General features: G+C 37.8%; 1 protein-coding gene across 2 annotated transcripts; it reads left to right on the top strand.

The window, feature by feature from the left end:
• Nucleotides 1–15,867: 15,867 nt before the first annotated feature.
• On the top strand, nt 15,868–57,127 carry Lamp2 (lysosomal associated membrane protein 2). 2 transcript variants are annotated; one of them, XM_027931073.2, is made up of 9 exons: nt 15,868–16,180; nt 35,646–35,764; nt 36,848–37,061; nt 40,901–41,059; nt 41,805–41,992; nt 42,845–42,967; nt 46,173–46,236; nt 46,849–47,013; nt 56,612–57,127. In XM_027931073.2, the coding sequence occupies exons 1-9, from the start codon at nt 15,976–15,978 to the stop codon at nt 56,749–56,751; spliced, it is 1,377 nt and encodes a 458-aa protein (XP_027786874.2). In that variant the 5' UTR covers nt 15,868–15,975; the 3' UTR covers nt 56,752–57,127. The 2 variants fall into 2 exon arrangements, with proteins under 2 accessions (XP_027786874.2, XP_027786881.2); XM_027931080.2 differs by lacking the exon at nt 56,612–57,127 and adding an exon at nt 49,399–51,930 and having other exon boundaries at nt 15,961–16,180.
• The last annotated feature ends 14,962 nt before the right edge of the window (nt 57,128–72,089 follow it).

Here is a 72,089-nt window from a genome sequence, read left to right as displayed (position 1 = left end):
ATTTTTGCTAAGTGTACTCTCTTCCATCTTGTATTCGTCAGATAAGATTTGAAAAAATCTAAAGTCAAACTTTATGTTTATGTCTGTTCAGTTTGATTTCACTGAGTTTAACCCACTATTTAATTTTGTTTCAGATAATTACAAATCTTGATTCATTTCAATCTGAATCATCAGACTAGCTTGCCCTGCTAAATTTGGATCATTTGCAAAGTTTATGCTCACTTAATTTTCAGGAAAACGTTCCTCTCATTTAAAATGTAATTTCTTTTTTCCCCCCATAACTATTCTGACATTTAGAACACTGGAAATCAACATTATCCTTCAGTTTGAACCTCAGTTTAACCTAAAAAAAATCTTGCTGTTTTCCTTTCTTTAGAGCAGAGAGCTATAATTATTTTTCCCATGTCTTACAACAACAGCTACAGATTAATTTTCTGTCAAGTGTACTTTTAAGCAAGTAAAAACATAGACCACATAATTTTCTAGATATAAGTTCTTGTAGAACAATTTTTCAAAGTGTCACCCACAGACCACATGTATCTTTCTCACTTGACTGTTCTTAAAATGAAGACTCCTGTGCCCCACACAGACTTTTAGATTTTCTGGTAGTACAGCTCAGAAACCATTTTAAATAAACCACATGTGGTTCTTATGTACACAGGAGTTTAAGGACTCTGCCTTAGCACAGGAGTAGGAACCTGACATGGGTATGTTTGTGTGTGTGTGTGTGTGTGTGTGTGTGTGTGTGTTGCTGGGGATTGAACTCAGGGGCCTTGTTTATGTGAGGCAAGCACTCTGCCAACTGAGCTATATCCCCAGCCCCATGTTTATTTATTTTTATGACAGGGTCTCGCTAAGTTGCCATGGTTGGCCTTGAACTTGTAATGCTCCTGCCTCAGCCTCCTGAGTCAAAGGGATTATAGGCCTGTGCCACCATGTCTGGATCATGTTTAAAATGAATTTCCCAGATGATTGTAATGAGCAGCCATTCTTTCTTTCTTTTTTTTTTCTTTTTTGTAGTTGTAGATGGACACAATATCTTCATTTTATGTGTTTATTTTTATGTGGTGCTGAGGATCGAACCTACTGCCTTACAAGTGCTAGGCAAGCACTCTGCCACTGAGCTACAGCCCCAGCCGCAATGTGCAGCCATTATTGATAAACACTGATTTATATGCTCTACAATATAGATTTGAGCATTAAATAATATTTAACAACTTAAATTTCATAAAACCCTTTCAGCTCATAAAATGTCACCTGTTTACTTTGGGCTGGAATTACTTGTCCTAGAGTAAAAAGTGCTATTATGAGGGGAGACTTGAGGTGTCTAGCCCTAAATGTTCCCATAGCAACTGTCATGTTATTCTTCAGATAGAGAAGGTTGAGAAACTACTGTGAAAAGTTATACAAAAGCATTTTGTAATGAAATACAAAACTGAGGAACACATGTTAAATGCTACTTCAGAAGTTCAGCTGATAAGGAGGTTGGTGAGTTCTGCCTTGGGCAGGGAAAGATTTTCCAGCAAAGTAGGTTTTGAGCTGCATCTTGGAAACTGAAGGATTTGAACTGATATTGCAAACAAACAGGAAGCTTCCTGGGTGAAGTGCATTCATATTTTCAAATGCAAATAACAGAATTCCCTAGGTAGTAGGGGGTTAAGCTTAACAGACGTTTGTTATCCCACTTGTTTTGGTTTGCTAAGACTGCTTTAAGAAAAGGCCATAGTTTAAACAACAAACATATATTTCTCATTGTTCTGGAGACTGGAATAGAAGTCCAAGATCAAGATGCAGACACATCTGGTGAGGGTTTTCTTCCTTGTTTACAGGCAGCTAGCTTTTTAATTTTTTTTTTCTTTTTTTGTACGGTGGACTGAACCCAGGGGTGTTTAACCACAGAGCCACATCCTTAACCCTTATTTTTATTTTTTTGTAGTGCTGAAGATTGAATCTGGGGCTTTGTGCATGCGAGCAAGCTCTACCAAATGAGCTATTTCCCCAGACCCCAGCCCTTTTTATTTTATATTTAGAGACAGAGTCTTGCAGAGTTGCTTAGGGCCTCAATAAATTGTTGAGGCTGGCTTTGAACTCGTGATCCTCCTGCTTCAGCTTCCCCAGCCACTGGGATCTTAGGAGTGTGCCACACTGCACCTGGATCCTGGCGCTTTTTATTTTGTATTTTGAGACAGGGTCTTGCTAAGTTGCTTAGGGCTTTGCTAAGCTTCTGAATCTGGTCTTGAACTTGCAATCCTCCTGCCTGCCTCAGCCTCTCCAGTTGTTGAGATTATAGGTGTGGGCCACTGTGCCTGGCAGGGTGACTAACTCCTTGCTGTATTCTCACATCATGGAGATAAAGAGAGCTATGACCTCTTCCTCATCTTAGAAGTACAGTAATCCTATCACAGGGGCTTTCCTCTCAGGACCTTATCTATACTGAATTACCTCCCAAAGGACCCCCCTCCAAATATCATAGTGGGAATGAGAGCTTCAATATCTGAATTTTGGGAGGACATATTTAGTCCACAGCACCACTTAACAAGAAATTGAGAGGTAGATGTCCTGGGTTTGTGTAGCAACTTAAAAAACCTCATCAGTGTTTTTATCTTTGTGCTCTGACATTCTCAGTACAATAGCTGTCTTCCCTCATGATTCTGAGATGGCTGCTATGACACCAAGCATCACATCCTAACTCTATTATTTCAAATAAGAGATTGATGGAGGCCTTTTCTACATCTATCTCTTTTTCAGACAGGGAAAATCTTTACACAACACTTCCTTAGAGTCCTTGTGTCCCATTAGCTAGAAGTAAGTCACCTGGTCATTCTAACATCCATCACTAACGAAGTGTGTGTGACTGGCTCAAAACAATTGTGATTCATTTCTCTCAGCTGAACACACTGTCATCTGTGACATAATGTTCTGTTACTAAGCTGTGTCTGTGACAGATGTAATCTGAATGAATACTTATGTAGCAGTAAGGAGACCAGCCAGGTTAGAGCAGTGACTATGTAATGTGAAAATAAAATTAGCTTGGGAGAGAGGAACCAAATTGGGAAACCCTTAAAACCCAATCAGAAGAATCTTATATACAGTAGGAAAGAGGGAGCTATTGAAGGGTTTTGATCAGGAGGTGGATACGGTAAGAGCAATATCTGAAGAAGATCAATGTGACAGTGGTATGTAGGATGGATTGGAATCAAGGAGACTAGATAGATGGTCTCAGACAAGAGTAAGTGTTGAATTTTCTTTTATTCTCATGAGTGGCTAGTTTGGGGTATGAAGGAGATGGATTAAAGACAATCCAAGACTTCTAGTCTGTTTGACTGGGAGAATGATGGGTACAAAGAAAATTAGGAGGGACCTTTGGGTTGCAGGAAAAGAGAAATAATGAATTTGGCTTAAGACATATTCAATTTGATGCTGACACAGTGGTGCACACTTGCAATCCCACTGATTTGGAGAGCTGAGGCAGGAGGATTTTAATTTTGAAGCCAGCCTCAGCAACTTAGTGAGACCCTGTCTCAAAATAAAAATTAAAGGGCTGGGAATATAGCTCAGTTGGTAGAGTTGCTCAGCACCTTGCTGTTGCTGAGGCTGGCTTTGAACTCTTAATCCTTCTGTCTCAGCCTCCTGAGCTGCAGGGATTACAGGTGTCTGCCACTGTGCCCAGCTTAAATTTTGATAATGATAAAATTTTAGAAAGTGTAAGGAGATGAAAATGCTAATTACCCTGATTTGATGAGTACATTGTATATATGTATCAAATTATCACATTGTACCCCATAAGTATGTGCAATTATGTGTCAATTAAGAAGACAAAAATTAATAAGAAAGCTGTTCTGACTTTTTGTTTGAGACAAGTGAGTGAAAATTGACTAGATTATGTTATGTTCATATATAAATGTGTCACATGAATCTCACTATTATGTGTAATTATAATGTATCAATAAAAATATTAAATAAAAAAAGTGAGTGAGTCTTAGGTTCAAGCACTGTGCTGGATGTGACAGTATGTTGAAGGTTGAAGTATCAGCAGGGCCTGCAAGATTCAGCTCTTTGGTTTTATTGTCTGTTCCTGTAGTCTAATCTTCATCTCAGAAACCATGGTATCTGGCAAGAAAAGACTGGAAAATATGGTATGGGAAGGGATAGAATCAACTGAGCTATATAAAAATCAACTGATTTTTCTTTTGTCTCTGTGTGCAATATGTTCTTTATTAATACATTAAATATTTGTTCCCAGGGTGTAGGCTCCCTATTTACCTCTCTTATTGTTTCTTTTGCTGAGAAAAAACTTTTTAGTTTGAGTAAGTCCCATTTGTTGATTCTAGTTATTAACTTTTGTGCTATGGGTGTCCTATTGAGGAATTTGGAGCCCGACCCCACCGACTGTAGATCGTAGCCAACTTTTTCTTCTATCAGACGGCGCGTCTCTGATTTGATATCAAGCTCCTTGATCCATTTTGAATTCACTTTTGTGCATGGCGAGAGAAAGGGATTCAGTTTCATTTTGTTGCATATGGATTTCCAGTTTTCCCAGCACCATTTGTTGAAGATGCTATCCTTCCTCCATTGCATGCTTTTAGCCCCTTTATCAAATATAAGATAGTTGTAGTTTTGTGGATTGGTTTCTGTGTCCTCTATTCTGTACCATTGGTCCACCCGCCTGTTTTGGTACCAGTACCATGCTGTTTTTGTTACTATTGCTCTGTAGTATAGTTTGAAGTCTGGTATCGCTATACCGCCTGATTCACACTTCCTGCTTAGCATTGTTTTTGCTATTCTGGGTCTTTTATTTTTCCATATGAATTTCATGATTGCTTTCTCTATTTCTACAAGAAATGCCGATGGGATTTTGATTGGCATTGCATTAAACCTATAGAGAACTTTTGGTAATATCGCCATTTTGATGATGTTAGTTCTGCCTATCCATGAACAGGGTATATTTTTCCATCTTCTAAGATCTTCTTCTATTTCTCTCTTTAGGGTTCTGTAGTTTTCATTGTATAAGTCTTTCACCTCTTTTGTTAGGTTGATTCCCAAGTATTTTATTTTTTTTGAAGATATTTTGAATGGAGTGGTTGTCCTCATTTCCAATTCAGAGGATTTGTCGCTGATATACAGGAATGCCTTTGATTTATGTGTGTTGATTTTATATCCTGCCACTTTGCTGAATTCATTTATTAGCTCTAATAGTTTCTTTGTAGAGCCTTTTGGGTCTGCTAGGTATAGAATCATATCATCTGCAAATAGTGATAATTTAAGTTCTTCTTTTCCTATTTTTATGCCTTTAATTTCTTTCGTCTGTCTAATTGCTCTGGCCAGTGTTTCGAGAACTATGTTGAACAGAAGTGGAGAGAGAGGGCATCCCTGTCTAGTTCCAGATTTTAGAGGGAATGCCTTCAGTTTTTCTCCATTCAGAATGATGCTAGCCTGAGGCTTAGCATAGATTGCTTTTACAATATTGAGGAACAAATCTTTACTCCTCACACTTCAGATAGAGCCCTAATATCCAGAGTATACAAAGAACTCAAAAAATTAGACAATAAGAAAACAAACAACCCAGTCAACAAATGGGCCAAGGACCTGAACAGACACTTCTCAGAGGAGGACATACAGTCAATCAACAAGTACATGAAAAAATGCTCACCATCTCTAGCTGTCAGAGAAATGCAAATCAAAACCACCCTAAGATACCATCTCACTCCAGTAAGATTGTCAGCCATTAGGAAGTCAAACAACAACAAGTGCTGGCGAGGATGTGGGGAAAAGGGTACACTTGTACATTGCTGGTGGGACTGCAGATTGGTGCAGCCAATTTGGAAAGCAGTATGGAGATTTCTTGGAAAGCTGGGAATGGAGCCACCATTTGACCCAGCTATTCCCCTTCTTGGTCTATTCCCTAAAGACCTAAAAAGAGCATGCTACAGGGACACTGCTACATCGATGTTCATAGCAGCACAGTTCACAATAGCAAGACTGTGGAACCAACCTAGATGCCCTTCAATAGATGAATGGATAAAAAAAACGTGGCATTTATACACAATGGAGTATTACTCTGCATTAAAAAATGACAAAATCATAGAATTTACAGGGAAATGGATGGCATTAGAGCAGATTATGCTAAGTGAAGCTAGCCAATCCCTAAAAAACAAATGCCAAATGTCTTCTTTGATATAAGGAGAGTAACTAAGAACAGTGTAGGGTCGAAGAACAAGAGAAGAAGATTAACATTTAACAGGGATGAGAGGTGGGAGGGAAAGGGAGAGAGAAGGGAAATTGCATGGTAATGGAAGGAGACCCTCAGGGTTATACAGTGGAGGAGGTAGAGAGAGAGGAGGGGAGGGGAGGGGAGAGGTGGGGAGGGGGGAGGGTGGAGGATGGGAAAGGCAGTGGAGCACAACAGACACTAGTATGGCAATTTGTAAATCAATGGATGTGTAACTGATGTGATTCTGCAATCTGTGTATGGGGTGAAGGTGGGAGTTCATAACCCACTTGAATCAAAGTGTGGAATATGATATGTCAAGAAATTTGTAATGTTTTGAACAACCCACAATAAAAAATTAAAAAAAAAAAAAAAAAAAAAAAAATTAATACATTAAATAACCATATTCGGTAGCATGTCTAATAATTCAAAACTCCATCATAGCAATGAATGTGAATAATATTTCAAGATATTTGCAGCAGATCTATTTTGTAAAAATATATGGCTGGGTGCAGTGGCACATGCCTATAATCCCAGCAACTGGGGAAGCTAAGGCAGGAGGATTGCAAGTTCAAGACCCAACCTCAGCAACTTATTGATGCCCTAAGCAATTTAGCAAGACCCTGTCTCAAAAAATAAATAAATAAATAAATAAATAAATAAATAAAAATAAAAAGGACTGGGGATGTAGCTCAGTGAAAAAACAAAGCATCCCAGGGTTCAATCCCCAGTACCATAAATTAATAATAAATAAATAAAATAAAAATTTTAAAATCTGCAATTTCTGTTGCTAGCAAATCGCACATACTGAAAATTTCATTTTGGTTCATCGTCCACTGTAATAGTTGAAGGAAGTGCTAAATTTCAGTTAGAGATTGTGGACATGAAAATGTTCATAGAGCCCTAAATTTTATCTCTGTTCCCCAGATTAAGAAACACTTAATTAGAGGGTAAAATAAATCCCTGAGCAATATTTAAAATCAATCAACTGAGCTGTATTTATTTATTTTTGTTTGTGTGTGCAATATGCTTCTTTATTTGTTATAGGAAAATTAATTGATGGCATGTAATTTATAACACAATGTATCAAAATATATTAGTATATTTTTCAAAAGAAGAAAGCAATTCTTTCAGCTTTTTCTGAGGTATAATTGACAAATAAAAATTGTATTCACTTAAGGTGTTCCACATGATATTCTGATGAGTTATTTTTATTACATTCTATTAAATCCTTAATAAAGGAATTGGCTGGATGCACTGTCTTCTTGCAAAACCACCAAATATTTACATGATCAGTCATCTGGAAAAGGAAATAAATAAGGCCGGACACATGGCACATGCCTGTAATCCCAGCTTCTCAGGAGGCTGAGACAGGAGGATTACTATTTCGAAGCTAGACTCAGCAACTTAGCAAGGCCCTAAGCAACTCAGTGAACCCCTGTCTCTAAATACAATACAAAATAGGGCTGGGGATGTGGCTCAGTGGTCAAGTGCCCTGAGTTCAATCCCTGATACCAAAAAAAAAAAAAAAAAAAGAGTCTGCAACAAGTGGCTGCCATCTTATACCAAAGGGCTGTCTGCAACCTTTTTAGTCACACTTGCAGAGAATGATTAATGATTGTCATCATTAACAGTATCATTAAGGGGGCTGGGGTTGTAGCTTAGAGCACTTGTCTATCACATGTGAGGCACTGGGTTCAATCCTCAGCACCACATCAAAATAAATAAATGAAATAAAGTTATTATGTCCATCTACAAGTAAAAATATTTTAAAATATAGTGTCATTAAGGGTGAGGTAAGGGGCTGGGGATGTGGCTCAAGCGGTAGCGCGCTCGCCTGGCATGCGTGCGGCCCGGGTTCGACCCTCAGCACCACATACAAACAAAGATGTTGTGTCCGCCGAAAACTAAAAACAAAATAAATATTTTTTTTAAAAAAAGGGTGAGGTAAGAAATTCTGAATCTGACATCTCTCCTCCAAACCCCTACTGCAAAGGAAGAGAAGAATATGATATTATTTCCATTATTTCTTAAGCAATGCATCATTTTGGAGTTTGACAGCTCATAATGTCTTGGGATTATTCTTTTTTATAATCTATTGAGCGGAAAGAGCATATGGAAATCACAGTGGAGAGCTGAGTAGGGGTGGTGTGTGTGTGTGTGTGTGTGTGTGTGTTTGAAAGAAAGAGAAATAGCATGAATGACAGAGAAAGAAACAGCCGGGCACAGGACGCACACATGTAATCCCAGTGGTCTGGGCGGCTGAGGCAGGAGGATCTGAAATTCAAAGCCAGCCTCAGCAACTTAGTGAGGCCCTAAGCAACTTAGTGAGAACCTGTCTCTAAATAAAATATAAAAAGGGGATGGGATGTGGCTCAGTGGTTAAGCACCCCTGGTTCAATCCCTGGAGAAAGAAAGAAAGAAAGAGACAGAGAGAGAGAGAGAGAGAGAGAGAGAGAGAGAGAGAGAGAGAGAGAGAGAGAGAGAGAAAGGAGGAAGGAGGGAGGGAGGGAGGGAGAGAAAGAAAGAAAGGAAGAGAAAAAAAGAAAGAAAAGCTCAGAAAGAGACAAACACATAGCTAAGGAGAAAGTGGAAGTGGTCAAAGTGGAAGTCAGAACTTGGCCAACAGCAGCTGACTAGGATAGTGGAAAAAAAGCACATATCCTGCCACTTTCCCTAATGTGACACAAATGGAAAAAAAAAAAAAGCCTGGGAAATAAGCTGGGAAGATCCTTTCACCTGCTCAGCACTGAGATCATATGGTCTCCAAAAGCCAGAACCTATTCTCATGTTTTCTATGTATTCATTAATTCAAAAAACATTTACTGATCACTTACTATGAGAATAGATTAGTGAAAAAAATGACAACACTCTCTTCCCTACAGAAGCTCACAATTGGGCTGGGGTTGTGGCTCAGTGGTAGAACACTTGCCTAGCACATGTGAGGCACTGGGTTCAATCCTCAGCACCATATTTAAAAAAGTAAACTAATAAAATAAAGTTTAAGAAAGTTAAAAAAAAAAAAAAAGAAGCTCACAACTGCTACAGGGTCTGCACCAGTGAAGGAAAATTACCTGAGCAATATCCAACACATTGGAGAACACAGTCTAAATCTCTGGACTTGATCTTGGCTGGTTAAGGGGGCTTCCTCTGCCAAAAGTCATGTTGCCTGAAGGAGGAACAGGATTCAGCTTGGTGGGGAGAAGGTGGGAGGAGAAGGAATGTGCTCAGCAGAAGTAGGACTACAGGTTGTTTTAATTTTATTTTTATTTTTATATCTAACAGTGTTTTTAAAATGTTCTTCATCCAACATGAATTACATTTATATAAAAAGAATTATAAAATATGAAGGGTAGGAATGACTTTCAGGTCAACATGGGTGTCTTAATTTGTGTGTGGAAGGTCCATCAGATGCACAAAAGACGTGAAATGGTTTTCCTAAGGTTGCATGATAATTGGATGGCTGAATGGGTTCCAGAAATCTAGTTCAGCATCAGAACTGCTATATCCTGCTTTGCTCTGCTGATACCAACAATGTTTATCTTGTGATACATCTCCAATTTCTAAAACTGACATAAATCTCAATGGTTACTTAAAATTCCCTATAAAATAGCTGGGCACACTGACCCACACCTATAATTTCAGAGACTTTATACACTTTAACTTCTGTTGTTTTTTTTTCCCCCCCCTCCTGCTCAAATTCACAGTGGGGCCCTTCAGGTGACTGTAATGCAGGCTCAAAGGTGAGAAACATGTCATTCTAGCAGATTAGCTCAGATGTTTACCAGGGGAGGTTAAAGAAAATCCTTCTGGGGAAAACATATGCAAAATGGCATACCTCCATTTACTCAGAGAGCATTTTTAGTTGTAGATGGACATGATACCTTTATTTTGTTTGTGTAGGTTTATTTTTTTTTTTTTAATGTGGTACAGGGGAATCAAACCCAGTGCCTAACTTGTGCTAGGCAAGCATTTTACCACTGAGCCACAACCCCAGCCCTCTGTTTTCTGCCAGGAATGGTGGCACTTGCCTATAATCCCAGCAGCTGGGCAGGCTGAGGCAGGAGGATCAAGAACTAAGAGCCAGCCTCAGGAACAGCAAGGCCCTAACCAACTTAGTGAGACCCTGTCTCTAAATAAAATACAAAAAAGGTCTGGGGATGTGGCTCAGTGGCTAAGCACCTCTGGGTTCAATTTCTGGTACAAAAAAATCCTATAAAATAAAATGGTGGTGAGTTGGGTGCTGAGGTTCCAGGTACTCAGAGGGCTGAGGCAGGAGAATCACTTGAGTCTAGGAGTTCAAGGCCAGCCTGGGCAACATGGCAAGATTCTATCTCAAATAAACAAAACCAAATATAAACCAAAAAATAATAATAATAATAAAATGGTGCAGTTCTGTGATACAATTTTTATACTAACCACATGGTGATGCTGCAGATAGGCTTAGATATAGGGATTTGTTGGGGGGGGGATAGAATATTTTTAAAATAAATTATAGTAGAGCTATACAAATAAATATTATGCAGCCATTTAAAAGAATGAGGTAGAAGGGGCTGGGGATGTGGCTCAGTGGTAGAGCCCTTTCTAGTAAGTGCTAAGGCCCATGGGTTTAATCACCAGCACTGTGATTGAAAAAAAAATGAGGTAAAGCTATATGACTTATAAAAAACATCTTAAAGATAGGCCACTAAGTGAGAAAAGCAAATAACTAAGCAATATTACCATGCTCGTATTTGTCTAATTTTAAAAAGCATAAAATGCTGGTGTGTGCATATATTTTTTCCAAAGAGTACATAAAGAGAAGCTGTTAACAGTTGTTGCTTTGAGGAGAGGGAATGGGATGCAAGGAATGGGAAAAAGTGTTTTCTTTTGATTTTATACTTATTTCTTTTTAAAATTTATTTAATTTTATTTTTTTACATAAATGGAGCACAGCTTTTCATTCCTCTGGTTATATATGAATTTTATACTTGTTTCTATATTTTTATTTTTGGTGCTGAGGATTGAGCCCAGAGCCTCATACATGATAAGCAAGTGATCAATCACTGAACTACGTTTCCAGCACACATACTTTCCAAAATTATTTGATTTTTAAAATGATTTGCCTTAACTAATTTAAAAATCATTATTATAAAAACAATCGATTTGTTATACAAATATAAATACTGCAGAAATTAATATAAGTCCCCCACTTTTTTATTAGAGCTTTATGGTTATACATAGTTTTGGGTTTTTATGACAAATTTATATGTGCATGGAATTCAATTTCAGTTCATGATCCCCCCTTTTCCCTATCTCCTTTTCCTTCCTCCTTCCCCCAATCCCCTTTTCCTTCCCTTCCCCACTTCTTAATCACATCCGCCAAGGACAGGGAATCCTGAGTTCAGGATCCCAGGGTTCAGAGTATGGTCACCAGTCCAGCAGTGTCTGGGTCACCTGGGAAGTTGCTAAAAAAGCAGATTCTAATGCTCTCCTCTCCTGGTCAGATTTGCAGTGGGGTCCTTCAGGTGATTGTAATGCAGGCTCAAAGGTGAGAAACATGTCATTTTAGCTGATTAGCTCGGTTGTTTTCCCAGGGGAGATTAAAGAGAAACCTTCTGGGGAAAACAAACGCAAAAGCAAAATGGCATACTTCCATTTCCCCAGAGAGGTCCAGCTCAAGAGTTGGCAACCCCTCCACCCCATCTCTCTGTAGGATTTGAGTGATCACCACACTGTACAGCCTGAAGGCATTATCCAGAAAAGGAGAAAATGCTAGAAAAGAAAGGGAAGAGAGAGTGTAAGATAAATTAAAAGGAGGATGAGAACATAAAAAAAGAGAGAATGAAAATTTAAAAAATAAAGATCACATGGTAGCAAGTAGATGACACTATTCCCTCACAGCCACTTGTTTATTTAATGTGTTCATCATTTTACCAGTTTTAATCTCTGCACCTTTAAGTTCATTTCTTTTTCCCATCCCTACATTTTATTGTCTATCATTTCCGAAATCCAATAGGCTCAACATTTCTTACACTATTCAGTGCCTTGACATTTAAGGAAGATTTTGTCAGTGATCCTCTACTCTTTGGTCCAAAATTCTTTGGTCATGAACGCTCAAAGTTACTTAAAAGAGTCATATAGTGGTTGAGGCAGGCCTGCTGAGGAGTTTTGTGCACTGGAAAGGTATGAGGTATGGCCAAGAAGCACATGGAAGTGCTTTGGATACAGCAGTATCAGCAAGCGAGTGAACAGATGTGAAGCTTGCATAAGAGAGAATCTATCCAAATTACTCAAACATGGACCTTGGTCCCATGTGTAGATCTTCCTCTACCACAGAAAGCCCAGGAAAAATTCCTTCAATCTGGGGCAGGATAATGACATGCAGAAAGTGAAAGATCTGAGTGTTTCAGGGGTAAAGCATTAAACAATTGTGAATATGAAACTCGGACCCAACAAAGATTTGAGAATTTTTAGCCTATTTATTCTGACAAAATGTCTACCATGTCCAAAAACATCAGTCTATCTCATGAGGGCACATATCCCAGTCAATTTTTTTTTTCCAGGGGGTGGGGTGGCAAAGAGACTGAACCCAGGGGTACTTAACCACTAGCTACAACCCCAGGCCTTTTTATTTTTTATTTAGAGACAGGGTCTTGCTAAGTTGCTTAGGGCCTCATTGAGTTTGCTGAGGCTGGCTTTGAACTTGTGATCTTCAGTCTCAACCTCCCAATTTACTGGGATTACAGCCATGTGCCACTGTGCCCAGCCTTATTGCAAAGAAACAGAATTTTGTTTTTGTTTGAGTTGAATGCTTACCTAATGAGACTGCTCATATTTTACTGTGTTCTTTTTCAAAAATTGTGCTAGGCAAGTACTCTACCACTAAGCTGCATCCCGAGCCCCCTCTTTTGTAAATTTGATGACATTTGCAAGAGATAAAGGGCAGCAATATATTAAACCAGGTATCTGACTGCTTGAGACACCTGATTCCTTATATTTTAAATAAATAAATGAGTGTTTACTTATATAGAACCCTGGAATGATAAAGCTTTACCATTGAATTACATCCCCAGTCCTTTTTACTTTTCATTTTGAGACAGGGTCTAAGTGGTTGAGGCAGGCCTCACTGGTGATCCTCCTGTGTCAGTCTCTTGAGTCACTGGGATTATAGGGATGCACCACTGTACCCAGCTGCCTTTGAGGGTTTTGAGATTACCATGCTGAGGTCTGACTCCAGAGCAATCAAATCAGGATCTCAAAGGATGGGACTAAGAGGCATCTCTATTTTAAAGCTCCACAAGTGATTCCAATGTGTAGCCAGGATTGAGAACCACAGTTCTAGTCTTACTATTTCATTTTATAGATAATGATACAGAAGCTTAAAGAGATGGAGCAATTTTCCCAGGGTTACGCTTCTAGTAAGTGGTGTCTCATACCCAGCTCTCAGCGAATCTAATACTCTTTCCACTAGGCTCTTTTGTCTTTTCCTCTAGAACATAGAGTTTTGCTGAATATTAAAGTTATGCAACTTGCTTTGAGAGAGAAGGGCCAGAGTCCATCAGTAAGGATTGGTGGGGCAACTTCTGAGGGTTCACCTAAGTCATGTGTTCTTTGATTCAGCACAGCTCTAGCTGAATCTTATCGATGGCGAGGCAGTCAAATGACATCTTGCTTAAAGCAATGACTAATACTGAGTGTATATTAGCCTGTGTTGGGCAAGTCACTTGCTCATGAGTTAGTTTCCCCATCACAGTATTCTCACTTTCAGGAGTTAACCAAGTTAAAGTAAATGATAGTATGGGCAGATCAGTGGTGTTTTTTTTTTTTTTTTTTTTTTTTTTTTTGGTGCTGGGGATTGAACCCAGGGCCTTCTGCTTGCCAGACAAGCATTCTACCAACTGAACTATACCCCCAGCCCCCATCAGTGGTTCTTAACATTTGGGTTGGAGTGAGGACTAGGGTGGGGAGTCACAGGTTCCATTTGGGAACTAGTTAAAGCTATAAAGTTCCCCCCAAAAATACACATACATAAATGTCACATGTAAGTTCTAGGAATTCACTGAATTCACTGAAGAGCCTTCCCACACTCCAAACCTATGCCCAAGCACATTTATAGACCCCAGGTGAAGATCTCCTGAACTAGAGGATTTTGAAGTTGTATTTTAGTGTTTTGCAAAGTGTGGCCCAAGGACAACAACATCAAGAGAGTGTTTGTTTAAAGATAATATCAGATTTTTCCTTGTGTGGTGAAGGATGCCTTTCCAGCTAGTCTGGAGGCTGAGACAAGGGGATTGCAAGTTAGAGGCCAGCCTCAGCAATTTAGCAATTTATTCTATAATTTAGCAACTTAGACCTTGTCTCAAAATGAAAAGCAAAAAGGACTGGAGGGGTTGGAGTTGTGGCTCAGTGGTAGAGTACTTGCCTAGCATGTGTGAGGCACTGAGTTAGATCCTCAGCACCACATAAAAATAAATAAAATGAGATATAAAAAAATAATTTGGTATTCAGTTTTAATAAAAAAGGACTGGAGATGTAGGTCAGTGGAAAGGTGCTACTGGGTTCAATCCCCAGTCCAAAAAAGGAAAAAGAAAAAGTAAATAACATATATGTAGGCCTACCATAGGTTTTCTATTTCAGAATCCCTGGGAAATGAGGTACTGGTATCAGTTGTTTTTAAAAACAGTGAGATGATTCTTTTGAAGACTAACATTTGAGAATCAGCATTTTATTCCAACTTGAGATTTTTAGGGTGTTCGGATGCTTTGATCTGTTGCCTTAGGTTTTGTCTTTTCACTTGGCAAATATACCATTACAGAATACATGTATAGAATGTTAACAGATCTATCTGGGTAATAATATGAATGATCTTTTTAAAATTTCTTAGTTGTGGTTGGACACAGTACATTTATTTATTTTTATGTGGTGCTGAGGATCGAACCCAGGGCCTAGCACGTGCTTAGGTGAGCACTCTACCGCTGAGCCACAATCCCAACCCTACGTGAGTGATCTTTAATTAACCCTAACACTTAATCCTTCTATGTCTCTCATTTTTTTTTCTTCCTGTATTTAAAAAAAGGCAGTTCCCAAGCTGGGTGTGGTGGTGCTTGCCTGCAATCCTAGAAGCTCTGGAGACTGAGGCAGGAGAATCGCAACTTCAAAGCCAGTCTCAGCAGAAGCAAGATGCTGAGTAACTCAGTGAAGACCCTGTCTCTAAATAAAATACAAAATAGGGCTGAGGATGTGGCTCAGTCATTGAGTGTCCCTGGGTTCAATTCCCGGTACAAAAAAAGAAGAAGAAAGAAAGGAAAAAAAAAAAAAAAAGACAGTTCCTCTTTCTGAGTTCAATTTCCCCATCCGAAAAACAGGGTGTTGTAACTTGGTGAACTTTAAGTCCACGTCCTCCTCTGGTGGTCAGTGACTCCACAGTAACCCCTAGCTTCCTGGCCCATCTACTAGTATAAACTACATAGTTAATAACAGCGTTTTAAGAATAATCATATATTATTTTGTATGCCTAACACTGCTTTTTGTAAGCAAATCTCTTTTTCTTCCTTAAAGGGCCAGAACAGAAATAATCTCTTATCTACAGTCCTCAAAAGTTCATCCTCTCTCCTTAGCTTTGGAAAATACCGTCCGCGCAAATATCCTAGGAACTAAAGAACGGTTGTGAACCAAAAAGCCAGGGCGTGGTCGCCCCGCCCACCAGCCCCTACATCACCACCCCTCTCGCCGCTTTCAAGAGTGGGGATTGGCTGAACGCAAGAAAGAGCCCCGCCCCTGGTCTTATGACTCGGGCTGAAGCGGCGATTCTTGGCTCTCACAGCGCTGTGGTCGGTGGTCACCCGTGCGCTGTCCCCAGGTCCAGTGAGCCATTTCGCTGGTATTGCTGCCCTTGTTGTCACCGCCGCCTCCAGCCCTGTAGGATCATGGTGTACTTCCGTCCCTCCCGGCTTTCAGGCTCCGGGCTTCTGCTGCTCTGTCTCGTCCTGGGTGAGTTGTCCGGGCCCTTCAGATTAGTTTCTCAGCTTGGGCCCGGGGCGCAGGTTCAAAGGCCACAACCTGAAAGACAGGACTGAGGGGGAGGGAGCTGAGAAGCTCAGCAGCTGACACTGGGCGGCGGCAGTTGCCCCTGGGAGACGAGCAGTGACCTAGAGAAGGCCTGACCGAGAATGGCGGGGAATAAGGGCCCATGAGAGTAACAAGGGGCAAGTAGGGGTGGGGGGTGGACGTCAAGGGAGCAGGCAGGAAAGAGTGAAGAGTGGAGGAGGTCGGGGTAGAAAGTGTAACTTAGGGAAGACACTGAGGAGTGAGCGCTGGAGGGCGGTACATGCAAATTTTGGGGCGGCAGAGAAAATTAGGGGATTCTTGGTTTCCAAGGATCAGGGAAGAGTTTTGAAGATGGTGGAAAAACTATACCGTGAGAAAGGAGATTGGGAGGGAAGACACTGTACCTGCGTGAACTAGCTGGCGGCCAGGCTGTGGGGCGGCGGGGGAAGTTTGGGTGGGGAGAAGAGAGGAAAGTAGAGCTGGAGGGCAGGGAGCTAGGGGTTTTGTAGGTAGGAATTTGAGGTTGTGGAGTAAAGGGTGAGTGAAGACATGAGGAATGATACTGGATTTGGCGTTTGCTTCTCAGAGTTTTAAGGGTAAAGGGACGTAGGTAGGTTGGGGGCAATTTTCAGGAGAGAAAACTTGGACCAAGACTCAAAGGATGGGTGAGGTCTTTGGTGGGGAGTGAATATCCGACTTGGAGGTGTTGCGAATGTGGATTTTCTATCAGTTGTGCTACTTCCTCCCAGCCAGACCCTGATCAAAAAATCCCCAGATGCTTCAGTTGGGAAAGCTTCCCAGATGAGAGGTTTTGGTGGTTGTGTATCTAAGTTTTGTATATTACCTCTTTGCTCTCAGAATCTCTTGTTTTCTTCCTCCCCATCACTCAATTATTCTGCTACCTCTTTTTTTGGAGGAAAGGGTAGGTAATTTGGGTTGTTATCAGGTCCTAAGAATGTCTGGGTGAATGAATGTTAGCTGATAGTGCTGTGCCCCAATAGACCTTGGGCCCTTAACAGCTTTAATGCCTAAACGTGCACTTTGACCAGAATGGCTCTTCCTGACCTGATTTGTACTGAGCTTGTTACCCACTGACTCTTGCTGTTTGTGACTTGAAAGAAAAGAAGGAACAGACCCAGATGGGAGTGGGAAAGAAATAGACCTATTTGGAAGTCTGAGAAGGCAATGATTGGTAAACATTTTGTAATTCAAATTTTAGTAGAATAAAATCAACACCCTGAAAGAGTGGGTTCTCCACCAGGGGATATTTGGCAATATCTGGAGATATTTTTGGTTGTCACAACTGGGGGATTGCTTTTGGCATCTGGTGGATAGAGGCCAGATATGCTGCTAAATTTCCTATAGGCACAGGGCAGCCCTTCTCAACAAAGAATTGTCTGCTTCAAAGTGTTAATAGTGTCCAGGTTGAGAAACCCTGCTTCAGAATCATAGCATCAGAAGGAATCTTGATTATCTAATCCAGTCATTCTCAAGGACCTTTTCTGGGGGTCTCTGAAATCAAAACTTTTCAGAATAATACTAAGAAGGTGTTTGTCCTTTTCACTCTTGCCTTTTCACCAGGGTACAGTGGAGTTTTCCAGAGGCTACATAATGTGTGATGATATCAACATCCTGATGGCTCTAATGTTCTTGTGTGTTATTTATTTCTCAATTTTAATTTCTATTACAGTGAATACCGATAGTTATAATTCACATAATCCAAATCTTTGTGAGGTCCTCCATGGATAGGAAAGTAAAATGCTCCCGAAACCAAAATATTTGCAAATCCTTGATCTAGTCCAGCTGGCCATAGGGTGCAGGAGACTCCTAGCACTTTTGAAATGGGACCATGAGGCTTTGCTTGAACACTTAATTTGAAGCCTTAACTGTACTGCAAAGCCCTTACCAAGGGCTAACTGACTCTAAGAGTGCCTTGTTTACAATAGAAAGCACCTTATCAGTGACTAGAACACATCTGACCATGACATCTGGTAATCAGAGGTTCCCTGCCAGTTGAATCTGTGCACAAAAACAACATGGTTATTGTTTAGAGAAAGGGATAAAAAAAGTAATAGTTGTCCTATTTGTTGGCTTTCAAGTCATTAAATATTTTTTTTTTAATGAAAGCTTTTTTTGTTTTGTTTTTACGAAAGTGGTGCTGCTCACTGCAGAAAATAAATAGGCAAAAAGAAGCACATAAAAGAACCCATCAGCTCATCTGCTAGTTTGCCATTTATTGATTAGGACTAACTGGATTCATCCTCTTGGAACATTTCCAAGATTGATTCCCTCCACCTCCCAAGTTTAGAACACTATTTGGAGCAGTAAAGGTTATAATGTAGCTAGATCCCATTTTTAAGGGTTCCAGGATGCAATGGTAAATATCTTTCTATACAGCTACTTTTTTTCTTACGGCTTTTGGTTCAGTGTGGAACTCAAAGCCCTTCCATGTACCTTTTTCTGTTAAGAATTTGGCAAGTCTTTAGTTATTTGATGGGTTTTGTACATTATTTTTCTATACCAAAATGGATACCAAGAATAAGTTCTTCATAACTCAATAAATAAATGTTAGTAAAGTACTTACTATGTATCTAGTGTTATGCCAGGGTACTATAGAGGGTACCATTGTAGGAGAGTCTGTCCTGAATTTATAGTCTCATTAGCATTGGTGTACTAGCTGCCAATTTTACTTTGTAACTTTATAACTATCCCAGCTCTATTAGAAACCTTTTAAAAATAGCTACTTTAGGACTTGAAATGTAACTCAGTGGTAGAGCACTTGCTTAATATGCATGAGGCCTTGGGTTCCATCCCTAGCACTGTGGGAAAAAAGCAAAAAAAAAAAAGTTGTTTTACAATAAGACTAAAAAATAATTCTTAGTCTATGTATTGATCTTTTTCATAGAAATTCAGTTATGTTGATATTTATTTGAATGAATGATAACTGATCAGAGAACATTCTGGAAACAAACTATGTAACTTAGAGTCATTATAAAAAGGGCAGTGCATGAAAATACTTTCCTAGCACCATTGCTTAATTGTTTCCTTTGTTTCCAAATCAGAGATTTCAGAATTTTTCACTGGTTATTGATTCTCATAACTAGCTTGACTTCTGTTTTTTTCAGGGTTGAGTGAGGCTTTCTTTGAGAATTGATGCTCTTCTGGGTGAGAAAAATCTATAAATATCCTTAGTGTGTACTTCACTGGTGGGAGCACCTCCATTCCACAAATGTTTTTTTTTTTTAATATTTTTTATTAGTTGTTGATGAAATTTTTTATTTTATTTATTTGTATGTGGTGCTGAGAATCAAACCCAGTGCCTCACACATGCTAGGCAAGCACTCTACCTCTAAGTCACAATCCCAGCCCCCACAAATGTTTTTTGAATGCCTGTTGTGCACCAGCCACTATACTAGGTGAAAGGGAGGGAGCAGTAGACAAGACAAATGAGGTCCTGCTCTTGTGGGACTTATATTTTAGTAGAGGAACAGAGTCCAATGTGTAAATAATATGATTCCAGATAGTGATCAACACTGTGAAGAAAATAAAGCAGATAATGAGGAAGGAGAATGAGCAGATGAGAGGGGTGGGTGTTGGGGAATGATTTGTATTAATATTGTGTTGTCAGAGGGCCATCTGTTGTTGAGTGACTTTTGGGCAGAGGCCTGGGTGTTATAAGGAGGCCAGACAAGTAACCATTTGGGGGAAAAAGAATAAATCTTGTCTTTCTAAAACTCTTAGGTTATTAACACTGGCCTATTTTCTGTTCATTTTCTCCTAGTTCTAGTCAAGTCTCTTTTATGAGTATTAGTTTTGGAGAGCAGAGACTGTATTACGTATGGCTATTTCCCAAGGCCTAGCTAGCACCAGGTCTGGTACATGGTTAACCCTCAGTAAATTCTTGTTGAGGGTATTCATTGGTGGGCACTGGTAAACATGATGATGAACTAGACCAACTTTGATCTTCTTTCTTTCTGTGAACTTTAGATGATCTTTGCAATAAGTTCTTTTGTGTCTTTGGATTGAGAACTTCAAAATAAGTTTTTAAGCATACAAGTAATTATAGGCCAAGTTACTAAAGTATAATCCTATCTAATAATGCTAGTCTCTTTCTTGTGCTCCTTTAGATCTACCTGCATAGTCATGAAGGTTGATATGGAGAACTAGAAAGTTCTTTGTGATTTTTTTTTTTTTTTTGCAGGGAGAGGGGTACAAGGGCAGTTAATCACTGAGCCACATCCCCAGCCCTATTTTTTGTACTTTATTTAGAGATAGGGTCTCACTGAGTTGCTTTTTGCCTTGCTTTTGCTGAGGCTGGCTTTGAACTTGCATTTCTCCTGCCTCAGCCTCCTGAGCCACTGGGATTACAGGCATGCTCTACTGTGTACCAGATGAAAGGTATTTTTTTTGTTTTGGTTTGTTTTTTGGGGGTTATTGAACCCAGGGGCACTTAACCACTGAGCCACATCCCCAGTCCTTTTTTATATTTTATTTTGAGACAGGGTCTCGCTAAGTTGCTGAGGCTGGCTTTGAACTTGTGATTCTCCTCCCTCAGCCTCCTGAGCTGCTGTGATTACAGGCATGTGCCACTGTGCCCTGTGAGAGTTAGGTTTTCGCAAAGAGCTAATATTTCCCCTTTTGGAAGCATCTATAAAAGAGAATGCAAGTGCTGAAATTTTTCTGCAGCCTTACCACATTTTGTTTAACTTATAACTTTGACTTCGAGGTTTTGTCAAAATTATTCTAGCTGTAATAGAGATAATTGAAAGGACATACTTGTCATTAGTTCATTAGTCAGTGATTACCACATTTACTAGGATTAGAAATAGTTAGCTATTCCCAAGTGTACAGCTTTCTTCCCCTATATCCTTGGTGGACTTTGTCTATAACCAAGGATTATCTTTCACAGCACTGGAGCTAACTTAAGTGTCCCTTGGTGTGTGGGAAGGCTGCTCTTCCTTGTATAGTGACAAAAGTTCTCTGATCATAATTTCATATTAAAGTGATCAGAGATCCCCTCAGATCCCAAAATTATTTTATAAGTACTTGTTGGTGTCCTGCTGTGCATTGCAAAAGAATGCTGGAGGTCTGCCAAACACTGCTCAGCAATAAGCAGTTTCCATTAGTTGAATAGAGTTGAATTTCGTTTCCTTACCCACTGTCTGACCTTAAAAAATTAAGTCATTTTGTAGGTTAAAACCATATTTTTATTAATTTTTAATATTCCTTTTCACATGTCCAACATTTGTAGCTTAAAAGCATATTATTACTTTTCCATTTTAAGAGACTTTCCAGAAAGCAAGACTATAAGCAGCTGAATGTAGCAAGTAAACCTATATTAGAAATTGTAAATGAGGAACAATTAATCGACTTAAACCTATGGGGAAACCAAAAGAAAGAGTCAGTAGGTTTGGTATGCCTCTAAGTCCTTATTTTTTTAAGACCTTTTTGCCAATATTCATTCTGAATGGATAAAGTTGAGTACAAGAGTCTGTAACTTAAAATGATGAAAATAAACACAGGCCTAAAAACTGGGAAGGGTCCCTTTAGGTATTGTTTACTAGAAGTGAGACTTGTAACCTGGAATGTCTAACTTCTTGTTTGGCAAAGTTCTCTTAGCCCTGAAACGATAACCTGCTAGAGAAATAAGAACTACTATTCTCACAGCTAGTAAGTTGGATCACCAGAGGTACTTAACCCAGAGGTGCTTGACCACTAAGCCACATTCCCAGCCCTATTTTGTATTTTATTTAGAGGCAGGGTCTCACTGAGTTGCTTAGCACCTCGCTTTTGCTGAGGGTGGCTTTAAACTCCCAATCCTCATCCTTCTGTCTCAGCTTCCCCAGTCACACTGGAATTATAGGCATGCGCCACTATGCCCAGTCTCAGCTGTGCCTTTTTAATATCATAAAGCCTTTTAAGCAAAAATGATTTGGCTATTCCTATATCAAGCATAGCAATAAGGATAGAAATGGCAATGTGGGGACTTTTTGCCACAGTGTTTCACCTGTAAACTTACCTTGTATGAAAAGCATTTTTCCTAGCTTGAAATCCATTCAGAATTTATTGAGGAGAAAACTGACATGAGGTTTGAGGGAGTTTCCAGAAGACTAATAGGTTCATAAAAGGACTAGCTTTCCTATAATCAAATTAAGTTGTATTTCAGGTCTTTATTGCTGGGTATTTTCACCTTGATGTAATAAATCAGTATTTATTGAAAATCTAATATGTATTCAGCACTAGTAGGACATACTTGGTCCTACTATGGTAGGAGATAGAAGAAAAGTAATACACCTCATCTCTTCCATCGTGACACACATGATAGATGACATTCATTTAAAAGGCACACTCCTAGGGGCAGTGGCATAGATAAGATTATCTGATTAAGGGAGCACATTAGAATTCAAATGAGCAAGAGAAACACTATCAAAAGGGAGTCTTGAATCTATCCATATATATCATTCATATACTTTGGTACTTTTTATTAGTTATGAAATATTTGCTATATAGTATAATTTTCCATGGCACACTGGCTTGCTATAAAGTGACAGTTGAAAACTGCTGTTTTGGAGCTTTTGACAGTAAGAAAGTCAGGATTAACCAGTGTAAAATAACTTTGAGTAATTTAGGATAGTGTAAAATATACTGAAAAGTGGGGATAAGCATTATGACTGCTCCTCCAGGGCTTTTATAGTCAAGAAAGCTTTGTGGAAACTGTGGCTGCTGAAATAATGGATGGCATATCAGTCTAGGTTCTTGATTTCAAGCAAGAGAAATAAAATCTGATTGATTCTAGGCAGAAAGGAAATTAATTTATTACAAAGATACTGGGACATTGCATGCCCTTTGACCCTATAGTTTTATTCATAGATATATACCCAACACGTACACGTACACACACACACACATACACACACACACGCACATGCACATGTTTACTGGTACATTCAAGAATGTTTATAACAGCATTTGTAATAGAACTAAACTGGAAGCTATCCAAATGTCCATCAGCAATAACATAGATGAGTAGCACATCAAAAGCTGTGCAGAGCAGGGTGTGGTAGCACATATCTGTAATCCCTGAGGCAGGAGGATTGCAAGTTCAAGGTCTGCTGCCGCAGTCTGGCTGGGCACAATCAGAAGCCACTTGTCAAAAGAAACTAACTTTATTTTTAGAACCAAACACGCCAAACAAAACAGCCTCTCAGGAAAAATCCTCAGAGCCTCAACTGCCACCACCGGCTTTCCACAAGCCTGTCTCCCCCCCCCCACAAGCTTCTTTCCACCTCCCACAATCCTCCTGCTCTTGAGGCCGATTGGCTGGGTCACGTGGGCAGAGCCAAAAAGTCCCCCAATGAGCAGCTCCGTGGTCTGAAAGGGCAGGGAAACAGTCCAATGAGCATCACCGCAGAGGAGCCAATCAGCTAGATGTTGCTGGGGCCGAGGAGCCAATCAGCTAGATGTTGCTGGGGCCGCTGTGAGCCAATCATCAGCCGGCAGCTGGAAGTTTGCTGGGGCCCCTTCGGCTGTGGCTCTCAACATCTCCCCCTCTCTGTTTAAACAACAAGCATGTGGCTTAGGGACCGTGCCTGTTAGGCAGTCCAATTCAACATATGGTCCTTACCCGTCATCGGATGAACTGACCTCTAGGCGTCAGCCTCCTGTCTTAGGTTGGTACCACTGCAATTGGATCATACCCGTCACTGACTACCGGTCCAGCATACAGCTATACTTGTGGATAGGCCTTTGCACCAGTGGGGGGTGAGGTTCTTTGCCTCACCTCTGTTGGCCCCCAAATTTTAGACCATCACTAGTAGAGGAGGATGCAAAATGCCATGACATTAAGCCAATTGAGGGCTCCTTTGAAAAATTGTACCACCGGTGACATCATCAGCAAAAATACCCCAACACTACCACAAGTCGCTGCACCAACAGATAGTTCACAATGCATACAGGTGAGCTCACAATGTGTCCAGGCAAGTTCTGCAAGCAGTTCAGTGATGGCTATTGTAGAAGCTGTAGATTGGTTTTATCTTTGACTTCACCAGCACTGGGATGAAGATAGGAATTCTGGCAATAATGGCTAAAGAAAAAATTATGTAACATTACAGAAGGCACTAAAAGAAAACAATTTTCTTAACAATTTACATTGTCTTCACCGGCACTGGGATGAAGATAGGAATTCTGGCAATAATGGCTAAAGAAAAAATTATGTAACATTACAGAAGGCACTAAAAGAAAACAATTTTCTTAACAATTTACATTATCTTTAAGAGAATTATTAAATATAATGAAAAGGAAAGGTGAAAGTAAACAAACAGATCTGTTAACCTTCTTTTTTGTTTACATATTAAAACAATCCTCAACAGTTGTTTACCCAATTTAAATTAAACCATATAAATCACGTGAAAAAAAATATTTGGATCCATTTTATCATGAGCGCTCATCATATATGATATATGGACATACGTACATTCAAACATATAACACAAAACACAAGTGTGCACACATAATATAATACATACAACACATAACATTATAGTAAAGGCCTTATAAATTTTTACAGGTGAAATCTCCATTGCAATGTTTAAAAACTCTATAGTCAAAAAATAGAACTGATCAGCAAAACATTAACCTAGGTCTGTATGAGCTCAAAAAACAAAATAGAACTTCATGATATGGCAAAGGGCAATAATAAAATAGATATTGAAAAAAGCATCCTGGTTCTGTTGCAGATGTAAGAATAGCCAAACTGGAGTTTTGGATATCAGTTGTTATGGATTTGAGCCAAATCATCTTCTTTTTGGTCTGTAGAAATCGCTTTAGTTAATCTTTCTGGAATCCAAATCGGCTGCTGTTCTCCCTGTGGAAACACACAAACAGACCCCCAACTCCAGACAATTACTGGGTCAGGACCTTTCCATTGTCCTGTTAGAATATCCTTCCAAAGTACCTTGGGCTTATGCACATTTTTTGGACACATATGCCTTTCCGCAGCACTAAGTCCTGATGAATCCAAATTTAAAAAGTTTAGAGTAAAAAGTGTTATTTTAAGTTTATCTTTGGGGAATATATACCCCTTCCCAATTCCTTCTTTTTGCTTTAATAAGTACATTTTAATAGTTTGATGAGCTCTTTCAACTATGCCTTGTCCCTGTGGATTGTATGGGATTCCTGTTATATGAGTAATGCCAAATGTTGAGCAAAATTGTTTAAAAGAGGTAGAAGTATAACCAGGGGCATTATCTGTTTTTAACTGTTTTGGAACACCCACAGTGGCAAAATTTTGTAAGCAGTGAGCTATAACATCTTTAGTTTTTTCTCCGGCATGAAGGGAGCCCATCAAAAATCCAGAAGAAGTATCAACTGTAACATGCAAATATTTTAATTTTCCAAATTCTGGCAAGTGTGTGACGTCCATCTGCCAAATATGGTTAGGTATCAATCCTCTAGGATTGACTCCAAGATTAACTTGTGGTAAAAAGGTCACACAATTTTGACATTGTTTTATTATTTGTCTAGCTTGTTCCTTAGTTATTTTAAAACGCTTTTGTAAAGTATTAGCATTGACATGGAACTTTTTATGAAAATTTATAGCTTCTTCTAGTGTAGAGAAAATATGTATGTCATGTGTAGTTTTATCTGCTAAATCATTGCCCAAACTAAGGGCTCCAGGCAATCCTGTATGTGCCCTGATATGTCCTATAAAGAATGGATCTTTTCTGTCCCAGATTAGACTTTGTATAGTGGAAAGCAAAGAGAAAACAGTAGAAGAAGGGGAAATCCTACCAGCATCTTCAAGAGATACTATAGCATTAACTACATACTATCAGAAAATAAATTAAATACAGAATCTTTAAACATCACAAAAGCTTGTAAAACTGCATTAAGCTCTACCTTTTGAGCTGATTGTTTGGGTACTAAAAATGTAAAAGTTTGATCAGGGGTAACTACTGCTGCTGTACCATTATTTGACCCATCAGTGAATATATTTGGAGCATTCATGATAGGTGTTTTTCTTGTCATTTTTGGAAAAATTACAGGATGCAATGACCAAAAAGACAATAAAGGATTAGATGGTAAGTGGTTATCAAATGAAACATTAGATTTGCACATGATTATTGCCCAAGTATTTAACTCATTAGCTAACTCATCAATTTGATTCATAGTATATGGAGTAATAATTTTATTGGGAGAAATTCCAAACACTCCCTTTGCTGCTTTTATTCCTTTGAGTAGTAATTGTCCTACAGCCTCAGGATACCTAGTAAGAATAGTGTTAGGAGAATAAGATAAATGTATCCATAATAATGGACCTTCTTGCCAAAATACTCCTGTAGGAATATTTTTTGTTGGTAGTACAATAAATAATAAAGGCAAACTTATATCAATTCTATCCAAATGCATATTTTCCATATATGTTTCAATGATTTTTAATGCCTTTCTTGCTTCAGGCGTTAACATTCGGGGTGAATTTGGATCTGATGGACCTTTTAGGATATCAAATAAAGGTCCCAACTCTCCTGTTGGTATACCTAAATAAGGCCTTATCCAATTTATGTCTCCTAATAACTTTTGAAAGTCATTAAGTGATTTGAGTTGATCTACTCGTATTTGAATTTTTGGTGGACGGACCATGGTTGAGGATAATAGAACTCCTAAATAATTAATTGGAAAATTTAATTGTACTTTATCTATTGCTATCTCTAGATTATAATTTTTTAATAAGTTTGTAAGTGTGGCATAACATTCTAGCAATGTGTTTTTATCTTTGTGTGCTAATAATACATCATCCATATAGTGAAATATTTGTAGTTCAGGATTTTGATTTCTAAGTGGCTGGATTGCTTTGTTAACATAAATTTGACACATAGTTGGGCTGTTAGCCATCCCTTGAGGGAGTACTTTCCATTCATATCTCTGATCAGGACCTTCATGATTCAGTGCAGGGATAGTAAATGCAAAACGTGGACTATCCTCAGGATGAATTGGAATTGAAAAAAAACAATCTTTAATATCTATAACTAAAACATACCAGGTTTTTGGCAAAGCAGACAACTGAGGAATCCCTGATTGAGCAGGTCCCATAATAACCATCTCATTATTAATGGCTCTTAAATCTTGCAATAATCTCCATTTACCAGATTTCTCTTTGATGACAAAAATGGGAGTATTATGGGGAGATACAGAAGGTTGTATATGTCCTTCCGCTAACTGTTGTTTGACCAGGTCATGGGCTGCTTGTATCTTTTCTTTAGTCAGGGGCCACTGAGGAACCCATACTGGTCTTTCTGATTTCCAAGTAATTTTTATTGTCTCAGTGGCCCTTTCTGAAAATCCAACCCATGTCTTTCTGTTCCTTGATCTATTTGTATTGGTGCTGCTATACCTTGTTCTTGTTTTTCTAATCTTTTTCCTTTCCTAAAACCTTGTCTAGTCATAATAGTGGGTGCATTTTGGTTGATGTTATTTGTTAATGTCAAACCTAATTGATCTAGGACATCTCGTCCCCATAAATTTACGGGAAGATGATCCAATACATATGGCTGTATAGTTCCTTCACATCCTTCAGGATCCTTCCAATCTAATACCATTGCACTTCTATGGGGATTAGTTGCCACTCCTAGGCCTCGAAGCGTTTGAGTGGCTTGTTGTAATGGCCAATGTTTTGGCCATTCTTGACGAGAGATGATGCTAAGGTCTGCACCTGTATCCAGTAGCCCATTAAATTCATGTCCTTGAATATTTAGTTTTAGCATGGGGCGAGAATCTAAATTTAAAGAAAGCATAGCCCAATCTACACCTGTGGAGCCTAATCCCTTGGAACCTCTTTCTACAGTACGACTGGAAAATTTATCATGTAGGCTGGGTATTATTAGTAACTGTGCTATTCTATCTCCTGGTGAAATTACTGATATACCCTTTGGAGAACTGGCTATAATTTTTATTTCACCTTCATAATCGGGATCAATTACCCCAGGACTTATCATAAGTCCTTTTAGAGTAGAAGAGCTGCGTCCCAATAATAAGCCTACTGTTCCTTTGGGAAGAGGTCCTTTCACCCCTGTGGGAATGATTTGAACTCCCATCTCTGGAGTTAGTACTGCTCTGGCGGAGGCGCAGATGTCCAACCCTGCGCTCCCTCTGGTTTGTCTGATGAGGGATCTGATGGACAATGTGTCCTGGGCACTACCCTGATGGGGTTGCTGGGTTCCTCCAGTGCTCCGTATATTTGTGGTTTTGGGCCCCGGAGCATTGGGCCCCCCTGTCCATTTTTTGGCAATGGAGCCCAATGCCTTTCTCCACGATATCGTGGATAAACACCTGGTCCTTGTTCGTTTTTTGATAATGGAGTACCCTCTATGGTGGTTTGAGAACGGCATTCATTAGCCCAATGTCTCCCTCTACGGCATCGTGGGCAAATACCTGGTATTCTACTCCTTTGATACCTAGTTTTGTTAAACCCTCCTCCAATGGGGCAATTCCTTTTAAAATGTCCTGTTTGTTCACAATTGTAGCATGTTCTTGGCCTGGCATCTAAAGCCTGTTTTACTGCAGCTGCCACAATTTGCCCTTGTTCATTAATGTCTCTGGCATCTAAAGCCTGTTTTACTGCAGCTGCCACGACTTGCTCTTGTTCATTAATGTCTCTACATAATTTAATATATGTGTTTAAATCTTCATGTTTCCATGGTCTAATGATATCTCTGCACCAACGATTCGCTTGCTCATAAGCCAGGTGTTTTAGTAATGGCATTGCTTGTTCTGTATTCCCAAAATCTCTGGTAGCTGTTTGAATAAGCCTATCTACAAATTCAGCATAAGGTTCATTAGCTCCTTGTATTACCTTAGATAATTGACCTTGTAAACCTCCATGTCCTTGTAAAGTCTTCCATGCCTTAATTGCATCTGCAGCAATTTGTGCGTATATGCCAGGATCATATGCAATTTGTTGCTGCTGATCCTCATAAGGTCCCTTTCCTAACAACATATCTAGATTTCTCTGAGGATAACCAGCTGCTGCATTTCGCCTAGCCGTCTCCTTGCAAAATTCCTCATTGGCAACCTTCCATAACAGGTATTGTCCTCCATTTAGCACAGCTTTACACATATTAGCCCAATCTGCTGGCGTCATGTTCAAGTTGTTAATGGATTCGACCATGCTTACAGTGAAGGGTGCTTGAGGACCATAGGTTGTTACAGCCTCTTTTAGCTGCTTCACTGTTTTGAAATTTAAAACTTGGTAAAATCGCTGCCCTCCTGCCTCAAATACAGGGCATGTTAATATTTGAGATCTTGTCTCAGGATCCCAACTATCAACTGCGGGGGCTGGGGACCTCCCAGCATATGGAGGTGGCCTTGTTAGTTGGACACTTACGTCCTCTGGTGATAGAAAGGTGTTAGTAGCAGTCTCCTGTTGTAACTTTCCCCCTGATGGCTTTTTCTGTTTTACACTTTCTTTCTCTGTCTGACTAGCTTGAGAGGCCTTCTCTTTTACTTGAATCTTTTCCTCTGTCTGACTAACTTGAGAGACCTTCTCTTTTACTTGAATCAATATGTCTTCTCCTTCCTCTACCATTGTCTGAACTGAAGGCTTTGGACTAAGCAAACAAGATATGAACGTCCACAATGGCAATGTGCCAACTGGCAGAGTCCCTGGGCTTTTCTTTTCTATTCTTTTTAAATCTTCACCATGATGGTTCCATTGTGATATATTTAACAACTCCTCCTTAAAAAGCCATGGGCTACATTTTTGTATTGTATCAATCAAATGCCCTGACTGCTATTGATTTTACTGGGATGCCTCCTTCCTCTAACAATTTACTTAACACTCTTTCAGTTTGTTTTTTACTAATTTCTGATCCCGTATTTCTACTATAATACAACCCAACAAGATGACGCCTAACAAAACTGAAACAGAGTGAAACAAAATTGAAACAACACAAAATCATTATAATAGCCTCCTGAAATGTCCATCCGTCCTTTCTCCCTATCTGTTCCTCAGATGTGAGCGGTTTTTCTTCCATCTTACACATCTCCAGGGACAGGCAACTTAAAACAAAAGTGAAACAAAATAACAAAAGAAGAATCTTAAAATGGCTACCCATCCTCTCGCCCTGCCCTCAGGGGCGAGCAGTTTCACTTACCCTCAGTCGCTCCCCGTGCGAGCCACCAAATGCCGCAGTCTGGCTGGGCACAATCAGAAGCCACTTGTCAAAAGAAACTAACTTTATTTTTAGAACCAAACACGCCAAACAAAACAGCCTCTCAGGAAAAATCCTCAGAGCCTCAACTGCCACCACCGGCTTTCCACAAGCCTGTCTCCCCCCCCCACAAGCTTCTTTCCACCTCCCACAATCCTCCTGCTCTTGAGGCCGATTGGCTGGGTCACGTGGGCAGAGCCAAAAAGTCCCCCAATGAGCAGCTCCGTGGTCTGAAAGGGCAGGGAAACAGTCCAATGAGCATCACCGCAGAGGAGCCAATCAGCTAGATGTTGCTGGGGCCGAGGAGCCAATCAGCTAGATGTTGCTGGGGCCGCTGTGAGCCAATCATCAGCCGGCAGCTGGAAGTTTGCTGGGGCCCCTTCGGCTGTGGCTCTCAACAGTCTGCCTCAGCAGTTTAGCAAGGTCCTAAGCCATTTAGTGAGACCCTATCTTAAAATAAAAATTTAAAAAGGTATAGGGATGCGGCCAGTGGTTAAGCACCCCTGGATTCAATTCCTGGTACTGAAAGGAAGGAAAGAAGGAAGGAAGGAAGGAAAGAAGGGAGGGAGGGAGGGAGGGAAAGAGGGAGGGAAGGAAGAAAGAAGGAAGGAAAAGCTATGCAGCAGTAACACTGAATAAACTACAATTATGTACAACATGGGTGAATCTCACAAAACATAATATTGAGTAAAAGAAGCCAGACACAGAAGAGAGCATAGTGAATGATTCCATTTATATCAAGTTGAAAAGCAGGTCTTTACTGTTAGAAGTCAGCGCGGTAGTTATCCTCAGGAGGAGAATAATAACTTTGAGAGTACAGTTGGCCCTCCTTATGTGTGGGATCCATATCTAGAGATTCAACCAACTGTAGATCTGAAATATTAGGGGAAAATTATATCCATAGTGAACATGTATAGACTTTTGTTCTTGTTTTCTAAACAATACAGTATAACAGCCATTTATATAATATCTCCATGTTGTTAGATATTATAAGTAATCTAGGGATGATTTAGAGGATACGGAGGATGTCTAGGTTATATGCAAATTATACACCATTTTATTTGAGCCTTGAGCATCCAAGGATTTTGGTATCCTTAGAGTCCTGGAACCAGTCAGTTCCCTTAGGTACTGAGGGATGACTGTATTTGTAGTACTCTATTCCTTGACACCTGAGGGTTCAATTTGTGAAAATTCTTTGAGCTATATGCTTTTTCCTTACATATATTATGTTGTATACTTTTCTGTATGTATGTTACATATCAGTAAGATGTTATGTAACTCAGAATATTGGAGTTCCTGGCTGTACATCCCAAAGCCTGATGGATGACCTTAAGTCATACCACTGAATTGCACTACCACCACCACCAAGCTGAAACTTCACATTGCACCACTGGCCACTGCTACCTTGTTGTTGCTAAGGCACTTGATCCAGCTGTAGCTACTCCCTGGCCCTTCTTCCACTTCTGGCTCCGTTCTTAGGCTTCTTTGCTTCTACCTTTGGTTAGGTAGAGCCTAACATAAGTTCTTCTTGCTGTAAGGGAAGCTGGGAAAACAAGTATCCAGTGTTTTCAGATTCTATAGTTGGCAGTGATATTGATCAAAAATTATAACCAGGTTGTGGGGGAAGAAGCTGTTTCAGATTTTGGCCAGCCAAAAAGAGGAACATCTTTGAGGTGAACATTTAAGTCAGCAGAATAAAGTAGATTTCAAGTGTTAGGAACAATAGAAGCCTAGGGGTAGAAGTTGAATGGAGTTAGGTATTTGGGTCCAGGGGAAACAGGTTTAACTGGATTAAAGGGTGTGTTCTGGGAAAATGGTGTGAGAGACATTGAAGAAATAGGGTGTGACAGGATTAAGGATTGCTTTGAAAGTCAGGCAGAGGAATTTAAATTTAATATGGGAATTTTGGAAGCAGTAAAAAGTTTTGAACAGGAGAATGTCCTGAGAGGAAATTGTATTTAAGGAATACTAATCTGGCAGCACTTTCAGGGGCAGCTAGGAGGCATCTATAGTAATTTAGGAGTGGAGTGGTAGATAGGGAGTAGAAATAAAAGGCAAATATTGGATTTAAGAGACAATTTGAAGCTAGAAGTTGTTTCCTCAAATGCCTGAGTCCTGAGCCCAAGTGCCTGGCCCTGCCTTTCACTTAGAGGAAGCCCGTTTGGAGGAAGAAGTAAGAAGAATGAGTTTTAGTTTTGGAATTGTTGAGTTTGAGATGATGGATATTTGTGCAAAATATGATTCCTGTGCAGTTGGAGATGGAGAACAAGAGTGAAAAAAATCACTCTTTCAGAGAAAGGTGTGAAAGGATTGAAACTGTGTGTTGGGTCTCTTGGGCGCATTTCTCTTTTCTTTGTCATGGGCCACCAGGTTAGATAGACTAACTTGAATTTTATTTCAAATGATAAATGTGAACCACAACCTGTGTCTTCTGCTTCAGAAAGCTTCAATTTTCCCACCTCAGGACAGCTTGATCCTATTACTATTTTACATAATTTTCTGTTACTCTAATATCTTTTTACAGAAGATGATTAATACATGAGATGTTTTTCTTGCTTGTTTTTTAAAATATTTATTTAGTTGTAGATGAACACACAGTATTTTTATTTATTTTTTATGCAGTGCTGAGCATTGAACCCAGTGCCTCACACATGCAAGGCAAGCACTTTACCCCTGAGCTACAGCCCCAGCCATTCTTGGTTATTATTTTTTTTGGTGGACACAGTGTCTTTATTTTATATTTATGTGGTGCTGAGGATCGAACCCAGTGCCTCACATATACTAGGCGAGCGCACTACCTCTGAGCCACAATCCCAGACCATTGGTTATTTTTTAATAGCTTTGAATGCTGTGAATATGAGAAGAATGTGCTAAATTATTTATTTTTTATTTTATTTAGCAAACATAAAACATAATGGACTATCATGTGATGTTTTGATACATGTATAGATTGTGTAATGTTTAAATCAGGTTAAACTTTTTTTTTTTTTCGGTACTAGGGATTGGACCCAAGTGCACTTAACCACTGAGCCACATCCCCATCCCTTTTTTGTATTTTATTTAGTTGCTTAGGGCCTTACTAACTTGTTGAGACTGGCTTTGATCCTCCTGCCTCCGCTAGCATGCACCACCATGCCCAGCCTCAGGTTAAACATATCTATCTCCTCAAACACTTATTGTTTCTTTATGATGAAAGCTCAAAATAATTTCTTCTAGCTTCTTTTAACATGCAGTATGTTATTGTTGTCTATAGTTCCCCTACTATGCAGCAGCAGACCAGAGCTTCTTACTTCTATCTAACTGTAACTTAGTACCCATTGTTTAACACACCAGAGGCTGTTTAACACAGCCTCTGATAACCACCATTCTACTCCTAGAACACAACAAAAAAGGAAACCAATATTGCTAATGAGCATAGATGCAGAAATTCTCAATAAAATACCTGCAAAGCAAATCCAACGACATATCAAAAAGGTCATTCATCATGCTCAAGTGGGATTTATCCTAGGGATGCAGGATGGTTCAAAGGTGAGGGACTTCAATGCAGACAGAGAGAGAGAACATATGAAAAACAAACTTACAGATGATTAGAAAAGATTATAATTACCAGCACTTTGGGCTGCAGGGTATGCCTAAGGTGTGTATGCCAGCTCCATTAGAAAAGAATGAAGGGAAAACAAAAAAACAAAGGATTAACATAAAAAAAGAGAGTGGATAGAAAACCTATTTGGGTCTCACAAGTCTTTTTGAGCCTAAGCCAATACATTTAGTCACAGTCAGTAACCATAAGCTTTGGCATACTATTTGGGCTTGCTAAGGCAGCCAGGTTTCCTGAGCATGACTGTAGGCTTTTGTGTACAGCTTGAAAGCTGTTGCTGAGGCATGCCTTCTTGGTATTCATCTGAGGATTTTATTCTCTCTGGTGTAGAACATGTCCCTACCTGTAGATGACACTGGATTGCTCAGCTGTCACTAAAGGGTGTGTAGCCATCTTAATAAGAAACAGGTTGTTTTGAACAACCAATAAAAAAAAAAAAAGAAAGAAACAGGTTACTCCTTGGGTAATGTGTGAGACAGTGAAGAAAAAATCTTCAAATGGTTGCCCACTATTTATGCTACAGGTGTGTTTGCTGGAATATTTCCCCTTTCTGCATTAGTAATTTGAGGCCAGTTTAGCAGGGAATGTCCCTATGAAGATTAGAGAAAGTTAGCTGTTGGCTGAAAATTCCCAAAGCCTTTCTTTCTCAGTGGCTCTGTAAGTTTTTTCTGCCTAAAGAGGACACATATGGTGGGGGTGCAGCTCAGTGGTAGAGCACTTGCCTGTCATGCGTGAGGCCCTGGGTCCCATCCCCAGTACTGCAGAAAAAGGAAAAAAAAGTATCAAATAGCAGGTTGAGAATTTAGGAAGTAATTTTGAGTATATGTCAAAAGATTTATCAGGCCTTTCCATTTTAAAGTGAAAGTGATGAACTCCACATTTATAAAGATTAACCTTTTTATGAATCTAACAGGCCTTTGCATTACTCCTTCTTTTGGTCATACAATAGCTTAGAAGAGCTATCCCATATCTAAATCATATCAGAATCAAATCATTTGGGAAGAGATCTGTGTGCCCTAGGGCATGTAGCTTGCAACAGACTATGGAGCATCGAGTCTATCATTATTGCAGAGAAAATTTCACCAGCTGATTTGAGAGAAGCAGGAATTCATCATCCCCTTCAGAGGCTTCCCCTTAGTTCATTTACTTCAAAATCCCCCAAAAGGCAAACTATAATTGCCTAAGACATAACTAGCAAGGTGCACAGATGAGTATGGAAATGATTATTAGGAGGCAGAAGGTGAATATCACCAGTCTGTACTCAAGCATCCCAAGTCAAGCAACCATTCTCTGGGAAGGGAAATGCTACGTTTTTGTGTGTGTGTTTGTGGTATTGGGGATTGAATCCAGGGCTTTGTGCATGCGAGGCAAGCACTCTACCAACAGAGCTATATCCCCAGCCTGGAAATGCTACTTCTATTAAAAATTTATAAAGCAAAGCAATCACCAGGATACTATATATATTTAAAAATACTTTGTTTCATTTTAGAGCTGGTTGAACTTAAGTAGTACCTAGAACTTGTTTTATTTTATATATATGTGTGTGTATACATATATATATGTATATATAGTAGTATAATTAATTTTTTTTTTTCAATAAATACAGGAGCTGACCAGTCTCATGCCTTGGAACTTAATTTGACGGATTCATCAAATGCTACTTGCCTTTATGCAAAGTGGCAGATGAATTTCACAGTAACGTATGAAACTACAAACAAAACTTATGTAAGTAAATATTTTAGTTTTATAGTAGAAATTTAATTCTGACTCCTTTTTTATTCCTTAAGTACATTTATACAAAATAAGGTTTCATGTTAACTGACCTAACACTTAAACTCTCTGGAGTATTTTTTAACATTATACTCTTGTAGACTCTTGTAGGTATTCTGTTTAGTGTTGGAATTCATATTTCTTCTAATCAATTAGTTCTTTTTTTTTTTGGTACCAGGGATTGAACTCAGGGGCACTCAACCACTGAGCCACATCTGCAGCCCTATTTTGTATTTTATTTAGAGACAGGGTCTCACTGAGTTGCTTAGCACCTCGCTGTTGCTGAGGCTGGCTTTGAACCTGGGATCCCCTTGTCTCAGCCTCCTGAACGTCTGGGATTACAGGCGTGCACCACTGTGCTCAGTTTAATCAATTAGTTCTTTAGAGAGTTTTTCTTAGAGATGGTTAAGTGCAAATGATCTGAAGCTACATGATATTCAGGTCTAATTACCTCTGTAATATATTTAAAATATGCTAGAATTAAAGCTTGCCCTTTTTTAAATCTTTTTTTAAAATATCTTTATTTTTATTTGGTGCTGAGGATCAAACCCATGCCTCATGCGTGCTTTACCACTGAGTTATAGCCCCAGCCCCTAAAGCTTGCCCTTTTTAAAAAATAGCTTGATATTAAAATCTTCCTTTTGGGGAATTTATTCTTAACCCTTTTGTCTTATTTTCTTTTGTTAAGGTTCTACCTACTTTAAAGCTTAATTGAAAAAAATCAGCTGAGGAGCTGCAGGTAAAGCTCAGTGGTGAGCATGTGTGTGGCTGAGGGTTCCATCCCCAGCACTGCCAAACAAACAAACAAAATCAGCTAGAGAACAATAGATCAGGACAGTTTTCCTTTTCTCTTTAGACATACAGGGGACTGGAGTGTAGCTGAAAATCTTGAGACTAATTTATGGGGAACACCAGGCAAAGGGCAACCTGGCCATGAAGAATGTGTGACATAGACTGAAGTGGCACACCCAGCTAGTCTCCCCATGTTTGGTGTTCACTGTAACCTGTTCTTCACCCCTAAATTTCTCTTTCTACTAGAAAACGGTAAACATTTCAGACCTTAGCAATGTGACATATGAGGGAAGCACTTGTGGAGATGACCAGAATGGTCCCAGAATAGCAATGCAATTTGGATCTGGTTTTTCCTGGATTGTAAACTTCACCAAACATGCTCCTGATTATTTGATTGATACCATCTCGTTTTCCTACAATATTCATAATCACACAACATTTCCTGATGCTGAACATAAAGGTAACTTTAAGAATTGGATTTGTGTTATGTTGTCTTGCTTTTAATTAATAATGTAAGCAACTTAAAAACCTTCATTATGCATGTCTTTCTTCCTAACTAGAATGGAAACGTCGTGTTCTTTATCTCCTCTTGTAAGCTCATGCATAGCACAGTGTTAGACATAGTAATGATGTTGATTGCATGGCTTGAGAGCTTTATTCTGTACAGTTTATTACCCTGTTTTACTTTTGACTTCTCACTTAATCCTTAACAAGAACCTTGGGAAGTAGATATTATCAAAGTTTTACAGGTAAAGGGATCAAGGTTTGATGACATTGACTTTCCCAAAGGTTATAAATCTAGTAGGTGGGCCAGCAGCTGGTGTTCAAACCAAAGTCTGTTCAGCTGCAGAATTTGTACACTTATTATTTATTTTATTAAGTAGTAGGCCCTGAACAAATGTTGAATAAATGAGAAAATCCTTTGCTGATAACTATTTTAAATATGTTCAAATTCAATAACCTGAAGCAAGAGGAAATGCCTCATCTGTACATGTTTTCGCCATTTAAAATGACTAAAAATTAAATGGGATTAAAGTTAAAATGACAAAAGTCAACATTTGCTGCCATTTTGAAACAATTTCAGATCAAAATGAACTTGGGAAAGTATTGGCAATTAGGTTTATTCTTGTAATTCCCATAACTTAAATGCATATTAAAACATTTTGAAGACATGTATAGTGGAGATTTTAATTTTATTGGGAATATAATTCTCTCCTTTCTTCCCCTCTATTGAGGTTATCATGGTGTTTGTAGTGGCATAGCTCTTCCCACAGATAGTGTTTCATTCTGACTTCACAAACAGAGGCAGATAGGCATTAGTCGCTCAGACATGGGATTTTTTTTTTAATCTTTATTTTTATTTATTAATATGGTGCTGAGGATCGAACCCAGGGCCTCACGCATGCAAGGCAAGCACTTTACCACTGAGCTACAACCCCAGCCCAATCTGGGGATTAATAACTCATATGGACTTACAAATCTCAAAAAAACTATATTTTAAAGATCTAGAAGTGTGTGAGTTCACAGAAAACGTGGGAGATAGCACAGACTAAGACTTAAAAAAAATTAAATCCTTGTTTTCTTTTTACTGATATCTTAGTTTGAGAGAATAACTAAGGCAGATTATTGGCTATGTTATTTATTTATCTTAGTATTCTGCATTGTTTTTGAGAAGTCAGATAAAATTTGTCCCTCATTTCAAGGAACTTAGAAACCAGTGGAGCTGACTTGTGTTCCCAGGTTATATGAATTTGGAAAGCATTGAGCTCAGTCTGATCTTTTTTAATCTGTTCATGTTTTTGTTTGAGGGGAGAGAGTGTTCATGAATCTTTTCTGACAATGTGAGGCAAGCTTTAGATACTCTCTCAGAAAAGAAAAAGTGCACAGTAAATTCTGCATATGGCATTTAGTCCCTGAACCCATCCATGTGGCCAAGAGTGCCAGCTTCAAAAATGTTCTTATCAGTGATCCTGATTAGGAGCAGAGAGAAAGAAGAGGTCATTAAGCAATAGAGGAGTGAGAAGGCTGGGTGGCCAAGTAGGACCTGAGCTGAAACTGGGCTAACAGTCAAATTTGAGTAAGCAGAGGATTTTGAGCAGGATGTTTCCAGCAGGGGGAAGCATAGTATGTGCAACAGTAATTGGAGAGCTGCCTGATTAAAATAGAGGCTGTGTGTGTAGCAGAAGGAAAACAAAGTTGGCCAGTGCAGTGGGTCTAAATTACAGGGGGCCGTGGAAGCCAGGGACAGACATTTAGCTTGATGGGCTAGGCACTGGGGAACCATTGTAGGTTTTTAAAGCCAGAGAAAGATATAACAAAAGCAGAGAGAGTAGTTTATAAAAAATATTCTACAGGATTAATTCAGAAATGAGGAGACTGCAGGCAGTGGTGCCAGCTTCAGAGGCTGATACAGTTATCAAGGGATGATGTAATAAATGCCTGTGGTACGCAGGCAGTGGTTAAAGGAGAGGTTTAGTCTGATATATTTGGACAGAAAAACTGACATGCTAACATCTATCTCCCCCTTTCATTTTAAGAAGGGAGGGATTTTTGATTATGATATCTGAAACTTGTTGGAATTTTAAATGGCTTCCTTATATGCACTGTTGGTAATTGTTTTTAAAATAATTGAGCGTTTTGAAATTCTAGCTTATTTTTAGGCATCTGATAATTGAAGTGACTTTGAAGCTGTTATTTTCTTTTTAAAAACATTTCTTCATGATTAAAATTTAAAAAATACAGAGAATAATTTAACAGACCCACAGGTACTCATTACCCATAATTAATAAATGCTGTGTTTCAGTGTTTGCTTCATTTTATTTATTTAAAGAGATAAAATTTTACAGATACATTTGAGGTTTCCTTTGTCCTCACTCCCCAACTCCATTTTTCTCCCTGCCTGCTAGGAGGCAGCACTCTCACAACTTTGAGATGTAAACTTCTTGTCTTTGTGCTTATATTTTACTGCATCTGTAGCTATTCATAAATAATACATAGTTTTAAAAACTTATAGTTTCATAGTGTAACCCCAATATATCTACAACTTTTTTTTAACTCATTTGTTTTTGAGGTCTGTTTTATATGCAGCCAGTTCACATATCTATTCATTTTTGTTAACAGTGAGAAACAGTTTGGGGAAAAATCTTCTAGTTCATTGGTTTAACAATTACTTTGACTATTAGCTAGTGCCAAGGCAGCTACACGATGGAGAGGTACAGAAGGCATCCTATATTAAGGGCCTTGAATGGAAATACCTTCCTTTCTTGCTGTTTCTCCAAAAGAAATGAAGCCATATAGATTTATATGATTGTAGTTTTTTTGTTTTTGGTGGGGGGACTGAGATTGAACTCAGGGGTGAACTCAGGGGTGCTTTACCACTGAGTTACATCCCCATTCCTTTTTTTGTTTTGTTTTATTTTGAGACAGGTTCTCACTAAGTTTCTCAGGGCCTTGCTAAGTTGCTGAGACTAGCCTTGAACATGCGATCCTCTTGCCTCAGCTTCCCGAGTCATTGGGAATACAGGCGGGCCCCACTGTGCCTCATTGTTGTCTTTTGAAATTCTACTCTAGCTATTCTAATAAAACCTGAATAGAATGGTTGCAATGTCGCTTTCACCTTCTGAAGATTTCCTGAAATGGAACAGTCTTTAGATTCCATCTAGAAAGAAGCTCTGTAAGCCCATTAAAGTTGATATTACTTTGGGATAGTAGCACAAAAGTAAGGATTTTACTATAAAATCTGTATTAATTCATCTCTCTTTCTTCTATATCTATAGTCAATAAGTCCTTTTAATTCTACCTTACATAGGTATTTTCAATTAGATCCCCTTGTTTTCTTCCTACTCCCCACCTTACCTTTCACCTCCCATACCATTGGCCTTCTAACTGGTTTCCCCTCTTAGGTGGCTTCCCTTAAAAGTTTTCTGCTCAGCCTGTCCCCTACAAATTTGCTCTCTCCCTTAAAATAAATTATACGTGTCCTAGTTACTGCTTGTAACACTGAAATTAGCCCTCCATTGCCAATAGAGAAAGTCTGTACTGTCCTTAGTTGGTAGAAGATTCCTCAAAATGAGACCACATGCAACTTGTCTTTTCTTCTTAGCCCCCATTACTTCTTCCTTATTCCCTATGTTTCAGCTACAGTGAACTTGTCATTACCTTCAACATGCTTGTTATTCCCTTCAACATCCCTTTGTTTACTTCATGCATGAAGTGAGAAGAAAGTTATTACAAATATATTTATATTATCACTCTTTTCTTGCCTTCTTGTTAATAGTCATTGTTAATCTTGTTTTGTAGGAATTATTACCATTGACAACCGTGTGGCATTAAATGTTCCATTGAATGACATCTTTAGATGCAATAGTTTGTTAACTATAGAAAATAATAATGTCACTCAGCACATTTGGAATGTTCTTGTACAAGCTTTTGTCCAAAATGGCACGGTGAGCACAAAAGGTGCGTATATAAAGTATGTTTTTCTATACTAGGATCCTAATTTAAGAGTGGTATTAAATATATTCCATGCTTGTATAATTACATCAAAATGAATTCTACTGTCATGTATAACTAAGAAAAACCAATAAAATAAAAAAAGTATATCGGGTGGTATTCATTAAGGTCATTATCTCAAAGCATTTATATTTTAAGACTTGTGGCTTACACAAGACCATAATTTTTTTTTTGTAAATAATAGCAGTTTTTGTGGAATTTTTTAAAACTTTTTTAAAATTTTTTTTAGTTGTAGGTGGACACAATACCTTTATTTATTTATTTTTATGTGGTGCTGAGGATTGAACCCAGGGCCTCGCATGTGCTAGGCGAGTGCTCTACTGCTGAGCTACAACCCGAGCCCCTCTTGTGGAATTTAAAATTTAAAGTTTATTATATACACGTGGAATGATCTTTCAGCAAGTCTTTTTTTTAATGTGGTGTTGTGGGTCAAAACCAGAATCTCATGCTAGGCATGTGCTCTACCATTGAGCTATATACATCACCAGCTCTGGAATGGTCTCTCAAAAGGCTCTACCTATAATGTTTTCAGCTGATAAAACCTGATTTTTGTTTGATCATATCCTCGAATAGCTTAATCATCCACTCTTTAGCAAGTTCCAAGACAAAAGCTTGAAAATTAGATTTTTATTTTCTAACCTTGACTAAAAACACTTTTGTTTATTGTCTTTTGTTTGTTGGTTGGTTTTAGAATATCTATGTGATGAAGACAAACATGCCACAACAGTGGCACCCATCATTCACACCACTGTGCCATCTCCTACTCCAACACCCACTCCAAAGGAAAATCCCTATGTGGGAAACTATTCGGTTCGTGATGGTAATAGCACTTGTCTACTGGCTACCATGGGGCTGCAGCTGAACATCACTCAAGATAAGGTATGACTGTCTATTTTTATCATTACAGCCTTTTTGTGTTTCCTTCCAAATACTGTGTATCCTACTGTCTGCCCATGAGTAGTGTTACTAGAATAATTCAGTTTTAAATAGAGATTCGATGTTGACTTTGAGTTTTGATTGGTTACTGTGAGCATGAAGAGTTAATATTTCTTGTAAGGCATTGACTTGGTCAGCAGAAAACCTATCAGTTTATAGGATTCTTTGGAGTTTAGATTCTGTTTTCCCTTAGTAGGTCAAAGTACACATAGCTGAGTTGTATTTCAGTAGCTTTAAAATAGCTCAGTGGTAGAACATTTGCCTAGAATGCTTGAGGCCCTGGGTTCCATCCCCAGCACCACCAAAAATTAAACTATAACTCCTTCATACTTTTATCTGAAATGTACTGAAGCTTGTTGTTCAGGAGTAGTGCAGCTTTCTGTTTTTTTTCCAGCTATTTGATGATTCAGATTGTAAAGACACATTCAAGTACATGATAGCTTTTCTAGTTGCAGTGTTCCACTTGGGCTCCAGAGGGAGTGCCAGTGAACAAATCTTGTTTCCAGGATCCTGTGATTGAAAGAAACTAGACAGATGGCTCTTGTGCTCCGTAAAAATGTGTGTTTTCATTTGGCTCATTACTGAGGAAGCTTCCCTCTTGTTGTTGTTGTTTAAGTCATCTGAGTCATAGCTTGAGGGTTTGTGCCAAGTTTGTTTGAAAGTAAGACACCATGAATTTAAGTATCCAAACAAAGGAGGTTTTGTTCTGCATTGAAGTTGGTCTTATTAGAGTGTAAGGCTTTGCTGTCAGATTTTATAGTTAATCTGTACCTCCCCTTTCTTCTTCCCCTGAAGGTTTCTTCAGTCATTAACATTAACCCCAATTCAACTGGTGTCACTGGCAGCTGCCATCCTCAGACTGCTCAGCTTAGGCTAAACAGCAGCAACATTAAGTATCTTGACTTCGTCTTTGCTGTCGTAAGTAACAGATTTTTTTCTAAAGTTGAGTTCATTCTCTGAGAAACACATCTGAAAGTTTAAACAATTGTGTATGGGGGTGTTCATGTCTTGTTTTATTTTCCATTTCAACACTATTAATTATACAGTGTAGTCCATTGATCCCTCTTCATTCCTCAAAGTCTGCTTGGTGTTCTGTGGCTGGACTCTTTTATTAATATTCACCAAAATGGCCTTTCTATTACATGTCTCTAGGGTAGGAGCAAGAATTAACTCACATTAAAAGAAAACTCTCTAATCTCTCCACATATAAATAATTTTCAGGATAATATTTTTTTCTCTTATTGGTTAGACAACCCTCATGTTTGTGTATTATAATATTTTCAGCCTTTTGGAAGTAATGCCATTTGTAATAGTGTTAGTAATAATAATAATAATAATAATAATAATAATAATAATAATACATTTGTTGAGTATGATAAGGCCTCTGTATCAGTGGGTACAGCTTTCATGGATTCACCAACCTTGGGTCACCAATATTAAGAAAGATGGGCTGGGGTATAGCTCAGTGGTAGAGTGCTTGCCTAGCATGTGCGAGGCCCTGGATTTCACCCAGTGTACTACCAAAAAAAAAAAAAAAGAGTTATATATGTACTGAACATGTACAGACTTATGTTCTTGTCATTAATCCCTAAGCAAGATAGTGTAACAATTACTTACATAGCATTTACATTACATTAGGTATTATTAGTAATTTAGAAGTGATTTTAAGTATGTAGGAGGATGTGTGTAGGTTATATGCAAATACTACACCATTTTATAAAAAGGGCTTAAACAAACTCAAATTTTGGTATCTGTTGCTGGTCCTGGAACCAATCCTATGAGAATATCAATACTAAGGGAAGACTGTACTTTCTAAATATAAGACATTGTGTAAGGGCACATATTAACTCATTAAATCAGGATAGCTTAAAATGCCAGCATTCGAGTTTGTGTTGTTGTTCACATTTGTATGAAAAGCTGAACCCTGAACAGAAGGTTTCAGGTTATGTATATCTGTCCTACTTCTTGCTAGAATTAATTAGTCATTGGGGACCTTTATTTCTACCTTCTCAGAAGCAATTGTTTTCCTCATAATATTTCTGTGAGGGGATATATCTGTATACATATCGTAGCAAATGGAAATGAGCAATAGGGGATAGCTACAGATAAGGGAAAATGAACCACCAATAGTTCTCAAAATAAGAGCTATTATATAATTGGATAAAAACAAGTTCTGCTTTGTAATCAGATTACTGATATATAACATCTGATATGTAGATGAGAGGTATGTTGTAATTTCATATCTGAACTTGGTATCTTGAGTCTAAAGTATTTTTCTCTATAAAATATGTGCTGAGTAATTGAAAATTATATTAGACAATTATATTTTAGAAAGGATTACAAAATTTTTCTTTTTCTTACATTCTAATAATTCCTCTGTTATATGACTAGTGAGTCACTGTTAAAAATGTCAGGTAGGCTAGGGTGTTGCTCAGTGGTAGAGCATTGCCTAGCATGCATGAGGCCCTGGGTTCCATTTCCAGCACTGTAAAATTAAAAAGAAGAAAGTGTATAAGTGTCTAAACTTGTTTTCTTCAGGCTGGGGGTGAAGCTCAGTGGTAGAGTACTTGCCTAATTTGTGAGGCCCTGGGTTCCATCCTTAGCAACATACATACATACACACACACACACACATACACACACACCAAAAAAAAAAAAAAAAAACTTATCCTCTTCAGTATGGTAGGAGCAGACCTCCTTAGATATATTCTGTTATCTCATAGAAGTTATGGTTAATAAAAATGAGGAAAGTAATATTTGGGATCATTCCCTTTTGAGTGATACATCTGACCACTGTGGTAGGCTCTTTAATGGAAAATGGCTTCTTCTGATCTTACATGGAAATGTTTAATATTAATAATTATAATATTTGTTTTGCCCTGTAGGCTATTTTAAAATAGAATCCAGCCAGGCAAGGTAGTGAATACCTATAATCCCAGCTATCCTAGAGGCTGAAGCAGGAGGATCACAAAAGTTTGAGGCCAGCCTGCACAATTCAGCAAGATCCTTTCTCCAAATGAAAAAATAAAAATGGCTAGGAATGTAGCACAGTGGTAGAGCATTCTGTGTTCAATCTCTAATTTCACACACACACACACACACACACACACACACACACACAGGGATAATTAGAACAAATAAAACAAAAACAGGGCTGGGGACATAGCTCAGTTGGTAGAGTGCTTGCCTCGCATGCACAAGGCCCTGGGTTCAATCCCCAATACCATACACACACACACACACAAAAAAAAAAAGTCTAGGAGTGTAGTTTAGTGGTAGGGCATATGCCTAGTATGCACAAGACCTTAGTTCCATTTCTAGTACTGCAAAAAAACAAAAACAACAACAACAAAAAAAAAAACACTAATAACATTAAATTAAAATCTTAAAATGTAGTAACAATTCCAGCTATCTGGGTAACTGAGGTAAGAGATCACAAGTTCAAGGCCTACCTGGGCAACTTAGCAAGACCCTACCTGTAAATAAAATTTTAAAAAAGGTCTGAGGATATAGCTCACTGATAGAGCTTGCCTAGCATGCATGGGCCATGAGTTCAATTCCAAGCACCAACACCAAAAGAAAAAAAATGTAATAGCAAGAAGAAAAATAAATAAAATTATCAAACAAACAAAAGAGAATAGCAGGCCTGGGGATATAGCTCAGTTGGTAGAGTGCTTGCTTTGCATGCATCAAGGCCAAGGGTTCAATCCCCAGTGAGAGAGAGAGAGAGAGAGAGAGAGAGAGAGAGAGAGAGAGAGAGAGAGAGAGAAGCAGTAGAAAGGGAAGAATAGAGCTGGAGTGATTGAAAGGCAGAGAGTCCAGTAAGAGACTGTCATGATCTGGGATAGAAGTGGTGTGGACTCTGAAATCAAGATGAATCACATTGTTATCCAAGAACCACATAACTACTCTGGTAGTCCACAAGTTGGAAATTAAATGAAGAGAAAAAGAGTTTTGCCACTTTGAGTTCTCTTTGCTTAGTTGCAGTTTATTATACTAGCCCAGGTCTAATCCATGGTAGCCTCTTCTCTGTATTACTACTATCACTTTTCTTCTGTAGATATTAACTTTACCTGTAGACAGTTGTGATATGTTGATTAATTGGATGTTCTCTTTCAAACAGAAAAATGAAAACCGATTCTATCTGAAGGAAGTGAATGTCAGCTTGAATTTGGCTAATGGCTCTGGTAAGCAAAGCATTGGTCTAAGGGAGAAGAGTGTGAGTTATATTGAAGGACTAGAAACTATACACGTCTTATTATCAAAGAGTGCCTTATTCAGTGGAACCTTGTAAAAAGTATACCTTGACCACCACTTAAAATATGTAACTTTGAATATTTGAGTTGTGATATTCTATATGTTGCTATATCTCATCTTTTCAAACATGGTAGTTAATAGTTAAGGATGCAAATGATTTTTAAGCTGTAGAAACATCTATAGAAAGATGAGGGAGGTAGTTTATGACTGTAATCCCAGCTATTCATGTGGCTGAGTCAGTAATATTGCAAGCTTAAGGCCAACTTGGGCAACTTAATAAGACCTCTGTCAAAATAAAAGAGAAAGGGCTAAGGGTTGGGGAGGTAGCTCAGTGGTAGAGCACTTGCCTGGCATATCTGAGGCCCTAGGTTAAAACCTCAGTACTGCCAAAAGAAAAAAAAAGTAGTGGTGGTAAGACTTGCTTTTCGTTGGTAGACCATGTTTCCTAAGCTCCCATACTTTACTAAAAAACACTGAGAACTGTCCATTTTTGATGTTGATAGGATAAGAAATTACTAACCTGTATTTTTTTTCCTGGAAAGTTTTCAGCATTGCAAATAACAACCTTAGCTACTGGGATGCTCCTCTGGGAAGTTCTTATATGTGCCACAAAGAGCAGACTGTTTCAGTATCTAGAACATTTCAGATAAATACCTTTGAATTAAGAGTTCAGCCTTTCAATGTGATGGAAGGAAAGTATTCTACAGGTAAGAATCAAGCAAGTTTTATTAATAATTATGTTCTTACATTGACTGATAGGTGGCTTTTTCTTTGAGTCATGGAAATTTATATATTTAAATAGAGAAATACGAACTCTCCTCTTGACTCTACGATGTAGAGTTCTTATGGCAATGGACAAGTTGTGTAACTATATTTGGCCCATCATTTTGCTCAAGCCAAATGTTTTTATGATCTGAAAACTATTTAGAGCTTTAAGTGAGCTTACTTAAAATATAGTTGCGTCTTGGTTTCAGTTTGGAGGGGATGGTACCTTGGAGCAGCAGCTTTGAGTATCTTATCTGCCTTCTTGGGGCCATCTTCTCATTGGAAACATTTTCCTACCTGAATGAAAGCAGTTTGGTCTGATCTCAAGAAACAAAAATAAAGAGGGATAGCGAAGCCTCAAATATTGCGAACTATGTTATTAGCAGCCAGAATTATCTGACAAGTCCTCAAAGCATGTACCAGTGCAAATGAGGCTTTTTGAAAATCAACTCAGGGCTAATGATGGCATTTATAAGATTTTTGATGAAAGTTCTTTGAAGGACTTTCATTATAACATGTTCATGTGAATGTGAAAGATGTATTTGGCATTCACAAGATGAAAATTTGCATAAAGAAAACAAAGTACACAAAATTCCTTAAGTAACTTGTCCTTTTAAACCAATTACTTAAAATTGGAGGTTTGTGCATCACAGATTTGCTGAGCAGAGCTATTCCAGTCATCCATATCCTTTTAAACAATTAATTCTATGGTTTAGAAGGAAATGTAGAAGCAATGTTTAAAAGTGAATATGCTGGCTAGGGATGTGGTTCAGTGGTTAAGCACCCCTGGGTTCAATCCCTGAAACAAACAAACAAACAAAAAGTGAATATGCTGTGAGCCATTCAACTACTTCTTCAAAGGTGATGAATACCTCGTCAATAAATGGGCTTTTCACCCTACCATTCTTGTGAGTAGGGATGTTAATCACAACTTTAAGAGTTATTTTTAAGAATTCATTTTTTCTTTTGTTGGTTTTACTTATGTACTTCATTTTTTCATCCTTTAGTAGCTTTATTTATGGAGTCTTAATCTAGCTCCCCTATATCTTCACTATAATTTTAGATCCAGATTTGTGTTTAGAATTTAAAATCTTTTTCAGTGTTATTATCAGTTAAGGTCTATTTATCTAGTCAGTTATAATATAGATGAGCTGTTCTTTTTCTTTAAATTTCTGGGTTTTATGTGCATAGAATTTAAAATGTCACCCAAAGAAGTATATAGCATTTAATACTATTAAATGCATAATCTATCTGTGGAACTAGGTTCTTGGCTATGGGTACCTATAAATACAGCACATAGGTAATACTTGAGTGTATATGGGGAGGAAATAGAATTGCAATAAGGTAGAAGAGTGTTGATTGGATTTTATTGGATCAGACTATTCTCCAGAAATAGAAAAATAGTCCCTGTAGGCTGCTAGCCTGGACCAAATTGATAAGAAAGGTAGTAACCACACTCAGGTTAGTAAGAGGTCCCAGTTTCTTGACTCATGTAGCCACTAAAATCATATAGTCTCAATCAGAGATCTGAAAACTTTTTCTTAAAAGATCCAGACAGTATTTTTTAGGCTTTGGGGCCACATTGTCTTTGTCGCAACTATTCAATCTGTCATTATAACATGAAGACAGCCATAGGTAATACATAAACAGATGAGTGTGACTGTGCTCCAATAACGCTTTTGTAATGGACACTGAAATTTGAATTTCATGCAACTTTCATGTGTCACAGAATATATGTCTCTCCCACAACCATTTAGAATTATAAATATGATTTTTAGCTCTTGGGCCAGATTTGGCCATGAACTGTAGTTGACTGACCCAAGTATAGAGGAACTCTAAAGCCAGCCTGGTTCTTCTAATCTTGTAATACCCTGCTATCCTGTTTCCCCCAGAGACAATCACAGTACCACTGGGAGTCTAATCTGGCTATGTAGAAATAGGCTAAATTAGCTCTCTTAATTTCTGATTAAGTGATACTCCTGTTTTGGAAAGAACTTGGAATGTAAACAAATACACAACCATACACACACGTATGTATACCGTGTAATCCAGTGTGTGTGTTCATAGACATAAATGAATTTATACATATTCATGTGTATGAATTCATATATACACATGAGCATAAATATAAATATAAGAAGACAAGTTTTAGGATTTTAGTTTTAGAATAGCCCCTAATTTTCTGTAGCTTTATCATAAAAATATACCTGTCATAATTAAAATTGATTTTGTAAGCATTTCTGACTTTTGAATCAACATCTTTTACTTTTGAACATTCTTTTTTTGATTATACTCATTATTTGTTACACACTTTTTCTCACCTACAGCCCAGGAATGTTCGCTGGATGATGACACCATTCTAATACCAATTATAGTTGGTGCTGGTCTTTCAGGCTTGATTATCGTTATAGTGATTGCTTACCTAATTGGCAGAAGAAAAAGTTATGCTGGATATCAGACTCTGTAACACTAATCCACATGTGATCTCTGTTATCAAACAATAAAGCAAGTACAAGTTCCAACCTGCAATACTGTTCAATTTAAGGTATATTTAGTTGTAGTCCTGCTCTTAGAATGGGTGGTATGAGAGATTTTTGAACTTAAACAAAAAAATCCTATAAACTATAAATTAGCCATGTGATATTGGTTTCCCAACCAAGGAATAGTTATTTCTATAGTAAAAGACACATGCAAAATCACCTGTATTATAGGTTCTATTTTACTGTCTTGAATTAGATTTCAGTGTTTTCACTTACGTATATCTGACTAGAAATATACAGCTTAGGAAAAACAATTTTTGAAACGATATCTTTTCCTTGCATGAGGTTGAGTTGGGACAACATATTCTATAGTGGATTTGTACTTGCTCCTTTTGCTTTTTTTTTGTGATTTCGTTTGCAGGTTAACTTAGCTACTTTGGCATTGCTGCATTATTTGATCCATGAAAGAGATGCTAGTAGATTTGAACAGGGCCTAGTATATTATGTTCTTACAAATGAATGCTTTTCTCATGCTTTTTGAATACATTTGTACTTAATGTGGCTGTAATGACAAAAGACATAAAAGCTTTTTCAATTTTAGAATAGGTGTTAATCTTATTGTTTAATGCTTTTTTTGTTTTCAAAAAACTGGACGTTTCAATCTTTTAAATTGCAAGATGCAAGACTATTCCAACTGGGCATTTCAATCTATTTTTTAGGTGCTTTAAAGATAATTGCTAGGCAGTGCCAATTGAGGGCATTAGTCTTTTGTACCCGTAAATTGGCCTCTACATGTAGTACTAAAATTAATGTAGATTTCGCTTTAACCTTCCAGTCTTCCTTGTTGGTGGTAATGTATTTTATTCTTTTCTTTTTCTCAAAGAAGAAATGCCAGTATGTCCTAGAACCTAGATCAAGTGCACTTACACTTAGAAAATAACTTGTACTCAACCCAAAAGTCTTGGTCTTCCCTCAGTCTATTAAAAAGTTATTCATTTCTAGTTTGCATTGATTGCTACAACATTTAGTAATTTGGCTTTTACATTTAAATGGTTCTGTGTTAATCAAAACTTACATTGTTATTGTTCATTATGGTAGAATCATTATTAATTCATATACTTTGTATTCAGTTTTGTGATGGGAGAGATGTACCAATTGTCTATTTACTGTGCATCACCTAATGCTTATGTAAGAAAGCAAACTTTTTCAGCATATATAGTTAACACATCAAGTATTCCTTGCAGATTCTGCACGCACGTGCGTGAGCACGCTCACATACACACACACACAACACACACACACACACACACATTGGTATGGCTGAGCAAATTATTTTTAAAAATATCAATGTGCAGCCACATGTGCAAGGTTCCTGTGGTTATTTGGGGAGGGCAGATTATATGCCTCCCCATCAGTAGGAAATGAAGAGCTAGTACTGGGGATACTATTCAATGTTGGAGTGCCTGCCTGCATGCACAGGGCCCTGGGTTCTACACACAGTACTGCAAAGACAAAAACTATCTGGGTTCCAAAATTTTGATGTTGAATACATCAGTACATACATGCACGCATATATAGATAATTGCATGTTAGCATGTTTATGTCTGTAACTGTCATTAGAATGATAAATAATTTCTCTCACTTAAATTTGCTGTCTGTTTAGCCTGAAAATCTTACTGGCTCAGAATCAGATTCCTGATTGACTTAACCCCTCTCCTAGAGCTACTTTGAGCTGAATTGCCAGCTTAAATTGCTTCCTAAAGACTAAATCTGATTTTTAAAAATTATTTTTTTTATTTGAAATATGTTTTAGTATAAAATTGTTAATCTTATAAGACTGGATAATACTTTTAAGAATGTGGGCCTTAGAGATTTTTCATGAGTCAAAACAGCAGTTTTAAAAACAAAAGCAAAAACAAAAACTTAGAAGCACAAGTGGGTGGCATTGGCTTAATGCTGTTAATGTTTCTAAAAGTTTCTACCTTTAGATTATATATCTGATTCATATTAAAATACCTCTAATAAGCACTGTTTTATATAAAATCTGACTTAAGTGAATATTTTTGTATTCTACATGGGCCAGTTTATATTCTGCTATTTACACTATGATTTCCTATAGCCACACGTTCTCTGTATTTTTTGTAGTGTTGTTGTTTTGTTTTACTGAGTTTGCACCTTGATGCTAAAATTCTATTTGGTTTGGGGTGTTTTTCATGTTAAAGCATTTGTATAAAGAAACTGGTCCATGTAAATACTTTCCATGTTTTTTTCCTCAATGTTTAAACCACTAGTTATTGTATGGTATCTCTCTTTAGATATTTGCCTGTTTGCTCAACATTGCTTCTAAAACAATAAAGATTCTTTTATTTCTTAAGTAAATTTGCTCACATTTTTTCCTGTTGGTTAAAGTCAAGATTTTGTATACTACACAATCGCAATTTCTTTCAAAAGAAAAATCTTTGTAAATGCTTAGAAGTAGAAATATTCTGTGTAGTATTCTCTGGAAGAAGGGGCATACATAGGCGTTGAAAGATGCTAAACTGGCTACAGAATAAGAATTACCTGGGAATTGTGTTTTTAGTAAAAACACATACTTTATTACAAATACACTTCCCAGGTTTTCCCAGACTCCAACCCTAGAGTATGTCACTTAGCAGATCTGGGATGAGGGGTGTGTGTGTGTGTGTGTGTTTGTGTGTGTGTGTGCGTGCGCGTGCACATTTCCCTGCTGAATCTGATGCATAGTCAGAGAGGGACCCAGAAATCTAGAATATTTATTTCATAGTAAAAGCTTCAGAGTATCTCTTCCTACACTTCTCAATTCCTAAAGTGAGACCAATATTTCATATCTGTACATAGCAGCTTTTCATAGCAGCTATCCAAAGTGAGCTATTGATCTGAACCGAAGTAGGATTGTGTGCAATCCATCTCTTAACTCATCTTAAAATACTTCAATCTTCCAATTTCCAAATAGTTTCCTGGTCACTGTAGTAATCACACAAGAAAACTAAGCTGGTAATTTTTCTCTGGGTTACCCAGTTAAGCCATATGAATGCTGTGAGTCATGGCTCCCAATACTGCTATTAGCTACCATGTGATTTTGGCCAGGTTGCTTCACTCCTGGGATCTCAATTTTCTTCATTTAGGGATTGGGGCTTTAAAATCCTGCTACTCTTATTTCTTTGAGTGATAATTTCCATTTCAAAGAAGATAAATATACATTTGAGTATTTTTAGAAGGAATCTGATAAGAAGTGACTTGTTATGTATCAAGATCATACTCTACATTCAATAAAGTATTAACCCCTCAGTGTATAGTGCACCTATCTTATTTCCTGCATTTTTTTCCAGGAGGAATTCTTATAAGATTCAGATTTGTTTTTCTTTCTTTTGGTACTGGGAATTGAACTCAGGGGCACTTTACCACTGATATACATCCCCCAGCCTTTTTTATTTTTTATTTTGAGACAATGTCTAAGATGCTTAGAGACTCGCCAAGTTACTAAGGTTGGCCTCATTTTAACTTAGCCACACAAGAGTTAGGTTTTTAAGATTAATATCATTTCATCTGATTTTTAAAGTTAGATAATGTCAAATTTTCTTGCATTCGTCTGTCTTACTCATCTCCTTTTAGCTACCATGTCTTACCTTGGTAGCTAATTTTCTGCATCAATAACTGTTTTATGTTGTCTTTGAAAAGTGTAGACATGCATAAGTGGTAGAAGCTTTAAGTACCCTTTCAGCTTTATGTGATTTACTTTGGTTTGAGTATTGATCTAAAAGGTATATAACAAATATATGTCGCATAAGAATGTGAGTCTTAGAGTAGATTCTTAGTGTGTGGTGCTGGGGATTGAACCCTTGGCCTTGGTGCATGCAAGGCAAACACTCTACCAACTGAGCTATATCCCCAGCCCCTCAACTGCTTTTTAAGGGAGTTTTACATTTTGTCATAAATGTATATCTCAGCTTTCCAATTCTTATGCTGAAAATTTTATTTGAAAAATTTCTGAACAGAACATTGAAGATTAACTGTTTATAATCTACTGTTTCAATGAAAGTTTTCATTGAAATTTCATTGGTCATGAAACTTTTTTAGTCTTAAAAAAATATTCATTGCTTCTGGCTATTAAACTCCTCCACAGATGTACTTTTCCTTTCCCCAGAAATATTTTCGGCAAATAGGTCAGGTCGAAATGACTTTTGGAATGAGAGTTTTCTTTTTTCAGGATACAATCCTATTAAATTACTGTTTTCCCAAAATTTCTTTCCATTACCTAAAGAATTTTTAAAGATTGAATTCATAAAATCAATAGTTATTATAAATTAATATTTCACACACTAATTGAGAGCATTTTAAGTAAGTGACAGCATCTGGAAAGATCTTTGTATTAGCGGAATTGCCTTTTTGATCTACTCTGGGAATATTTGTCTTACATGAAAGCCTTATTGGCAGTATTTATGAAAGTCGTTTCAGTACTAGGTCAAATACCCAATTTGGGAAAGAGAGGACTGTGAGTCTGTTGCCAGAATAAGAAATTAATCTACTAATGAATTTTTTAAAATCCAAGAGATATTAAATTCAAAGCATAATACTTTATGATACGTGTCACCTAATAGTTTATAGGCTGAATGGTAATTTGGGAAATTGAAGGGGTGGCACTCACTGAGGACTCTTAACATCATCTATTCACAACTCACATCTGGCAACCTCAGCTATCTGGATTCTTAACAGAACCAAGTTAAAAAACATCATTGAGCTGGCAGCCAAAGTCAATGTCAAAAAGTCCATAAACTCCGAGGTTGCATCTTGTTCCCAGTTACTGTCCCAGAGGGTTACAGGAAAAGAAAAAGAAAAAAAAAAAAAAAAAGGCTGGCACATTTCTTGAATGCAGGCAAACTCAGAATTGCCTTTAGCCTATTCATTCTTATTTTTGACCCAATTCAAATAAACTTAATTGCCTGATTTATCAATCCCTGGTAGATTGCAAGCTAGGAAGAGAACTAGGGCAGTAAGAGGCAAGGAAATGGGAAATAGAAGTGTCAGTTTAACATGTGAGCTCTCTTCTTCCCTTTCCAAGTGTGTGTCCATTTGTGTACTATTCCTTCCTCTCTCTAGTATCACTGTAGGTTTTCTTGATTAATACTTCTGAAATACCATTCCTCCTGCCTCCTAGGAGACCTTATACCAGTCAGCATCTTCAACGTATCATGTGCTAATAGCTCTTTAAACATTTGTCTCATCCTATAAACATGTAAGTCTCTTCCACTCACCTGCCATCTTTTCTTGTCTTTGTTCTAACTACCTCTATATTGCTTCTCTTTTCTTAAATCATTTTTAACTCCTTGAAATGAGCATATGTTCCTTATCCCATGTTCTCGATTTCCTAACCAATCACTTCCCGTTTACTTGTAAATCTTTGGCAATTTGACTCATACCCTTCGACTGTCTATATTCCTAGATTCAATGGACATTTTTCAGACTTCTCTTAAGACTTTGCTATTCTCCTATGCTAATTGAAACTCTCCCTTTCCTTCACTTCAGTGGCACTATTTTCTACCTGTCTTTTCTACTTCTTTTTCCTACTCTGGTCTATCTCTCAAATATGAGTGTTCCCAAGGGTTTTGTCTCTGGACCTCTTTTTATTTGACTTGCTCTCACTGAGAAATTTTGTTGTACATGGTTTTAACTACCACTTGTCATATAACCACTTGGTTTGAACACAGGCATAAATCCAAAATGGAGTGACTCTCTAGCTTATCCTCTCCCAACCCTCCCCCATCAAATAACTACAAATATAACAATACTGAAATTGTTCAGTATTGTTCTTGAATTATTACCATGATGAATGGCACCAGCATGAACATAATTACTTAAGTGTGGAATTGGAAACTATCCTATTAGCACCTCCTCCTACACCCTCTACATCCATTTGGTCAATTTTGCCTTCTAATTGAATCTCCAGTCTGTCCTTTCTGCATCTTCACTTCATTAACCTAGTTCAGGGACATAATATTGGTCACTTAGACTCTAGTAATAGAGGTGCCGCCTAACTTAACTACCTCTAGGCTTCCTTCTGCCATACCTTCTGAAACAAAAATATCCTGCTTAAAATCTTGATGCTGATATTTTTTTTTTTCTATCAGGATAAGGCCAAACTATCTAGGAGTATACCGTGATCTTATAAGTTGGTTCTGATACATTTTTCTGCCTCCTGCCCAGTTGATCCATTGTTCTAGCTATGTCAGCTTGCTTGTTGCCCCTGAAGTGCCAAGTGTTCTTGTCCTCCATATTTTTGTCTGTGCTGATTCTTATGCCTGGAATATCTTTATATCTTTATCTCATTACCTGTATGGGTAATTCATATCCATCCTTAAAAACTCAGCTCAATTGTCACCTTTTAAAAAGTGTGTCTTGTGTAACAAGGCTGAATTGAGTGTGCCTTTGAAACACTTCCATTGAAACTTTGTGTATTGCTTGCCCCAACCACAGCATATTTTGAAATTATAACCACTTACTTCCTTGCCTGAGTCTCACACTAGACTGAGCTTCTTGAAGCCAACAAGTATGCCACTAGGGCCAGTTTTTATCTTTCCTCCTTATTTAATGACTCCAGATTTCCATGTATTGAGTTCTGTGTCTCTTTTGTATAGTTGTCATTAGTTAATACTTAATAATATACAGTATTCCAAGCACTGTGCTTCTTTAACATCATAACATTTTGTCTCTGAAGCTCACAGCCTGATCATCAAGGAAAGGTTAATTATATTTATTCACTATCTTCTGTTTAAGAAATCTGAGAAAAATGTGATCATTTTTGTATACATTTCACCCAAAATGACTACATTTTTTTTGTTATGTAAAAGTGTATGGTTTGGTTATTTGGGAAGTCACTTCTGTGGAACATCTCATTTGCTAATAATATAATGCCAGTGACTTGTTATCTTAATGTGAAAAACAAAATGTGTGTGCTGGGAAGTACTGTCATTTTAACTTAAAATGGACAGATTTGAAAATTTGTCATTGTTTCTGTTCTCAATTGTCCTTTCTCCACATCTAGCTCAAGACTGCAGTGCAGATGACGACAACTTCCTTGTGCCCATAGCGGTGGGAGCAGCCTTGGCAGGAGTACTTATTCTAGTGTTGCTGGCTTATTTTATTGGTCTCAAGCGTCATCATGCTGGATATGAGCAATTTTAGAACCTGCAATCTGATTGATTATATAAAAATACGTGCAAATAATAAGGATTTGTTGCCTCTTGGTATATGAAACACTTTTCTTCTTAAAAATGATATATTGAAACCTTAATTCCTAAATCATTCCCAGTATTTTAAGATCAGTCTTTATTAATAAAACTGCTCTCTCTCTCTCTGATTAGCTTAAAATAAAAAAAAAATGTTTTATTTACTGGTTCTGAGGACAAATTTGTTAAAAAGAACATTGGTGTGCAATGTTTTAAGAAGCTTTGCCTAAATTTTGATCCTAACCTAAGATACCTGAAACTTATTAACATGGCCATTATAAAAACAAAATATGTAGTGTGTTTTAGTGGAATTAATAAATATTGTTTCACTACTGGTGTTCTGTTTCAATGTATGAGAACTATCCTGATTTAAACTCATCACTGTGCCTTTGCATATAGTTCATTAAGTAAATGTTGATGTGGCATAAATGCCCATCACATATGCTTGAACTCGATTTTCAGTGGAATGAAGCAAACACTGTCCTTAGGGCCATCCACATTTTTAAGGTTATGCAACTTTTACTGATTTTTTTTTTTTTGAGTTCCAGTAAAGAATTAAATCAGTGCTGGGTGGTAGTGTACACCTGTAATTCCAGCAGCTTGGGAGACTGAGGCAAGGGGATTGCAAGGTCAGCCTCAGCAAATTAGAGAGACCCTGTCTCAAAATTTAAAAAAAAATGAAATCAGTATCTCAGGTTTGTGATTTTTTTCCCCTAGGTAAAAAACAGACCCAAGAGGCTACCACAGAACTTAACCTGGCTCCAGAATTAGAGTTTTTTTTTTAATACTTATTTTTCAGCAATATAGACTGAAAACATTCAAGTATATTTAACTACTTGCCTTTTATTCCTTGTATTTTGCTCCTCTTTGGATGCCTGATTAGCATTGAAAGATAGAAATATTCTATGAACTAATTAGGACAGATTGTGTTGTGTTTTTCTACCTCATCTTGTTGATCTCTAGAGCATTAAAATCTATTTAGTGTTGTCATCAGATTGGTACTTATGAAATGTAAGCTAACAGCAATCTCAGAAGGGAGGCAGTGAAGCATAGCAACTAGGCTCTTGCTTCTTCAAGACAGCCCCCATGGGGCAGAACATAGATGAGGGTATAGAGAGGCTGTTGGCATTAAAATTAGCTAAATAATCAGCCCTTATTGAAACATTTTATGGTATAAGTGGGGCACAGATATTGAATGTATAGATAACTAAGAAGGAAGCTTAATAGATGAGAAGTTTTCACATTGAAGTGAAAGTTTGAAATATATATATAAGCTTATTCAGAGTTTATATAACTTACTGATTAACAATACAGTGTATCTTGGTACCCAGCTTTCAATCCCCAACTGAGGGCTTGCAGTAAAATACAGTAAATCTTTTCAACAAAAGCTAATGTGATTACTGAAATTCACCTTATGTTTTCCAAACCTTTCCAAACTGTTTTTTATGAATGGCAAAACTGTAAGAGGAGGTAAAGTTAAAATTAGAGGAAAAATGCAAGTTATTGCACAATAATAAATCACACCAAATATCACATTTTGTTAATTGCCTTAGAATTATGCTGGAAAGTATCTTAAAGATTATTTACTCTAACAACATAATTTTCTGAAAGGGGAGTGACTTCACTGAAGTTACATATCTAGCAGGCAAAAAAAAACATTGCATTTTGATAAAAACTGCCCCAATGAAATCTTAATTATTCAATAGTGAAACAACTGCTGGTTTAAATTTGAAATAATGAGATCACAGTTGGGCACTTTGAGCTGCTGCAGGATCATTTTGCTTAAGTATTTTTAAAGCATTGAATATTGGCCTTTTCAATAGTACTGTACTGAGACACTCCTATTATGATCTCTGCTTGTTATTACTTCAAACCCTAAACATCTTTGGATGGGATCACAAACATGAGAAGAAAAGAGAAAGGAATGAACACTTGTTGACTGCATGAAGTATATCAGATACTTTAAAATACAATTAGAATGAATTCTTAAATATCTTATAATACCACAATTACTATTTTCCTTTTATAGATGAGGAAAGTGAGGCCTAGTTTAAATAACTTGGCAAAGTCCTTCAGCTAGTACTTGAAGGAGTCAGGATTCAAATTCAGTTTTGCCTAAATTCAGAGCTTGAAATTCAAATTTCACCCACTGCCTTCCTGGTGGTCTCTTTTTTTAAGTGTAGATGATTACTCTTTTCCCTAGTGCCATTAGACAATTAAACCTAAAATCTTTTTATATAGGGCAAGCATAATTCTGTATTTTGGACCTTTTCCCATTTTTCCTTTAACTTCTGCTTTTTTGTATTGAAGAATTTGGTGTGATTTTAGATGATTATAATAAGAGATATAGGGTGATCAGTTGCTATGAAATATTTGGATTGATCTTAAGAAATAAGGATAATGCTATAAAAGACTAACCTGTTATCAGAATGCTTATTTCTTGTTTGCTTGCTTTGCTTAATTACATTCTTTACTAATTTCCTCTCCTTGCTGTCTGTTCTTTTCTAACAGCTGAAGAATGTTCTGCTGACTCTGACCTCAACTTTCTTATTCCTGTTGCAGTGGGTGTGGCCCTTGGCTTCCTTATAATTGTTGTATTTATCTCTTATATGATTGGAAGAAGGAAAAGTCGCACTGGTTATCAGTCTGTATAGTCACTGAGATCTCATGTTTTTTTTTTTTCTTTTTGCAATCAAAAGTTATGTTTCCATAACTCACTTGAATCAAAGTGTGAAATATGATATGTCAAGAACTATGTAATGTTTTGAACAGTCAACAATAAAAAATTAAAAAAAAAAGTTATGTTTCCATTGGCTAAAAGCCAGGAAATGCTTTATAGTAGATTGATTAAGATCTATCTCGGACTAACCTCAGTGAGTTGCCAGCTAATTTGGGCATGAGTAGCAGGTATTTAAGAAAAAAATGTATTAGGACCATTGTTTCTATTTTTCTTTCCTCCTCTTTTGTTAAAATGTAACTGAAAGAAAAATTATGGCTCAGAATATGTCTTTTTAAAGTAAATAATTATTTTAAGCCTCTGGATCCAATTATGAAAGTATTTCTACTGAAGTATAATTTTATATGTTGCAGTTACTTGTATTTTGCTACTTTGATGTTATTTGCAAAATCAAAGCTGTAAGAGAATTTAATGTGCTTCCGGAAATAAATTCAAGAACATAATGAATTCATTTTCATTGGTGACAAACATAAAATTTGGTTCACAATAAGACTTCCTTTCCAATTTTCTAATGAGGATTATTAAAATCTGTGTTTTTCTTTTAGTTTTAAAAGAAGGCTGGTAGTGTAGCTCAGAGGTAGAATACTTGCCTAGCATGAATGAGACCATGGGTTTAATCCCCAGTACTGCAATAATGTATTTAATAGCAAAAATCTGGTGGTTTTCTCTATTACCATTAGTGGCTACTATATTTTAACAAGAATGTCTTTTTTTCCTTCCCTTCTGGAGTTTGAAATATATTGATGATTTCAGATTTGACATTTATGCTGAAGGATGAAGTAAGAATTTCAGCTTTTGTAAGGTGTTAATTTAGAACAGACTATTTTTTAAGGTTATGATTTAGAATTTTTTCCCCTCAGAGCCTTAACTTGTTCAGAAAGTTAATTCATCCTGCACTTAAAAAAAAGCCTTCTGTATACTTTTATCATGTGCCTCCTGTACTTTTCTATTCCCTGTATGAATAAGTTCAAATTGATATTTTTAACACATTGATTTCTTTTTTTCTCACAGCAGCAAGTGCTAATTCTAGAGGCTAGTGGGCCCTGACGTATAATCAGTCAATTGGCCGCCTAGCCAAAGCTGGACTGGGATTTGTTCTGTAAATTTGTTGATCCTGATAAAGACTTATATCCCTGTAGGGAACTCTAATGGCTCTGGCATCTGGAGTAAAATACTAGAGACCACTCATCCCTGTGTCTGTTTGATTGGTTCAGCTGCTGAGTTGCTCTTTTATTCGGAAGCACAGTGATGTGGTTGTGCACTACCCAAATGGCAGCTTTACACACCTGTCCTCAGCATAAGGCAGATGTTTATTTTACCAACCTATTTTATCTCTACAGTGAACTAAAAGCAAAAATTCTTCAAGATCTGCCTTCACTTCAGAAATTTTCAAAATTAAGGTTAAGCCTAAACAAACTGAGTTTAAACCTTAAAGCTAGTTTGTTATTAAATCCAAGGATTAAGTCCCAGTCTACCTCTCAGCACAATGTAGATGCTCACCACTGTATTGCTGCCGATGTAAAAACTCTGCCAATAACTGGAATTACAAATTTTTCTTACAAAGAAAAAGATCATCAACATCCTTCCTTATGGTCTTATCTATTCACACATTTACTCCAGACTGGAGTAGAAAGTCAGATTGCTCAATTACAACTCCTTTCAAATTCTGTAGCTCTGCCTTGCAGATGCAAGTTCTCTGTTTGCTATGGCATATAAGAATGTTTTCTTTTAAAAATGTTCTCCTTTGAAAACATCTGCTTATTTGTTATTCGGTAAAAGGCATTTGGTTAATATAGTACCATAAAGAACAGTGGCTTCATTTCAGTAGATATTTTTTAGATGATTTTCTAAAAGCCAGATTCATTACCCTTGCTAATTCTATGAATGGTATATTCAGATATGTTCAAATTATGAATTCATTTCAAAGTTTTCTATCTTTTAGGTAGGAGACTAGTATCACTGATTATTCATTAGGTATCATGGCTTTTTCTGAGATAATTAGCAAACATATTTAATTCCTTGATAATTAAAATACAGAATATTGGGGCTGGGGATATAGCTCAGTTGATAGAGTGCTTGCCTCATATGCACAAGGCCCTGAATTCAATCAATTCCCAGCACCACACACACACACACACACACACACACACACACACCAAAAAAAAAAAAAACCTAAAATATTTACCAAGGGTTCATTGCTTTAACTCCAATAAAATATAGGAGTCTCAAAATATATGAACTGAGCATTCAATTAGCTTTTCTCACTGAGTTCATTTTTTTGTTAGTACAACAGTGGATCAAACAGCAGGGCTTTAAACTCATGGATAGAATGAATTGTTTTTCACCTAAGCTTCTTTGGGAGAACTGATGTTTGCTGCTACTTAAAGTTTGTACATAGAAATTTAGAGAACTCATTAATACCTGAAAAATAAAGCATATTGTGGTACTCCTGTTTGATCTGATAGTGTGATTTTAGATTGATGTATTAAAGATCATGCATTCCATGTTATTATGGCTAACTCCATTTTAATTCCATATGCTCAGGTTTAAGAGCATAAATTGATTTGTATAATCTAAGTTCCTTAAAAAATCTATTCTCTTGAATTGTCAGTCGGAATCATGATCTCATAGGTCTGCAGCTTACTAAGTCCCATCATTAGGAAGGCAGTAGAACCTCTTGTACAGACATTTCAAATATGGGGGCCTACATGGTCATGAAATTTCCAAGAAAACATTAAAAACAAAATGTGGAAGTCTAATGATTATGAGAGTTTCATGATAAATATACTTTTAGCAATTGTCTATCTGCACTGATGACCTGTACTCTTGCATTTGTGGGACTAGTGACAGGGGTCTCAATAGAAACTGTTTTTCTTGTCTCAGCTCCTTCATTGAATAGTTCACAGCTCTGTGCCTCCCTTTTAAGATTACTGCTTGCAAGAAGAGTGGTTCTGTGTATGTTTCTTGTGAGAGTTACCATGTATCTTAAAAAGTCAATTTGAAGGTTCATCTTTAATTTAAATATGTCTACTTTCTTTTTTTTTTTTTACCTGTTTTATTTTTTTATTTATTTTTTTTTTAATTTTTTATTGTGGGTTGTTCAAAACATTACAAATTTCTTGACATATCATATTCCACACTTTGATTCAAGTGGGTTATGAACTCCCACCTTCACCCCATACCCAGATTGCAGAATCACATCAGTTACACATCCATTGATTTACAAATTGCCATACTAGTGTCTGTTGTGCTCCGCTGCCTTTCCCGTCCTCCACCCTCCCCCCTAAATATGTCTACTTTCTGAATGCAAGTATTGCCTTTAGAACTCCGAGGAAATGTTTTTCTTTCCCTTTGCTTTTATTGTCTGTATTTTGATGGCACTATGAATTTGGGTTGCTTTCTTTCAAGATGTATGTACAATGAATAACAAATTTTGATATACAATGTATTTTTAGGAGAAAGCAGCTATAGTTTTATTGAGTGGTCCCAGTGCTATGTACTTCACACACATTATTTAATAATCATAGCAACTCTCTGAGGTCAAGTGGTATTCCCAATTTACAGATGAGATAACTGAGGCTTGAGTTGGTTACTTAACTAAAGTGACATAGAAGTAGCAAAAGTGACATTTGAACCAGCTTGGTCTGCCTCCAAAGACCATGCTCTTAACCACTATACATCTTGCCTTTCTAGGAAACAGTAGATTTATAAAAGCATATGCCTTACATTAAAACAGTTATAGAAATCTAGCTTCTGTACTTTACTATCTTATATGTAGTCACTTTATAAATGTTTTCAATATTCTTAAAATAATTTGAATTTTGTCCAATCCACTTGAAGGGCAGGCGGATGTTGTGGCAGCATGACTTGAAAAATCTAAACCAAGGCCAGTTTGAACTGTACATCATCAATAGTGTTGAACCCTGAGTGTCACTTTTTTCAGAGTAGCCTCAGCTTGTTATTCTGATCACGTATCATTATCATTCTGCCCTCAAACTCTTCTGCACCATGAATCATTCTGACTGTGCATTAGTGTGTTTAAGAGACTAAATGGAACTGTCTCTCCTCACATTCCTTAAATTAATGCCATCTCTACCCTTGCTCCTAGTCATCCCTTGGCTTCAAGTGCAGTGTAGACATGACACTCAGCAGCCCCTACTAGGTAGTTATGAACCCCAATACACAGTTTCTACTCAAATCTAGAGCCTTTTTGAAAGGGTTTCAAAAAAATTCTTACCTGGGCTAGGGTTGTGGTTTAGTGGTAGAGCACTTGCTTAGCATGAGGGAGGCACTGGGTTCAATCCTTAGCACCACATTAAAAAAGAGGTAAAAAAAAGACCTGCCAGGTATGGTGGCACATGCCTGTAATCCCAGCAACTCTGGAGACTGAGGCAGGGGAATCGGGAGTTCAAAGCCAGCCTCAGCAAAAGTGAGGTGCTAAGCACCTCAGTGAGACCCTGTCTCTAAATAAAATACAAAATAGGGCTGAGGATGTGGCTCAGTGGTCAAGTGCCCCTGAGTTCAATCCTCAATAGCCTCCCCCAAAGGTCCTTACCTACATATTTCAAATTCTCCCTTCATAGTCTTTACCCCCACCTTACTTTGCCTACTACTTTCTTGTACTCTGCACTTCAGCCATACTAGCCCCCTTGCCACTCTTCAAAGACTCTAAGGGTGCTCTCATGTCAAGGCCCTTATACTTGCTGTGCCTTGCACCTGGAAAGGTCTTCCTCCAGCTCTCTTCATGGCTCTCCCTTTCACTCCTTTCACCCCAGCCAAGTTTCTTGTCGCATGAATATTCCATTGACCACCCTGTTTAGGATAGCACTCCCAGCCACTTTACATTCACCTTATCCCTTTTCATTTATCACTATCTGACATTGTTAATCTGTGTTTTTCATGTTTCCCACTAGAAGGTAAACTTCATGAGTAGGAGTTGTTTCTTTACTTACTACTCTGTCCCAGTTCCTAGAACAGTGCTTGGCACATAGTTCATAGGACAAATATTTTCTGAATGAATAACTCATCTCATTTAAAAACTAGACATTTATTAAGCACTTAATGCCTTATTTCATCAAATCTAAAATGCCATCAATTGTAAGATTAATACTGCCAATTAAACTATAGTAATGGAAGGCCTATTGATTTCAAAGATGTTAAAAATGTGAAAAAAATATGCATTTTGGAATTGCTATGTACCAGGAACTGTGGAGAGTGTTGTACATGGATATCATCTACTATCAATAATTAATTACTGATCAATTAACTAATAACTGATCATATATCATCCAAGCAGTCCAGCCAATGCCTTTAAGCCTTCTTTTAGTATAACTGATTCTTGTGTCGTTTTCAATTCCAAAAATAAGCCAAGTGCTATATAGTATAGCATGGTGGGTATGTCAAAACAGAATTTGAATCTTGGCTCTCTCAAATATTGCAGTGTTTTGTGACATTAGACAAGTTATTTAACCTATCTAAGCCTAGGTTTCCCCATCTCTAAATGAGAACACTATTTTCTATATTGTAGGATTTTAAAGAAAATTAAGATAGTGCTACCAGGTACACAGTAAGCAATAAATGTTAGCTTTTTAAAAATATCAATCTGAATCTTATTCCTAAAGATGATAAATATCAGATGTTTAGATAATATCATAGAAGAACAAAGTAGAGAGAGAGTGTAGGGCTCAGATAAAACCTTAAGGAACAGAAAGCTACTCAAACTAGGTTAAAAGAATAAACTGTTAAGTTACAGGGTAGTCTCACAGAATCTAGTTGAAGGAAGCACATCTGGGACTCAAAGGAATAGAGAATTAAATTTTGAGAGAGAGTATACAGGTGATGACTACCAAAAAAGTTTAGAAAAATATGAATAATGATGAAACCACAGCTAGAATGGCTGTATAAAAAGACAATAACAAATTCTGGCAAAGGATGTAAAGAAAGGGGAATTCTCATATACTATTGATGGGAATATAAATTAGTACAGCCATTATGGAAAGCAGTATGGAGGTTGCTTGAACAACTATCAATAGATCTATTAGATGATCCAGCAATTCTACTATGGGGTATATATTTAAAGGAAATGAAATCAGTATGTCAAGGAGACATATGACCTCCAATGTTCATTGCAACACTATTCACGATAGCCAAGAAATGGAAATAACCTAAATGTTCATCAGCTGATGAATGGATAAAGAAAATATGGTCCATGTACACAATAGAATAGTATCCAACTTATTTTTAAAAATATGAAATTCTGTCATTTGCAGCAATATGGATGGAACTAAAGGACATTGTATTAAGTAAAATAAAATAGTCACAGAGAGACAAGTACCATGTGTTCTCACCAGCATGTGAAAGCTAAAAAGTTGATCTAATAGAAGTAGGAAATAGAATAGTGGCTACCAGAGCCTGGGAAGGATGTGGGGAATGGGAAGATAGAGAATGGTTAACGGGTAGAGGGGTGCAGTTAGATAGGAGGAATAACCTCTAATGTTCTATAGCATAGTAGATTAGCTATAATTGACAACAATTAATTGAATATTTCAAGATAGCTAATAGGATTTTGGATGTTCTTAACACAAAAATGATACATGAGGTGATGGATATGCCAATTACCCTGATTTGATTACTACATACTGTATAGTAAAATGTATTAAAATGTAACACTGTATCCTATAAATATGTACAATTGTATGTCAATTAAAAAATTTTAAATAAAATGTGTTCTTAAGATTAATAAAAAGATGAATAGTGAGTACTAACTTGCACTGCATTTACTCAAAAAGCTGGAAACAGCCGGGTGCAGTGGCACATACCTATAATCCCAGCAGCTCGGGAGGCTGAGACAGGAGGATCTCAAGTTCAAAGCCAGCCTCAGCAACAGCAAGGTGCTAAGCAACTCAGTGAGACCCTATCTCTAAATAAAATACAAAATCTGGCTGGGGATGTGGCTCAGTGGTTGGGTGCCTCTGAGTTCAATCCCCAGTAACCCCCCCCCCCCAAAAAAAAAGGTGGAAACAAATATTAGGTGGGTATAAGAATACCAACAGCTCACAGGGTAAAACAGTATATACACATATATTCTCTCTCTCTCTCTCTCTCTCTCGCTCTCGCTCTCTGTCTAGTATTTGTTAAAGATGTTTTTTCAGATCAGTGGAGAACGAATGGAATATTGAAAATGATGCTGAGATACTAAGATACTAGATTAATTATTTAGTGAAAAAATACATTTAGACACCTACCTCTCAACACCAAAATAAGTTCAAGTATGATTAAAGAATTAAAATTTTAAGGTATAAATATAATAGACTCAAATATAGATGCTGTATATATTATTTCCAAGAAGACCTATGGATAAAAGGAAAAGAAATAACAGTTGAAAAGATTTTAATATGTAAAAATTAATATTTCTACCCATTATAATGCCATCAGACACATTTAAAAACAAATGTAAAAACAAGAAAAAAATACTTGCTATCTTAAGTATGACAAAGGGTTAGGATAATACACTATCAAATACTGACAAAACAAGATAAGATGAATATTCCATGAGTGACCTAGAATAGAGGTTTTAATAGCTAAACTATTACAGAAGAAATACAGATGGATAAGCAATGTGAAAATGTTCTGTCTTCCTAATAAACAAAAGCAAATTAAAATAAGATATCTTTCAAACCAGCTAACGTATTTTTAATGATATAATATTCACTCTTGGCCATGGTATAGAAAACTGCGTGCTAATATAATTTTGAGAGTGAAAATGAAAATTTGGATACAGTTAAAATGCCCAATTAGATAGAACTAGTTAACTATATTATGAAACATTGACATGACAGAATGTTACACAGTCACTTAAAATCACATTCTCAAGAATATGAGAACACTGTCATGTCTTACTGTTAAAGTTAAAAAAATGAACATTGAAAAGATATATGTCCCATTCTGGTTTTGGTAAGTAAAACTCTGTCTCTACCCCTGTCCTCCTCCTGTATTATAGTTTGGATATGAGTTGTTCCACAAAAGCTCCTCCTAATGCTGGATTATTCAGAGGTGAAATCATTGGACTGTGAGGTGAAATGATTGAACTGTCCATCCTAGTTTGAAAGGATGACTGGGTGGTAACTGTAGGTAAGTGGAGCATGACTAGAGGAGGTGTCACTGGGGTCATGCCCTGGAAGGGTGCATCTTCCCTGTGCCTCCTTATCCCCACTCCTCTGTCTCTGCTTCATGGCTGCCTTGAGGTGAACTGCTTTCCTCCAATGCATCCTTCAGCCATGATGCTCTACATCATCTTGGGCCTGAGAGCAATGGAGTCAGACATCTATGGACTGAGAACTATTAAACTGTGAGCCCCAAATAAACTTTTCCTCCTCTAAGTTGTTCTTGTCGAATATTTGTGTCACAGTGATGAAAAAGCTAACACCCTGCCTCTCTATATAACTGTTCTACCACCAGAAAAGTGTTTCTCCCTATGCCTATACTTTCCTACATGCTGGGTACAGTTCACTACTGGAGGTTCCAGATTGGAGCCAGTACATTTGAGGCATCTATAAAAGAATTTATTCTTTTTTTAAAAAAAAAATTATTTGTATACATATTTTTAGTTGAGGTTGGACCCTATTTTATTCATTTATTTATATGTGGTGCCAAGGATCAAACCCAGTGCCTCATACATGCTGGGCAAGCACTCTACCATGTATCCACAACCCCAGCCCAATAATTTATTATTTATTCTGTCTTTTGTGTATATATATAAGGAGGGGGTAGATTTTATGTGTAAAAAGTAAATACATCAAAGTACAAACAGCAGTCACATCCAGGTTTTCAATTTATGGGTGGTTTTAACTGCTTTTCATAGTTCTGTTTTACTGAATCCAGTTTGCTTTGATAACCAGAGAGTTCTTAGGACAATGATTTCTTTAGAATGGGTTTTGAATCTCCTTGGTTCGTTCTTGCATTCTTCACATGAGGAAGAGTTGGTCCAAGGAAAGAACAAAGTCTCCACTTCTACCTGATATCAAGACACTCTTCATTTGAAACATGTTTTTATCAAGAAAAAAATTCTGGGGCTGAGGCTGTGGTCAGTGGTAGAGCACTTGCCTAGCACGTGTGAGGCACTGTGTTCAATTTTCAGCACCACATATAAATGAATAAAATAAAGCTCCATCAACATCTAAAAAATATTTTTTAAAAAGTAAAAACGTCCTTTGTTTTACATGGATTATTAGTCCAGTCACCTGGCCCTAATCCTGTATAGTCCTCACCCCGAAGAGATGCAGAAGCACACATTTTTGGTCTATTGTTGGCGTTCTATGACAGGTAAGAGGTGCTTCTCATCCTTACACCTTTCCATATGTTGTCTGTGGATGCCTTTACAAGAAGGGTCTAGGTTGGAGCCAGTACTTGAAGTTGAGAGAGACAAACAGGAGTGGAATTGTTGATGGCAAGGGCCTCCATGGGGGTGTGGGTAGGGAACATGCCAACCGCCACATGCTTCTCTGCCTCTTAATTTCTGTATCTGAAGGTTTTGCAAGGCCAACACCCCTAGTAGTCATGTGCGCAATTCTCCTTGCACCACTTATGTCCTTTTCTGGTACCAACTCTAGGAACGAAGCTTGATTCTTTCACCACCTCCACTCACTTCCCTTTTCACCAGAAGATTCTCTGTAACTCAAAGTCCTTCCACTTTTCACAACTGTGGGTCAAGGTATTTATTGGCAGACACTGTTAACTGTTATTAATTATTAAGGGTAAAAAGTTAAGGCATTGTGCTATAGTAGAAAGAGCATGGAGTTCAATACCAGGCAAGTTGGGATTGGAATCCAGGCTTCACTAACTCTCAACTTTGGATAAGTGATTGAGTTGCATATCTGTAAAATGGAGTCAAATATCTTTCCTGAAGAACTTAGTGGGGGTATCTATTATACTTATAATTTATGTAGCTGTGGAGATCACTGTATGACTTCATTTTTTGCAGTGTTACAATGATATACTTGAGGCAAGCAAACTTTATAAAGAAAATAAGTTTATTTAGCTCTCAGTTTGGGAGTTTCAAGGGCATGGCACTGACATCTGTTCAGCTCTGGTTAGGGTCCTGTTGGCTGCATTACATGGCTGGAGCACTTGTGTGAAGAAGAAATCTCATCTTGAAACAAGAAGCTAGAGAGTGACTCGGGCTCAGGCTCAGGCTTCTATAACAAATTGCTCTGGCAAGAACTCCAGGACACCAGTATCCCCTTCTGAGGGTGATTCCCCAGTGGTCAAAGGACCTCCCACTAGGTCACCTCTTAAAGGTTCCACCACCTCTCAATATTGCAACCCTGGGTACCAAGCTTTTAACACAATAACCTTTGTGGGGATAAACAACACCCAAGCCTTAGAAGTCACCAATAGGATAACAGCCATAAAGTCTCACATAGTAGACACTCAATGATATGAGTAGGCCCTCAGTGAATATCCATTATATCCATTACCTCATCATTACAGAACAGAACCCAGAGGGCAGGGAAAGGAGCCAACACTTGTGGGGGCTTGGAAAAATTCAGTAGCTTGTTTGAGGTCACACAGCTAGTGAATAGCAGAGCAGGTGTCTGAACCAAGTTCTCTGGATTCAAAACCCAGGCTCTTTCAACAGATATCTCACTGCCCTTACCTTCTTGTGCTCAACCCAGAATTAAGGGAGTATCAGGCAGTTTACCATGAAAAATGTCTTCTTGCAAAATTGGGTAATCTCATCAAACTATATAAAAGTCAACACACAGAACTACAGACATTCTAGTGGACATCAGAATGTACTGTGAAAACCTAAATAAGCCAACCAGAATGAGAGCTAGGGTGATTTGTTCACGTTACACTAGGGATTAAAGCAAAGGTCCTGGTGGGGAGGCTGGGTTGTGGCTCAGCGGTAGAATGCTTGCCTAGCACATGCAAGGTGCTGGGTTCGATCCTCAGCACCACTTTAAAAAAGTAAACAAATAAAATAAAGGTATTGTGCCCAACTGTAACTAAAAATAAAATATTTTTTTTAAAAAAGGTCCTCAAATTTCAGCTAAGCCCAATTTCCAGCACTGCTAGAGACAGAAGAGGAGGAGCCTGAGAATTTGCATTCATAACAAGTTCCCAAGTGATCCTGATGCTGCTGGGCCATTAAAAACCACATTAAAATGTACCATAATACTCTCAAATATCATCTGTGTCTCACCTTCCTCAAATTCCAATGAACTATCAGTACATACAAGAATATCACAAGGGCTGGGGCTGTAGCTCAGTGGTAGAGTGCCCGCCTCTTCACGTGTGAAGCTTTGGGTTCAATCCTCAGCACCACATAAAAATAAATAAAAATATTGTGTTCAACTACAACTAAATTTTTTTTTAAAAAAAGGATATCAGAAAAACATACCCTAATTCAGAAAATCTAGCTTTAAGATCTGATGTTCCTGATGGACCCTTTTGTCTATAACACTCCCCTCCCAAGTAACCAAGGCCCTTTCAATATCACAACTCTGAGGAAAGTGAGAATGTTGGCGAGGTAGGATCACTTTTTATTCTCTTCCCCCATTCCTGTCCCTATTCCAAATAGGTAGCCAGCATCTAACCCTTTTTGCCTCATGAAATTTTTATCTTGTGACCAGACAGTCTAGAATCAAGAGCACTTTGATAGGATTATACATAGGATGGAGGGGATGGTCATGCCTTGGAGGGCAGAAAGGCAGGAAGGAAATTTCTGTGCATGAGATATCAAGGGACATTGGGGAAACAAGGCCTCAGGAAAATGACTTCTGCATACAGAGGGAAGCTGTAGGCTTTAGTGATCAAGTTACACACAGAACTACAGACAGGTAAGACAGTAACTCCCTAGGCTTTAGGGATCAAGCTTAAGCAGAAGCAGCACCCTCCCACCTAAGTCCCCTTTCCCCCCACATGCCCACCAGTCCTGCAGCAGCAGACATGCCCACCTGAAGGGACCATGTGGACTTGGATAGTGAAGGCCTCAAAGAGGTGCCTCCAATTCTTGGGTGACTGGCAAGAAGAGAAGGGGCCCTCTAATAGGAAATGAGATTGAAATTCTCTTCATCTCACTCAGATGGAAGGAAGGATTTAATCTGCCACCTCCCACAAGCCTTCTATACACACTACACAGAAGATATGAGACAAGTATAAACTCTTTATTACTAGTTAGTATCAGAAAACCCCCAACAATGGTTGATCTTGGAGAGCTGTGCTGGATCTCCAGGGGACCTCTGGGAAAGCTGTTCAGAATGGCACCTCCCACTCCCTGGGCTCTACCCTGGCTCTTCCTTGCTTTGCAGCTGTCTTGGTGAAGCAAAGAATCTGCAGATAACAGTGGAAGGCAAGGGGCCCAGGGGCATTCTGGAGATTGCTGGCCTCCTCCAGTTCTATTTATAGTCCAATTAGTCCTTCCAAGAGAAGCACCATACACACATAGTACAGCAGCCCTGAAGTCTCTCTTTGGAATGCATTTTGTTCTTCATCCACTGTTCACTGGAAAGGAACCTGGGATGGGGACAGTCGGGGGCTGAGGACTAGAGTATGTA

The sequence above is a fragment of the Marmota flaviventris genome, chromosome X (genome assembly GCF_047511675.1).
Source record: "Marmota flaviventris isolate mMarFla1 chromosome X, mMarFla1.hap1, whole genome shotgun sequence".
In the NCBI taxonomy this organism is placed as follows: Eukaryota; Metazoa; Chordata; class Mammalia; order Rodentia; family Sciuridae; genus Marmota; species Marmota flaviventris.
This window is presented reverse-complemented; position numbering and strand designations above follow the sequence as displayed.

Excerpts from the sequence above, each read along its gene's own strand:
- Lamp2 (XM_027931073.2), top strand. The coding sequence starts at position 15,976 with ATGACTCGGGCTGAAGCGGCGATTCTTGGCTCTCACAGCGCTGTGGTC. Across the intron at positions 41,060-41,804 it reads TGGCACGGTGAGCACAAAAG|AATATCTATGTGATGAAGAC; the intron begins GTGCGTATATAA and ends GGTTGGTTTTAG. Across the intron at positions 42,968-46,172 it reads TTGACTTCGTCTTTGCTGTC|AAAAATGAAAACCGATTCTA; the intron begins GTAAGTAACAGA and ends TCTTTCAAACAG.